The sequence below is a fragment of the Citrus sinensis genome, chromosome 6 (genome assembly GCF_022201045.2).
Source record: "Citrus sinensis cultivar Valencia sweet orange chromosome 6, DVS_A1.0, whole genome shotgun sequence".
NCBI classification, from domain to species: domain Eukaryota; kingdom Viridiplantae; phylum Streptophyta; class Magnoliopsida; order Sapindales; family Rutaceae; genus Citrus; species Citrus sinensis.
In genome coordinates, this window is record NC_068561.1 from 4478713 (window position 1) to 4550801 (window position 72089).

The 72089-nt window shown below is 33.5% G+C and overlaps 5 protein-coding genes across 6 annotated transcripts; 2 read left to right on the plus strand and 3 right to left on the minus strand.

Moving 5' to 3' along the window:
• Positions 1–26110: 26110 nt before the first annotated feature.
• LOC102616690 (CBS domain-containing protein CBSX6) lies at positions 26111–31766 on the minus strand. The gene is made up of 2 exons (XM_006480340.4): positions 31079–31766; positions 26111–27288 (listed from the first exon to the last, which is right to left on the minus strand). The coding sequence occupies exons 1-2, from the start codon at positions 31420–31422 to the stop codon at positions 26331–26333; spliced, it is 1302 nt and encodes a 433-aa protein (XP_006480403.1). The 5' UTR covers positions 31423–31766; the 3' UTR covers positions 26111–26330.
• Positions 31767–34082: 2316 nt separating this feature from the next.
• On the minus strand, positions 34083–37863 carry LOC102623943 (protein FAR1-RELATED SEQUENCE 5-like). Its single transcript, XM_006480450.4, has 6 exons — positions 37583–37863; positions 35016–37096; positions 34836–34925; positions 34686–34751; positions 34547–34615; positions 34083–34444 (listed from the first exon to the last, which is right to left on the minus strand). The coding sequence occupies exons 2-6, from the start codon at positions 37092–37094 to the stop codon at positions 34385–34387; spliced, it is 2364 nt and encodes a 787-aa protein (XP_006480513.3). The 5' UTR covers positions 37095–37096; positions 37583–37863; the 3' UTR covers positions 34083–34384.
• Positions 37864–39170: 1307 nt separating this feature from the next.
• Positions 39171–40907, plus strand: LOC127903073 (uncharacterized). The gene has a single exon (XM_052443732.1). It carries the CDS (start codon positions 39171–39173, stop codon positions 40905–40907), a length of 1737 nt encoding a protein of 578 aa, XP_052299692.1.
• An 11958-nt stretch (positions 40908–52865) lies between these two features.
• On the plus strand, positions 52866–55490 carry LOC102616114 (receptor-like protein CLAVATA2). Its single transcript, XM_006480338.4, has one exon. The coding sequence runs from the start codon at positions 53135–53137 to the stop codon at positions 55331–55333; it is 2199 nt and encodes a 732-aa protein (XP_006480401.1). The 5' UTR covers positions 52866–53134; the 3' UTR covers positions 55334–55490.
• A 252-nt stretch (positions 55491–55742) lies between these two features.
• On the minus strand, positions 55743–61698 carry LOC102616401 (protein TRIGALACTOSYLDIACYLGLYCEROL 3, chloroplastic). Of its 2 annotated transcripts, none has more exons than XR_003065901.2 (10): positions 61252–61698; positions 60975–61103; positions 58509–58604; positions 58275–58352; positions 58121–58182; positions 57903–57978; positions 57643–57750; positions 56695–56782; positions 56433–56517; positions 55743–56113 (listed from the first exon to the last, which is right to left on the minus strand). XR_003065901.2 is itself a non-coding variant. In XM_006480339.4 (10 exons), exons 1-10 carry the CDS (start codon positions 61459–61461, stop codon positions 56075–56077), a joined length of 1059 nt encoding a protein of 352 aa, XP_006480402.1. In that variant the 5' UTR covers positions 61462–61696; the 3' UTR covers positions 55743–56074. The 2 variants fall into 2 exon arrangements, 1 of the variants encoding a protein (XP_006480402.1); XM_006480339.4 differs by having other exon boundaries at positions 56607–56782; positions 61252–61696.
• Between the last annotated feature and the right edge of the window lie 10391 nt (positions 61699–72089).

A 72089-nucleotide genomic window follows, 5' to 3' on the forward strand; every position in this document is an offset into this window, starting at 1 on the left:
TATACTTGGGAGTTAAAATTTACTTTTAAGTTGTGTCAGCATTGTCCAATGGAAACATGTGAGAAAAATGTGGAGTTTAGTCAAACTAGTTATTTAGAACATTGAGCGGCAGTGCCAATTCTTACAACCTAAATATAGTAAAATGGTGACAAAAAATATTTCCAACCAATTTTGATAAAACACATTATTTTATTAAAAAATTTTGATTTTAACAAAAAAATTATCACTTTAAAGCCCACCATTTTTTTAAAACAAAATAAATTAATTTATACAAATAAAATTATTATTTTAAAGCCAATCAAGTTTGATATTTTTGACTTGGGTTGCCTTATAAATAGGTGAGTTAAGGGGATGGAGAAGGCATAAGAAGGTTGTGTGAAAAGAACATCAATTGAGAGAGTTTTTTTTTTTTTTTTTAGAATGTCAAGTTCTTAATTTAGTAATTTGAGAGTTTAGGTGTATTGGGGTTTTGGGCTGTGAGATAAAATAGTATAATACTTGTAATTCTGTTCAGCTAATAAAATATCTTCTTGCATCTTCTCCCGTAGACGTAGGTTAAAAGCCGAACCATATAAATTCATGTGTCTCCTATGTGATATTTATTTCTCAATTTCATTCTAGTTGTGTACCTACTTCACATGTCAATTCAGTAACAATAATATCATAACCATTGGTTGTGATTATTTAAAGTAGAGATATTATGATACTATTTATGTATACGGTATTATTCACGTGTACAATACTATTCGCAGCAGGATCGGTCGGAGGCCAGAGTGGAGTAACCGTATGGTTTTGTACATGTCTAGGAAATTTATGTCGCCAAGACGATGAGAGCCTAAGGAGTCTAGGTTTTAAGTGGGACCGTTGTGACCCCTCCAATCTTTCTTGGAAACTTTCCTGATATACAATTTCATAGCATCTATGACTACTTAAGCCAAAATCAAAATTATGACAAGAGCTTATTTGGGCCATATCAATGCCTGAATACGCTTTCAGACTTTACTTTTCAAACCACACAATAGGATCAGGGGATTACAAACCATTTAGTCCAAATTTATATTCAAGCCCTATTCTAAAAGAAGCTCGTTCTTATGACACATGGCTTGGTGAAATTTCCACCTCAAACAACTAGCTAGACATTGCAAGAACAAAACCAAACCCCTTCCTAACTTGATGAATGAGGTTTGAACCCTAGACTTTCGGTATCAAAATAAAAGCTTTTAACAATTGAGTTAACAATTAACATCCACAATTTTAACTTTTGAGGATAATTAACTATTTTAATTAATTTGCATATATATTAATCAATAGAAAAGGAAAAAATTTCGTTTAGTTCCTATATTACAAGGTTAGTGTCCTTTTAATTCTTGTATTTTTAAAAGTACCTCAAAACCACCCTGGAGTTAAATTATTAATATCACTGCCATTATTTTCTGTTCATTTTGGCTTTTTTTTACAATATTATCCTCTTACAATAATATTTCTTTTTTTAATTAATAAAAAAATTAAAGTAATAATTTAATCCCAAAAATAAAATAGAAACAAAAAGAACATATATCAATTTTTGTGGAGCTCATGTTCGTCTAAAAAAATTAGTATTGTAAAAAATTAAGTTATTGATTTTTTTGGACATTAAAAAAAATTAATATATCAACTCCTCAATAGAGTGTTCCACAAAAATTAATACATATTCTTTTTGTTTCTATTTTATTTTTGGGGTTAAATTGGTAATTTAATTTAATTTTAATTATTGTCCAAAAATAAGTATTGTAAGAGTGTAATATTTTTAAAACAAGTCAAAAATAACAAAAGTAATGACATGGCTGGCAATAATTTAATAGTAGGAATGTTTTGAGGTATTTTTAAAAATACAAAAACTAAACAAGCATTAACTTCAAAATATATGGACTAAATAAAATTTTACCCCAACAGAAAGGTTTGTTGAAATTTTTAATTCCTCCTAAGATCTCATTGGTAAAAATATAAAGCAAGTAATAACAGAAAATACGTATGGAGAATAAAATCAACCAAACAGATATATGGAAAAAAAAATCACATAACACAAGAATTTACGTGGAAACTCTTATATTGGAGAAAAACTATGGTTGCAAAAGATGACGAGGAGAAAAAAATTCACCATGAGAAAATGATTACAATCACACTCTAATATATATACTTTTTTTTTTTTGCATAGCCAAAAAACTAATAACAATCAAAAGACATGCTTATTTAGTTCCTATATTTTAGGATTAGTGGCCGTTTAATTATCATATTTTAAAAAATGCCTCAGGACATTCTTGTTGTTAAATATCTTGTAGCCATGCCCCTACTTTTTCTTTACTTTTATAATAATACACTTGGAACAATATTTTTGGAGACATTAATTAATTTATCTATAAAAAGGTTAATTAAAAAATTAACCCTACAAATATTATAAAAATAAATGTAAATGTTTTGTTATTATTTTAGTTTTATGGTTAATTTGGAAAATTACTTTTTTTTATTTAAGTAATTATTAACAAGATTGTTGCAAGGGTATGAGAAATACCAATTCTTTCATACTAACTATGATTGGTTAATTTGCTAATAAGTAATTATTGGATTAATTCGTTAATAAACATTTTTATAGATAAACTAATGTATGTCTATAAAATTTTAGTAAGTGTATTATTGTAAAAGAAAAGAAATATGGGCATGAGTATCACATATTTAGCAATAAAGGTGTCTTGAGATTTTTATAAAATATAGAGATTAAACGGATACTAAGCCAAAAATATAAGGTCTAATGAGTATTTCGCCACACTCAAATCACTAAATAAACCTATTGTTTCTCACTAGTTGGAAACTGCTTACCTGCACAGAAAACTAATGTCAATAAATAGTGAAACTAACATATAGTAATTAGTAAAATATTTCTAGTAAGAGTAGTAATCCTTTAAATCCTATAAAAAGGAACTACTTATTCTCTAAAGAAAAATTATTAGTTATCCACCTTGATTTTTCCCTTTTATTAAAAATACTATAAAAGTTTGAATTTTTTTTTTAATTTTCTACCCTAAGTTTGCAATTTGTATTAACTATTCATCAAAACATTAATATTGTTAGAATATTTAACATACTCTAATTAAACTGATCATTTTACCCTTGAATTCAAGGGCATTTTTAAATTTGCACCATAAGTAATAAAATAAAAAAATAAAAAATAAAAACCCAGCTCCTTGTTTCAAAATAAGATTCACCAAAGATTTTGATCACTAACCACAATTTGTATCAAATCCTTCATTGACTACATAAATCCAAAAATAAAATAAAATATATCTCATTATCTTATTCCTTATCTTCGCTCTCCTTAAATTTTTAGGGTTCACAAAATCAATCCAAAGTTTGTATCTGTTGGATCATAAACTTGATCCAAGATGAATAAATCAAGCCCAACTCATGGAAGGTTCCATGAGTAGGTATGGTTGGTGAGGTTTAAATTATTTGTGTTAGGTGTGTTAGGTGTGGTTGGTGAAGTAGGTGAGTGGTAGGTTTTAATGGATGGTGAGGATTTGTTTATTAGTTGAATAAATGAATGATTGTGATTAGTTTGTTTCATGTATAAATACCCCCTCTCCCCTTTGGTTTAAAAACATCAAGTGAAGTAGCAAAATCTCTAAGGTGTAGAGAGTGAAAAATAAGAGTTGTAATTGGTGAGGAGTGTTGTTGAAGAAATAAAATAGTGTGTTTTTGTGTGTTTTATTTGTTAATTCTCCAACAAAGTGGTATCAGAGCTAGTGTTTAATGCTATATATAGTCATATAGCATATCAAATCGAAGATCTCGACGAGAGGAACGTGACGCCAAAAAAATCATCTCGATCCGAGAGTGGACGCGCCGACACTTGCCGCCGGAAGTTTTCTGTCCTGAAGCCGAGTCGACTCACTGAGTTGAACCAAGCTGAGCCGAACTGAACCAAGCCTAGCCGAGCTGAACCGAATCAAGTCGAATCGAGCCAACTCGAGCTGAACCAATCTGGACCGAACCAAGACTACCAAGCCGGTGTTGACCGTTGACCGACGTTGACCGTTGACTAGTGTTGACCCTTGACCGTTGACCAAAAGTTGACTCGAGTCCTTCCCAAGATTTTTCGACGTGCCAGATCCATCTGTACTTTCAGAATCTCCAAATTCTCACTCAATTTGTGAGTTATGGCAAACGGTGGTATGATGTCATTTCAAGTTCCACAATTAAAGGGAAGTAAGTTTGACAATTGGAGTATTAAAATGAAGGCTCTATTGGGTGCACATGACGTATGGGATGTTGTGGAGAAAGGCTTTATTGTGCCAGAAAATGAAGCTACTTTAACTGCGGCGCATAAGGAGAATTTAAAAGATTTGAAGAAGAAAGAGAATAAAGCAAAGTATCTTATCTTTCAATCATTAGATGAAGATGCTTTTGAAAAGATTGCTGGTACAACCTCCTCAAAAGAAGTATGGGAGAAACTAGAGACCTCTTACAAAGGAGCGGAGCAAGTTAAGAAGGTTCGTCTCCAAACATTACGAGGAGAATTTGAGTCCTTACACATGAAGGCATCGGAGTCAATTTCTGACTACTTTACTCGGGTTGTGACCATTTCCAATGGATTAAAAAGAAATGGCGAGGAGTTAAAAGAGGTAAGGATCATTGAAAAGATACGTCGATCAGTAGACTCGAAGTTTGACCATATTGTTGTGACAATTGAAGAAACAAGAGATCTGAAGGATATGACGATCGAGCAACTTCAAGGAAGGTTGCAAGCCTATGAAGAAAAACAAAAAAAGAAGCAAGGAATCGAAGAACAACTTCTCAAGATGGAAGTCAATCTAAAGAAAAGAGAAGAAAGCTCCGACAACGAGAGAAGGCACTATGTCCGAGGTAGAGGTCGTGGTCATGGACCAGGTTCGAATTTCAACAACAACAACTCCAATTATGCTAAAAGAGAAAGCTCAACCAGAGGATGAGGCAGAGGCAATCTAAGATTGAGGTATGACAAATCCCAAGTACAATGCTATAATTGTCAAAAGTTTGGGCATTATGCTTCAGAATGCAGAGCTCCAAGCACCAGAATTGATGAGAGAGTGAACTATGCTGAAGAGAAAAATTTTGAAGATGGCATAGTTTTACTAGCACGCAATGACACAAGTGGAGGTCAAGAAAATACATGGTATCTTGACACAGGTGCTAGCAATCATATGAGTGGAAACAGAAGCATGTTCATACAACTAAGTGAATCTGTGAATGGCAGTGTTGCTTTTGGAGATGATTCAAAAGTACCAGTGAAGGGTAGAGGTAACATTCTTTTTCATGTAAAAGATGGTAGCCACCAAATAATTTCGAATGTTTACTATGTGCCCAATATGAAAAGCAATATTCTTAGTTTAGGTCAACTTTTAGAAAAAGGCTATGATATTCACTTAAAAGATTATAGTCTTTTCCTAAGAGATGACAAAGGAAATCTAATTACAAAGGTGAAAATGTCGAAGAATAGAATGTTTCCATTAAATATTCAAAATGATGTTGCAAAATGTCTCAAAGCCTGTCACAAAGATCAATCCTGGACTTGGCATCTTCGATATGGGCATCTCAACTTTGGAGGATTGGAGCTACTATCTAAGAAGAACATGGTGAAAGGCTTACCATACATCAATCACCCTGATCAACTTTGTGAAGGATATTTACTTGGCAAGCAGTTCAGAAAGAGCTTTCCAAAGAAGTCAAACTCAAGAGCTCAGAAGCCACTCGAGCTCATTCATACTGATGTGTGCGGTCCATTCAAGCCAAACTCTCTTGGTAAAAGTAACTATTTCATTCTCTTCATAGATGATTTTTCAAGAAAAACTTGGGTGTATTTTTTGAAGCAAAAATCAGAAGTCTTTGAAGCTTTCAAAAAGTTTAAAGCTGCAGTTGAAAAAGAAAGTGAATACCAGATTAAAGCCATGAGATCTGATCGAGGTGGAGAGTTCACTTCCAAAGAATTTTTAGAGTTTTGTGAAGCAAATGGAATTCAACGTCCTTTGACAGTTCCAAGATCCCCCCAACAAAATGGTGTTGCAGAAAGGAAGAACAGAACCATCCTCGATATGGCAAGAAGCATGCTTAAGAGTAAGAGGCTACCTAAAGAATTTTGGGCTGAAGCTGTTGCATGTGCAGTCTACTTATCCAATCGATCTCCAATAAGAAGCGTGTGGGGCAAGACGCCACAAGAAGCTTAGAGTGGAAGAAAACCCGACATCACCCATCTAAGAGTTTTCGGAAGCATTGCCCATGTACATGTACCAGACGAAAATAGAGCCAAGCTGGATGACAAAAGTGAGAAGTTCATCTTCATCGGCTACGACAACAACTCTAAAGGATACAAGCTTTACAATCCAAACAATGGGAAGATCATGATCAGTCGAGATGTAGTTTTTGATAAAGAAGGAGAATGGGATTTTGGCTCTGGTGTGGATGACTTTAACTTCTTTCCCATTGAAGAAGATGATCATACACAGATAAAACAAGCAGATGAACAACAAGAGTCTGCCACTCCACCTATCTCACCAGCATCAACCACATGCGGAGATTCACCGCCATCTTTCTTAAATGAAAGAACCAAAGAACGTACAATGAGTCTTCAAGATCTCTATGAGGTAACTGAGAGACATGATAATCTCACTCTCTTTTGCCTCTTTGCTGATTGTAAGCCAGTCAACTTCCAAGAAGCTGCACTAGATGAGAAGTGGAGAATTGCAATGGATGAAGAAATCAAAGCCATTGTGAAGAATGATACTTGGGAGCTTACTACTCTTCCAAAAGGTGACAAGGCGATCAGTGTCAAATAGGTGTATAAAACAAAAAGAAATGCGAAGGGAGAAATTGAAAGGCATAAGGCGAGGCTAGTTACAAAAGGCTATAGTCAAAAGGCTGGCATAGACTATGACGAGGTATTTGCTCCTGTAGCTCGACTTGAAACTATTAGACTTATTATTTCTTTGGCTGCTCAGAACAAATGGAAGATTTTTCAAATGGATGTAAAGTCTGCTTTCTTGAATGGATTCCTTGAAGAAGAAGTTTATATCGAACAACCATTAGGCTATGTGGTGAAAGGACATGAAGATAAAGTTTTGAGATTGAAGAAAGCTCTTTACGAGTTAAAGCAAGCACCAAGGGCATGGAATAGCAGAATTGACAAGTATTTTCAAGAGAAAGGCTTCACCAAATGCCCATATGAACATGCTCTCTATGTCAAAGAAAAAGATGGAGATATTTTGATTGTGTGCCTGTATGTGGATGATCTCATCTTCACTGGAAGTAATCCAAGCTTGTTTGAAGAGTTCAAGAGAGTGATGATCAAAGAGTTCGAGATGACTGACATCGGACTGATGGCATATTACCTCGACATTGAAGTCAACCAAAAGGAAGAAGGCATATTTATCTCCCAAGAAAGCTATGCAAAGGAGATTCTCAAAAGGTTCAAGATGAATTATTGCAAGCCTATAAGCACGCCAGTGGAATGCGGAGTCAAGTTATCCAAATATGATGAAGGCGAAGATATAGATCCAACATTCTTTAAAAGTTTGGTTGGAAGCTTACGTTATTTGACATGCACAAGACCAGATATCCTTTATGTTGTTGGACTTGTGAGCCGATACATGGAGAATCCAAAGACCACCCATTTTAAAGCTGCAAAAAGAATCCTTCGCTACATCAAAGGTACAATTAATTTCGGCTTGTTATACTCATTTTCTAATGACTACAAGCTTATTGGATATAGCGATAGTGATTGGGGTGGAGATGTAGATGATTGAAAGAGCACAACAAGATTTGTGTTCTTCATGGGAGATACTGCTTTCACATGGATGTCAAAGAAGCAACAAATTGTCACGCTATCCACCTGTGAAGCTGAATATGTAGCTGCCACATTAAGTGTTTGTCATGCAATTTGGCTTAGAAATTTACTGAAGGAGCTCAGTTTGGCACAAAAAGAGCCAACCGAGACTTGTGTTGATAACAAATCAGCAATTGCCCTATCCAAGAATCCAGTCTTTCATGATCGAAGTAAACACATAGACACTCGCTATCATTTCATAAGAGAGTGTATTGCAAGAAAAGAAGTGCAAATCAAGTATGTAAAATCACAAGATCAAGCAGCTGATATCTTCACTAAGCCACTCAAGCAAGAAGACTTTATAAGATTCAAAAGTTTACTTGGTGTCACAGGATCAAGTTTAAGGGGAGGTGTTGGATCATAAACTTGATCCAAGATGAATAAATCAAGCCCAACTCATGGAAGGTTCCATGAGTAGGTATGGTTGGTGAGGTTTGAATTATTTGTGTTAGGTGTAGTTGGTGAAGTAGGTGAGTGGTAGGTTTTAATGGATGGTGAGGATTTGTTTATTAGTTGAATAAATGAATGGTTGTGATTAGTTTGTTTCATGTATAAATACCCCCTCTCCCCTTTGGTTTAAAAACATCAAGTGAAGTAGCAAAATCTCTAAGGTGTAGAGAGTGAAAAATAAGAGTTGTAATTGGTGAGGAGTGTTGTTGAAGAAATAAAATAGTGTGTTTTTGTGTGTTTTATTTGTTAATTCTCCAACAGTATCAAATCCTTCTTCACTAAATCCTTCAACCATCTGCGATAATAGTTGACAAAAGCATGCATTGGACTATGAATACTAGCCATTGAGGGATCTTATGGTAGTTGCAGATATCCATGAGGTTGGCAGAAGTGTTAACCGTGGCTACAACCAACAACAAAGGTGGCTGAAACATTGCAAGTTGGGATTCATTAAGTATCTATGAAATAAAAAATAAGGATTGGATTTTTTGGATGTTTATGAATTAGGATATAGGGTAATTTGTGAATTAATTAAGTTTGATATTTAAATTTGTGAAGATAAAGTAGATTTTTTGTAATTAAGGAAGAAATTTGAGTGTTAAGTGTGTTTAACTAAATACTGGTTTTAGAAATACTTTTTAATACTTTAAACTGTGATTTCATTTTTTGAGCAAGTCATCAAATGTCTAAATTAATCTTGTGACATCATCAATTATAAACAGCAGTTAATATTTTGATGGACGGTTGATACAAATTGTAAACTTAGGTTGAAAAAATTGAACAAATTCAAATTTTTATAATATATTATTTTTGTAAGGGGATAAACTTAAGGTGGATAACAAATAATTTCTCATTTTTAAATAAGAATCCTCCTAAAACAAGAAAACTACCAAGCAAAAGAAGCCTACCTAGTAAGTACTATCAAATTTGAGGTACAAACCTTTTTTAAAAATTGAGAAATATATCCTAACAATCATTACCTTGGTGAGATTTTCAACTAGAAGTACAAATTTATTGACCCTATATCCACACAATCATGCTATCTCCATCTTCTTTACTCCAATAAACCACACTCACAAAGGACTTATAAGCCACCTCGGCTAAAATGTTGTCCTTATTCTAGCCAACAGCCATAATGCTTTACATCGAGAATCATCATACTCTACTTAATTAGAGTACATATATTCGATTTATGTCGGTCGCCTTATTCGAAAATACCCACTCTCATATTTGGTTTCCTTTAGAGTTCTCAACCATTGACGCAAAAGTTCCATCATACACCTTATATAAATACATGAGCGGCTCAACCTCTAAACAACTTAGGCGGTTGCCTAAGGCGCTGCTACATATTAAGAGCCCATATTTATATTATTTTATATATATAAGGGGAACGTGAATTCTAAAGTTATTATTATTCATTTAATTTATTATTATTTTTTCGTAAACAAACTTTCAAATTCCTATAAAGCGTACTTAATAGTTTTAATTCCTACGAAGTTGTTAAATTAATAGTTTCAATCCTACAAAATCTCTATTTATTGTTAGAATTAATATGTTATAATTAAGAAGTTATATATTCCTTTTAAACCTCTATGAAGGCCTCACATTTTGTTACTCATCCATTAATTTTTTTTCCTCCAACAACCATTACACGATATGCTCTTAGTGCTTAAAAAAAAATGCTTCCTCTATTTTCCACTCAAGAAAACAAATATATATATATATATATATATATATATATATATATATATATATATATATATATATATATATATATATATATATATCCATGGTTATTGGTCACTGTTCAAATACTCAAATAATTAAAGAAAAAGTTAATTTGTAAATTTGTGATTTTATCTCAAATTTTAGGTTTTATCTTTTTGTTCTTCTCTTAATTATGTGTTATTAACTTGTTCTTTTTTTAAAAAAATATTTTTTTGTTCATCTATGATTATTATTTTTTCATGTGGTTGGTTTATCTATTTTGAAATAAAACTATGTCAAAAAACTTTAAAAAATATTGGTTATTATTTTTTTATGTGGTTGGTTTATCTATTTTGAAATAAAACTATGTCAAAAAACTTTAAAAAATAAAGGAATAGAACAATTAGTTTAATCTAAAAAAGGAGTAGTAAAAAATATGTAATTTGAGTGAAGAATTAGTAAGTGAAAATGATATAATTGAATTAAAATATCATATATTAGCAATAATAGAATAGAAAATTTTATTTAATAATTTTACATATTAAAAAGTTAGAAGAATTGATTTTATATAAATATATTTTATTATATAACTAATATTTTTTTTTTTTAGCTTAAAATTTAAGATGATTTGAATAAAACCATTTATCTAAAGCCCCAAATATGCTTAAGCCGGCCCTGTATAAATATCAACTCTTTTCATGCGTACATACAATGTGGACCTCCTAGCAATAATATATTCTCTTCCAAGACATTAAGAGCATGCTATGAAGATGTCTTCATCATTTAATATAGATGATTCCGTTGTCTCTCATTAGTAAAGAGACATATACCATCAACAACATTATAAATACCTCTATCTATTGACTTGAAGCTCGAAGCTGCTTGTTGAACCTGATTCATTCCCTTGTTGACAATCCTCTTTAAGGTGCCTAATACCTATTGATATTTCTCGCACACCTGCATGATTATTCACAGCTAAGTACAAGGCTCGGGTTACGCTTGAACTAGTGCAATCAAACTTGAAATAATATAAATCCTTGATTTATATTTTGCACATTCCAAAACTAATTATCCCATCAAATTTCCAACAATAAACTTTACCAAATTTGAATACCTGCTGGCTGAAATATTTACTCTTTCAGTAGGACATTTGCTCTAGCTAATATCACTAGTTAGGAATTTTTACTCCCTCCCAAGATCTCACAAATAAAAATTTCAAACAAATAATAAGTAAAAAATAAATGGACAACTCTTATTTCCACCGGGAAAGAAGGAGGGGAGGGGAGACATGGCCGCTAAGTACAATAAGAAAAAATAATCTATGAGAAAATTAACTCTATTACTTTTCCTATGCACCTAAAACTCTAATAAAACCCATCTTTTCAAAGACCTACAGTTTCTCACTAATTAAAACTGTCTACTTGTAAAGAAAATTACTAATATTTTAACAAGTGAACCCAAGCTCCCTTTGCATTGTGATTACTGACCTAATTCTTGTGAGAGTAGTGTTCCTTTCCATATACAAATTGAATTTCATCTTGAGTAATCTAAGCTTTAAAAAGGAACTATTTATTCCGCAAATATGAGCCTACCAAAATACGAAAAACTATTAAAGAAAATAGCGTAGGAAATATCCAAAAATTAGATTACAAATCCTTGTTGAAGGAGATAAGTTTCCGAACAAAGACGGTGCCTTGACTTTTTGGAATATAAATTATTAACCTTTTTAATGCATATTATTCGACTTATTTGCAATTGCGTGCCTTTATTCCAGCATATACAATACATGGTGTACAATTTTCTTTTTCTCAAAAAAGGATATGGATGTGAACAAAAGAACCCCATATCAAGAACACGCAAAATTCAAAGAACAGATGCCAGAGTGATTGGTTATTAAACAGTCGATCATGTCAATGTCTTTTGTAATATGTCATTTCATTAGCGGAAGAGAATATTGTGGGTACTCCTAGTCTAATAGACACACGTTTTAGGTTGTAAAGATTAATAACAATACTATATGTCAAAAACAGATACAATTTATTTGGTTATTGGACCCAAGCTATGGGTAAATTTTTGGACAGGAGGTCTTGTAATTGGAAGATTAGGGCATAAATCTTATTATGATGATTATAATGGCATGTGTGCTCAAATCAGATATTTCTACGGGTTGTTACTGTTGGGGAAAAATCAGGTTTTTAAAATTTTTATAAAACCTTTTAAGGACCGCTCTCATATAATATATAGGAATACGTAATTCAGAAATCGTACCTTGAAAATCTGAGTTGGCTTTTTCCGCCGAAGTGATTTAGGCTCCTAGATCACGATCCGCCACCACCACTCCTGTTAGATCACGATCCGTCACCACCACGCTTGTTAGATCACGAACTGTCTCCAATGATCTTCCAGGTTATGACTTAGGTTCGATCTGCACTTGACGTGTGGGCGCCTTTATCACTACCAAAGCAACTAGCACGAGAAAATTTTTCTCTTAACAATGGAGAGAAAAATCTTTTTCTCTGATCTGTATAAAAAGTGGCTTCTCTACTTTTCTTTAGGGAAAAATAAGCCTTATATATCTCCCTTTAGTGAAAACCCTAAGCTCCAAAAAATGCCCTAAATAAAACTCACGTTTATTTACTTTTTCAATAGGGGACCCACCTTGTAAAATAACATAAGCCCCTTATACAAAAGCTAATTAAATGGAGCCTCCCACTAAATGATATATTTAGGCTTTTGACCCAAATCGCTATTTATCTTACTTATTAGTCCAGTAGTGGTGCAGTCAATTAAATGAGCTAACCCAGGGATCATTTGGGAACATACAAAAGTGGCTACAATAATTAGGCCTGTAATTAAACTAGCCTAATTATTTAATTCCAAATCTACTCCACTAAAAGATTGGAACTGACTTCCATAATTATATGCTCGAATAATAATTCGTCCCAAGCCACATTGATTTCTTTACTGCACAATCCTTTGTACCACATCGTTAATTAAATTGATATCTCAACTGTCCAATCAATTTAATAACATCTTATTCCTTGATCCTTACTGGTTTTCTCTAATGATCATTTTCAACATACTAAATATGTTGACACACTCTGGCCAGAGAATTCTATGATCAAGTGCCGAAAACCCATCAAGAGATGTGTTGTACAAATTCTATATTGTTAATCCATAACTCCAATACTCATAATTGCTCCCACCAAGATACCGGGTAATCTTGACCACAAGAATGTGTCGTGCCCATTGGTAACTCAAATGGAATAACAATTACAATCATGAAATCATAATTAACTCAAGATTAAGATTACAGTAAAATCAACGCCTATGAGATTTAATAAGTCTGACAATTATTACAAAGTTAATTAAATCTCATATGTGATCCTGTTCAATGTAGTCGTACTACATTAATAAATTCATACATGATTAAGACAAATCATTCAATGAATTTATTACAGTCTATACCTAAATAAAGTGCCCAACTTTATTTATCAACTGCGAACTAAATTTATTTAATCATAAGATAACTTGTATTTATGTCTTCTGTGAATCCACATGGTGATCACATAAATACATATAATATGATTAAATGGACTTTAATACAAATATTAATGCAATTAAGATATTTGAATAAAATACCTCATTTATTTTATTAATCAGAAAAATTGTTTATTACAATTAAATAAACACATATGCTTTTAAAGAGCATATTTTCCCAACAATCTCCCACTAGCTCTCAAAGCATATTTGGCATCTCACGCATGCCCATGGAATCTAAGTGCAAGTTAAAAGGTTTCCCAGGTATGGCCTTAGTAAAAGGATCTGCCAAGTTTTGCTGTGACGCAATCTGAGTAACCTCCACATCACCTCTCTGCACTATATCCCTTATAAGATGATACTTCCTCTCAATATGTTTTTGTTTCTTGTGGTTCCTTGGTTCCTTAGGTTGAGCTACCGCACCACTATTATCGCAAAATAGTTTCAGGGGTGCAGTTACAGCAGGTACCACCTCAAGATCTTGTAGGAACTTGCGGAGCCATACAGCTTCTTTTGCAGCTTCGGATGCAGCCACATATTCAGCTTCAGTTGTGGAGTATGCGATACAAGATTGTTTCACACTCCTCCAACTAATAGCTCCACTTCCCAATGTAAACACATAGCCGGAAGTTGATTTTCTGGAATCCTTATCTGACATAAAGTCAGAATCAGTATAACCCACTGGAATGAGTTCATCACCAGAATACACAAGCATATAATTTTTAGTTCTTTTCAGATACTTCATTATATGCTTGACCGCAGTCCAGTGTTCAGGTCCAGGATTAGATTGATATCTACTAACCATCCCTACCGCAAAACAGATGTCTGGCCTAGTGCAAAGCATGGCATACATAAGACTTCCCACAGCTTCTGCATAGGGAACTTGTCTCATTCTCTCTATCTCTTCAGATGTTTTAGGTGATTGATCTTTAGAGAATGTAATTCCATGTCTGAATGGTAATAAACCAGTCTTGGAATTTTCCATGCTAAATCTAGCCAATATCTTATCGATATAGACCGCTTAAGACAAGGCTAAAGTTTTATTCTTCCGGTCTCGTAATAATTTGATACCAAGAATATAACTTGCCTCTCCCAGGTCTTTCATATCAAATTGTTTTGCTAACCAACTCTTTATTGTAGTCAATATTCCTATATCGTTTCCAATTAGGAGAATATCGTCTACATAAAGAATTAGGAAGGCTACAGATTTTTCTTGAATTTTCTTGTACACACATGGTTCATCAATGTTCTGAATGAATCCAAGCGATTTTATCGCTTGATCAAATCTGATGTTCCATGACCGGGATGCTTGCTTCAATCCATAAATGGATCTCTGCAACTTACATACCATGTGTTCTTGGCCTCTTTGTATAAATCCATCTGGTTGCTGCATGTAGATGTTTTCTTCAAGATGCCCGTTGAGAAAGGCAGTCTTGACATCCATTTGCCAAATTTCATAATCTAGCACTGCAGCAATAGAGAGCAGAATCCTGATGGATTTAAGCATAGCAACCGGAGAAAAAGTTTCCTCATAATCGATTCCTTCTTTCTGAGTAAACCCTTTGGCTACTAATCTTGCTTTAAATGTTTCCACCCTTCCGTCTACTCCTCTTTTTCTCTTGTAGATCCACTTGCATCCTATAGGTTTTACCCCATTTGGTGCCTCTACAAGTTCCCAGACTTTATTGGAATACATAGATTCCATTTCTTGATTCATGGCCTTTTTCCAAAATTCAACATCTCTATCTATTAGAGCTTCGTTGTAACTAGTGGGATCTTGTACATGTTCATCTGAGATAGCCGTATAGGTTTCTCCCAAAAGCATGTATCTCGCAGGTAACCTAGTTACCCTCCCACTACGACGAGGTTCTAAAAGTGATGGTTGTTCAGGGTTAATCCTGTGTTGATCATCTGGTTGTTGCTGTTCTTCCTGTTCTGTAACAGGCATTGAAAGCTGAGCATCAACCTGATCACCTGACAGTTCTTCAAGTATTACCTTACTCTTAGGTTTGAAGTTATTCATATAGTCTTCCTCAAGGGAAGTGAAATGTGTGCTCACGATCACTTTCCTATCTTGAGGACTATAAAATAAACCTCCCCTTGTTCCTTTGGGATACCCCACAAACATACAAACCTCAGAACGTGAATCCATTTTGTCTGCCTTTGGTTTCAGCACATGTGCTGGTGATCCCCAAATACGGACATGTCGTAAACTTGGTTTGCGACCTGACCATAATTCTATTGGGGTTTTAGGCACTGACTTAGATGGAACTAAGTTCAAAAGGTAAACTGCAGTTTCCAGTGCTAGTCCCCAAAAAGAGATTGGTAATGACGAATAACTAAGCATAGATCTCATCATATCCAAAAGAGTTCTATTTCTTCTTTCAGCTACCCCATTTTGTTGTGGTGTTCCCGGGGCAGTCAATTGAGATATAATCTCATTTTCAATCAGATACTCTTTGAAATCTCCTGAGAGAAATTCACCACCTCGATCAGATCGAAGTTTCTTTATGTTCTTATCTAATTGCTTTTCTGTCTCAGCCCTATACTCTTTGAATTTCTCAAGAGCTTCAGACTTATGACGCATCAGATAAACATAACCGTATCTTGAGTAATCATCAGTAAAAGTGATGAAATACTCATAACCTCCTCGAGCTTGTACATTGATTGGTCCACATACATCTGTATGTACCAATTCAAGTGGTACTGTTGCACGTACTCCTTTGGCCGAGAATGGCCTTTTGGTCATTTTCCCTTCTAAACAGGATTCACAGAGTGGCAATGATTCATTTTCTAATGGACCCAAGAGCCCATCTTTGATCATTCTCTGTATCCTATTTTGGTTTATATGACCCAAGCGTAAATGCCAGAGGTAACATTGGTTGGAAGAAATATTTCTTTTCTTAGATAAATGTGTATGCTCATGATTATTTATCACTGTGTCATGCATAGAATGGATCATTGGACTTAAATGATATAAATTATCTTCCAATGTACCAGAACAAATAAGTCTCTTATTATGAAAAATAGAAACAGAGGATCCAAAATTTACAGTGTACCCTTGCTTTGACAAACAAGCTACTGAAATTAAATTCCTCTTAATGTCTGGAACATAAGGACAATTATTCAAAACTAAAGTCTCATTATTAAAAGATAATAAAACAGATCCAGTCTTTACTGCTGACACGAACTGTCCTGTCCCTAACTGCAGCTTGACGCTTCCTTCACTTATTTTCCTGGTTTCCTGAAACCAATAAAGTGAATTACAAATATGATTAGTTGCTCCTGAATCCAACACCCAAGTGTCAATAGGATTCTGAACTAAACAGGCCTCAATTACAAAAAGATTTCCCATACCTGATTTCACAATCTTAGGGCAATCCTTTTTCCAGTGACCTTTCTGTCCACACTTGAAGCATTTGCCTTTCGGCTTGCCATCTTGCTTGGTAGACGGTCTCTTTTTCCCAGCTTTCTTCTTACCTTTGCCTTTCGGTTTAGGCCCAGAAGATGAACCTTTTTCAGTAATATTTATGCTTCCTAGAGATTTCTCAGCACGATAGATCTCTTCAGCAGAATGGAGTTCGTTCATCAATTCAGTTAAGGTCATGTTTCTTTTGTTCATGTTATAATTGACCTTAAACTCCTTGAATGTTTCTGGCAGAGATTCTAGCACCATGTCAATCTTTGAGTTATCATCGATTTGTGCTCCCTGAATCTCAGCCTCATTCAAATAGTCCATCATTTTGAGGACATGATCACGAACTCTTGTGCCCTTCCCCATTTTACTGTTCATAATTCCTTTCAGCGCTGCTTGTCTCACAGAGCGAGTACTCTGCCCGAACATCTGTTGGAGACTATCCATTATTTCAGTGGCAGTCTCCAAGTTCTGATGTTTGGTCTGCAGAATATTAGAAATCGAGGCTAGAATGTAGCACTTTGCCATTTCATTGGCCTTTTGCCATTTCTCATAAAGCCTCCTCTGATTTCTATGAGCATCATCCGCTGGAACTGGGGGGCATGGCTGGGTTAAGACATATTTATAATTTTCAGCAGTCAGGACAATGAATAGATTTCTTTTCCAATCTATGTAGTTTTCTCCAGTGAGTTTGTTTTGACTCAGAATAATAGTAAGTGGGCTTAGGGAAGACATTTTCTGAAAAATAAAACATCCATGCATAAATAATTTGAAATAATATTCACAATAAATGACAAAAATGCATAAAACCATAAATGCATTTTAATTTATTGTAACGATAATCTAGTTCCGCTTTGACAAGCTATCCGGTGGGGAAGTCATGTCTATACTTACTAGACCCAATTACCCATTGGATTATTTACTTTCATGTAGAGACATGATAAATAATTATCGTTATCTTTTTTGGCCTAAATTTGTTAACAGAGCTTCGTTGGGAAGGTTAATAACAAATTTCAGTTGAGTGTATAACCACTGTTTCAATCTACATATTTTTCATATCAATAGTCACCGTTGGGGTGAACAATCGATTGAAAAATATTTCAATTTTATCTTTGAAGAAGTTCATCAAATAAAATATCTAATATATATACCCTCCGAAGGGAGCATCACCGTATCATGAAGTCGAGGTATATATATAATTTTATTATTGAACTAACAATGGAACCCGTGGGAAAATTATCTTGAATTTTCCCTCTCCCACTCAATATTTTAAAATTGGTTTTTCCTTTTTAAAACATACATATTGTTAATTGCATGCTTCCTATAATATTATCTAGATGATATCAAATATTATTAAGCATGTACAAATTTCAAACAATATAATGAGATTCATTATTAATGAATGACATGTAACATTATGCATAGAGTGGCACTACCTATTCTATATGACATGTTATCATGGCATGTTATCATCCAAAACATAACATATAGAAAAACAATTAAATAATCTTAATTCATGGCTTTCCTAATAATGAAAAATACATTAACTCTAAGCCTAATCTTCATTGGGCTTCTTGTCAATATCCATCTTCCATAATCTTGTTTTTGTTAATGGACTAGGGGAAATTGGGCTTTTTAATTTATAATTGGTCCAATTTTTAATTTTAAAAAGAAATAAATAAATAGATATTTTTATTTTTTTTATTATTAAAATAAAACTTTTGGACCAAAAATAAATTTAATGTATTTAATTTTGTCTATGCATTTTTAATCCATTAAGCCCAATTGAAATTGGGCCTAAAACTAGGATTAATTAAGCCCAAAACTATGTTTGGACTTAAATGCAAAAAATTAAAATTTTCTGCCCACAAGAAACAAATATGAAACTATAGGGACCTCCATGGTAAAAACCATGGAACCCTAAAATCCCATTTTTCTTTTCCTCTTCTTCCCCAGCCGCCACCAGCAGAAACGGCCACTGTTCAGGCCAATCTCACCGGACAGCCGCTATCAACGTCGAGTTTGCCGTCGCCGATCCGCCAGAAACAAACTAACCCTGCGCGCGCTGCTTGCTGGAACGCACGCTGCTTCTGCGCACGCTGCTGCTGCGTGTGCAGCGCGCGCCGCTTGCTGCGCGCTTGCCGCGCGCATGCGGCAACTGCTGGGCGTGCAGCGCGTGCTGCTGCCCAGGCGAGCCGCGCGCGCTGCTGCCCTCGCGAGCCGCGCGCGCTGCTGCCCACGTGGGCCGCGCGCGCTGCTGTTGCTCGTGGCTGCTGGCAGCATGCTTCTGAAATTTCCGACCTCCGTTTCCTCTGATCTGACATCCATGATTATTTTCCGTTGATTTACAAATTTCCTAGGCCAATTTTTGGCTTACAAAAATTCTATAACAGAAAAAAAAAATCAAGAGGGAAACATGGTGATAATAAACCACCCCTCTTGTTACAGATTCAAACGAAAATGACAGTAGAACATCTAACCATGAATTAAGACAAACCATAAACATGCTTTATTCATATATTAAACAAATAATATATATCTGAATAAAATGTGCCACTCTAATACATAAATTTCAAGAATGATTTCATACAATATTCTTATATATTAATATGAGATTACTCTGATACCAATTGTTGGGGAAAAATCAGGTTTTTAAAATTTTTATAAAACCTTTTAAGGACCGCTCTCATATAATATATAGGAATACGTAATTCAGAAATCGTACCTTGAAAATCTGAGTTGGCTTTTTCCGCTGAAGTGATTTAGGCTCCTAGATCACGATCCGCCACCACCACTCCTGTTAGATCACGATCCGTCGCCACCACGCTTGTTAGATCACGAACTGTCTCCAATGATCTTCCAGGTTATGACTTAGGTTCGATCTGCACTTGATGTGTGGGCGCCTTTATCACTACCAAAGCAACTAGCACGAGAAAATTTTTCTCTTAACAATGGAGAGAAAAATCTTTTTCTCTGATTTGTATAAAAAGTGGCTTCTCTACTTTTCTTTAGGGAAAAATAAGCCTTATATATCTCCCTTTAGTGAAAACCTTAGGCTCCAAAAAATGCCCTAAATAAAACTCACGTTTATTTACTTTTTCAATAGGGGACCCACCTTGTAAAATAACATAAGGCCCCTTATATAAAAGCTAATTAAATGGAGCCTCCCACTAAATGATATATTTAGGCTTTTGACCCAAATCGCTAGTTATCTTACTTATTAGTCCAGTAGTGGTGCAGTCAATTAAATGAGCTAACCCAGGGATCATTTGGGAACATACAAAAGTGGCTACAATAATTAGGCCTGTAATTAAACTAGCCCAATTATTTAATTCCAAATCTACTCCACTAAAAGATTGGAACTGACTTCCATAATTGTATGCTCGAATAATAATTCGTCCCAAGCCACATTGATTTCTTTACTGCACAATCATTTGTACCACATCATTAATTAAATTGATATCTCAACTGTCCAATCAATTTAATAACATCTTATTCCTTGATCCTTACTGGTTTTCTCTAATGATCATTTTCAACATACTAAATATGTTGACACACTCTGGCCAGAGAATTCTATGATCAAGTGCCGAAAACCCATCAAGAGATGTGTTGTACAAATTCTATATTGTTAATCCATAACTCCAATACTCATAATTGCTCCCACCAAGATACCGGGTAATCTTGACCACAAGAATGTGTCGTGCCCATTGGTAACTCAAATGGAATAACAATTACAATCATGAAATCATAATTAACTCAAGATTAAGATTACAGTAAAATCAACGCCTATGAGATTTAATAAGTCTGACAGTTATTACAAAGTTAATTAAATCTCATATGTGATCCTGTTCAATGTAGTCGTACTACATTAATAAATTCATACATGATTAAGACAAATCATTCAATGAATTTATTACAGTTTATACCTAAATAAAGTGCCCAACTTTATTTATCAACTGCGAACTAAATTTATTTAATCATAAGATAACTTGTATTTATGTCTTCTGTGAATCCACATGGTGATCACATAAATACATATAATATGATTAAATGGACTTTAATACAAATATTAATGCAATTAAGATATTTGAATAAAATACCTCATTTATTTTATTAATCAGAAAAATTGTTTATTACAATTAAATAAACACATATGCTTTTAAAGAGCATATTTTCCCAACAGTTACTTCCTATGTGTCGCTCATCCAAATTACATTCACCGAAGTAACAAAGTAAGAATTCACACACTTTGGGGTCCAATTAAGTACATCATTTATTTACATTATTTATATGTGGAACGTAATTGTTGTAATCAAATCAAGAATAATTTAGCCTAAATCTTATCACTCCCAAGGTCATGATTTACGCACAAATGATTACAACAATATAAACAAATACGATTTGATCTTAATCACCCAACAAGAAAGAATCAGAAATAATCAAAGAACAAGAAAAGACTGTAACATGGCTCAATTAGATAGTATATTTACGTCCGTGAAAGAACAGAGCTAAAAGTTTTCATTAGTTGCAGGATCAAAGTACAACATTAAAATACAAGTTGTAGAGAACGCGATCTTATATATCTAAGATAATAAATTAATTAAACTGACGATTAAAAAAAAAGAAAAAGAAAAAATGAGGAAACAAAGAGAACAAAGATGAGTGGGAAAAGTTGTAACAGAGAATCACTCCTGAAGATGAATTTGATTCTACTTTTGAATTTGATTGGCATCTGATGATCATCTTATCACTTCAACTGGACTATTTGAATATTCCTATGCCCTCTAATTTGTGCCTTTGCTTTCATAAATTAATTATTTATTTTAACTCTTAAAATTTTTTCCATATATGTACCTGAAAAATAAATATATTTGTAAGTAAGACCTATATGTAGTGATAATCTATGTAGGAATAATCTGCACATAGACGTGACAAAATGGCAGGACACGATTGTATGACACAGATGTTGCACGACTTTTCTATATTCGTGTTTGTAAATATTAATATAATTAATAAATTGGTTGATATGACACGATAAAAAACCGTGTCGATCTATGTTGGACCACCTTAATATAATTACACATTTATGACACAAATATTAATTGATATGTGGTAATATTATTGAAAAATTGACTAATCGATATTTTTAATTACACATTTATGACATGTATATCAATTAATATTTGGTAATATTATTGAAAATTCTACTAATCTATATATTGAATACTAAATTAATTATTCGTGTCTATCCATATTGTGTTATAGAGTTATTCATATTATATTTATGTCATTTTAACTTATTTATTACATATTTTTAACAATAACATTGACATATTTGTTACATATTTGTTATTTTTTAAATTAATTTTTATTTTTTGTAATATGTTAAATAGGTCATTACAAATAACACGATTAATAAACGGGTTGTATCCATGTTTTAGTGTTTTGACATGATTAATAAATTTGACATGACACGATTATACAAATTGACATTCCAACGTCTATTAAGTCATAAAAACATTCTAGTTCTAATTTGGGTCAATTATGAATATGAATAACCTTTGCATTGTAATAAAGGGTAAAAAATTGTTTAATCCCTATATTATGAGTTTAGTGCCCATTTAGGTCCTGTATTTTTAAAAAATTACCTCAAAACATCCATATTGTCCTTCCTGTTACTTTTTCCTCTTATGGCTTGTTTTTATAATATGACCTTCTTATAATAATTTTTTTAGACATTAATAAAAAAAATTACTAATTTAACCCTAACAAATAAAATAAAAAAAGAATATATGTTCATTTTATGGAAGCTCAAGTATGTCAAAAAAAAATCAATATTGTAGAAAAATTAAATTACCAAATATTTTGGACATCAATAAAAGCATAATGTTATACAAAAATTAATAGATGTTCTTTTTTTTATATTTTATTTTTTGTAGTTAAATTGGTAATTTAATTTCTTTCTTTTTATTATTGTCCAAAAAAAACATTATTTTAAGAGGGTAATATTGTAAAAGTAAGCTAAAAAGAACAAAAAGTAGCAGCAGGGATGCTAATAGTTTAACGGTATGAATGTTTTGAGGTATTTTTAAAAATATAGGAACTAATCAGACACTAATATTATAATATAAAGACTAAATAAGCTTTTATCAGTATAATAAGTTATAGTTTTTACAAATCCTATCTTAGGAAACTTGCTTTGACATAGTCACAATTGTCTGTATATTCCAAAATATACATGTTTTGTTACATTAAAGATATAGGATGAAAAAAATCTTTCTAAAGTTAGGAGAGACAATGATTTATTCTTTAGAGTTGTTAATAAATTATTGTATAATATTTATAGATTTAAAAATGAGAGAAAAATGTTAAAGAAAATCCAAAAATTTAAACATTTATGTTGTATTTACTTACCGGATTAGGGAATCGGAATCCACAATTAGAATCATTGACAACGTTTACTTTACAAAATAGAGTCAGAGAGTCGTGGGGCCCACCATAATTTGGGAATGAAGAATGGGAGACTCATTCTAGAATTGACCATTTTGCCCTCCCCCAAAATTGAAAATCCCACTTTGTCATCATTTATAATTAATTAATATATTATTAATAATTATAGTTTTCGAATAAATAATCACAATAATTAATATATTACTATTATAATTAATTCATATAATATTATTAACTAATTAATACAATTATTACTATTAATTAATATATTAATATATTATTAACAATAATTATAACTTTTGAATAAATAATCACAATGATTGGTATATTATTATTATAATTAATTAATTAATATACTATTATGATAATTATTAACATAATTCTTATAATTAATTTATATATTATTATCAATTAATTAATATAATTATTACTATTAAATAATATATTAATATATTATTAACAATAATGTATTAATAACTATAGTTCTTGAATATAATATTGATAAAAAACTGAAAATTTATGATTATTATGGAATTCAGTTATTGTTGTTGTTGTTGTTGCTGTTATTAATGTATTAATTATAACTATTATTTATTTATTTATTATTTTAATTATTATTATTATTATTTATATTGTTAAATTTATTATTATTGTTGTTGTTATTATTGTTACTAATTTATTAATTATTACTATTATTTATTTTTTTTTATTATTATCATTATCATTATTATTATTAATCATTTCTATAATAATAAAAATCACAAATAATAATTATTATTTTAATTATTACCATTCCTGCTCATTCTAATTCCTGCTCATTCTAATTCCAACTCATTCTAATTACTGACAAGTAAACACAGCATTAAGGTGACTTGCATATTATGGATGCTACATTAATTATTATATATACTAATTTTTCATAATTATATCTATCTCTTTTATCAACGTCCATACATTGGATTTGATATTAATTATTAATGTAGTGCATACTTATATTATTTACACTAAAAATAATTTTAAAATAATAATTTTGTAACTACACCTCTATTGCATTTTAACTTCCCTATAATAATAAAATTAATTGGCCTCAACTATATACATATTACTTGGAGAAAGCAGGCTTCCGTTCAATGAAATTGATTTTGGCTGGGAAAGCCAACATTAGTCGGTTTTGTGGATATGTTATATCCAAATATTGCAGCTTTGGTAGGTAAAAAGATGGAGGGGATGGAGATTTGAATGAACTGAAGGTTTGCTTCATTTTAATTTGCTTCTTTTGGTTCCCAATACTTTCAGTTGACCCAAAATATATATAAGCACCTGCGGTTATGGCAGGGAAATAAATAGACACAGATTCTCTCATTATATGGACATAAGTGAGTTTCGAATAATCTTTTCACATGTATGTATTTTTATTTATGTATGATTAAAATTTATTTATTTATTATATTCTCATTTATCAACTATTCATCACTTTATTATATTTATCACAAGAGAATTTTAATCTTTAATCAATAATCTATTTCTTTTTAATATATTTAGATTTTAGGTTTTGATCTTATTTAGATCAAGTCGAGGAACGCATTTTCATACATCTCATTTGGTACTTGAAGATCTTCGTAAGAGAAGAAGTCGACAAGTGTCCTATCAATAGCATCAAATGTTGAATTTCAAAGATCGGTCATGTACTATGGAAATTGAAAACTGGAGGCAAGTATGGCTCTATTTTAGCATCTTTTAGCATTAATCCTATGTTCATTGGCTCGAGGTCAGAGTCTCTGTTCAAATCAAGTTCAGAAGCTCAGTTCTGTTAATTCAATTTTGTTAAGCAAGTAAAGTATCTATTAGCACCAAACCATTTTTGTATATTAATAGAGGCCTAAATCAACCAACAAAGGGAGACACAACATCGAGCATGACAAATGAGGCAGTGAAGAACTTTTAGGCTTGGCTGTAAGAAAAGAACTTCAAGGCTTGGCTGTAAGAAACACAACAGTTAATGTGCAGGCAATTATATCACCAGGGCTTTACAATTAATATCAATGACTCCTGCATCTCCACTAAGATTCTCTGACACTATGGTATTGTGTCTACAGTTATAAAATAAAAATTCATAACGTGTGATAAATATGATTTTTCAATAATAATTCAGAAAAAACTGTAAAATTTTAAGCTTTTTATTATAGAAGTGTAGAATAAAATTAACTTAACTTTTAAATTATGATAATAAATGTTTATCGAACACTTTATGTTGTAGCTTAAAGCTACCCTTGCTCAACTACAATATCAATAATGCCCAAGAAAGGCAATTCAACTGACCAACACAACTTGAACTCTTTATCATTTCAGGGTCACACTGCTGTTCAAAGACTTCCAGGAGAGCTACTTCTACTTGAAAAGGGAGGACCATGAGGACCGCATGACCATGAAGCCACCAAGAGAGTATTTCAAGATTCCATAGAAACAACAAGACTATCAATCAACATAGCCTAAATAATCTGCAATAAAAGCAGACATCAGAACTTGCGCCACAACACTAGTTACATATCTAACTATGTTTATTTATCCTGAAAGTGAAAATTCGGTGAAAGCATAGTTTCAATAATATTAAATAAAATAAATAACCAATCATAGTGTAGAATTTAAGAACACATCAACCAGATCGAGATCATAGTTTACTTGATAAATAATACCAAAGCTCACAAAATGCTGTATCATCATTTGTTTTTTACAGTATCAATACATTATACAACCACCAAGAAACTTGTGTAAACCCCATAAATCAAATCTCCTATTTACTTTAAGAATAGAAACTTAGCGAACAGGCTAAACTGCAAAAGTAAAAAAGAAGAGTTCCATTAAAAATTGAGGAGAAAGAATTCAAGATTGAATTTCTGTTGCAAACCCCTCATAAGTCCGATTTGCCGGAGTGAGGGCGGCAGGTTGTTTGGTCACGGCAACCAAGATGTCAGCATACCCAACAACCCCAACTAAAACATCATCACTTTCATCCTCTGTCACCCATACATGGGTTGCCCTATGAGAAAGCATCTGAGCCATGACTGCAGCTAATGAACTTGTAATTTTACATGTCAAAGGAGTGCTTCTGCCCCTGTACATGCTCCGGCCGGTACCAAAACTTGGACTCCGGCTGGCAGCCAAACAAGGGCTAGATGGATTGAACCCAATACTTCGACTGCAGAATTTTCTCGGCCTTGTTGAACCAACCCCATTGACTGTATTATTTTCTCTTAGTGTTGAATTAGCAGAATAATCAGGAAAGGATCTTGGAGTTACATTATCCTCTACACCCATTACAAACTGTCCCGCTGAGAGGTTGGCTAAAGCCCATGCTGCAGCTAAATAATCACATTTCCACAGTTTTGAAGCTGAGATCTCTCCTATAATTTTATACTGATCTTCAGAGGTGGGCTCCAAGACAGCAATTGCACTGGGGTCTCCAGGTGGCTTGAGGGTAGCTTCAATGGCTGGGACAGAGGCTTCGATGGAACTGTAGTTTGGGTTAATGACTCCAAGGGAGCTGATAGATGAGAGAGGAAGGGGTGCAAGTGCACCGAGACAGCCAATTAGGAAACGGATAACATCTTCTCTGGAGAGACAACAAAACTTATCACGCACAGAGGTGGTAGATGATGAGGAAGGGCGGTTGGCGTTGGCAATCAGGTTGTTGCTACTACTGTTAGAGGCATCCATGTTCTTGAGCCATTTCCCATTGTATAAAATTGAAAATCTCTTACTCATTCCTTTCCATACCACGCTCTTTGGAACTAGAAGACGCCTCACACCTTGCTTCATCATCTCCAAAGCATCTATCAATCTTGAACCAGAACAACAGAATGACATAAATAAAACTGAACATTCATAGTGCATCTCTGAAGAGCAACCAAGCCTTGTTACATTTTGCATTTAGCGTTCTCGTTTGAGTTAAGAGATGTCATGTACTTCCAAGCATCTTATGTAACATATAACTAAAAATGTTTTTGGAAACAAAAAGTCATTGCACAACAATTCATATCTCCAAGGGCACAGATTAACAATCATTCTGTAAGGCACTACATTAGTGTCTGCAATCATATTATGTCAAATAAACTTGAACAGTCTCAAAATAAAACCAAGGGGGCTCCTCTACACGATATTATGAATAGCTTGTACCAAAATTACATTTGAACGAACCAAAGATTCTTACACACGCAACAGTACACCGATATATAAACTTCAATTTCTATCCTCCAAATCAATTATTCAGTCCCTGATATAGCTCAACATTTGTAAACAGTGATTATCAATAATTTTCTGAAAAAATGATGAGAATTTGATGGAACTAAAGCCTAATGCCAGATATATTTTGGTTCAGTCAACAATAATTTAAACTATTATTGTAAATAAATGGCATAACTTTCTAAGCCAGCGCTAGTAACAATCAAAACTGAATGAAAAATAGCAATAAGTTAAGGTACAAAATCATATCATATTCAACAGAGTATTCAGTTACTTTGCGCTTCTGACTTCAGGAGATTACAGGAATCAATTGTTTGTATTGCTAGGGGTGGCAATTCATGTTACCATGTCCTACTCAGGTAGCATTAATGTATGATCTGAAGAAAATTTTGGTCAAAATAAATAGGATCTATTTACTAATCGAATCAAAAGATCAGAACACAGACACGGCCATATATTAAACTTTTTTTATCGTGTCCCATTTAACATGACACAGTAATAAAAGAAATGCATAACATACACATTTTCGTTCCACAGCACATCTTTGGAATTTTATTTAAGCTCTTTCTTCCTCTGTTTTCTCAGCATATGCTGCTTAGGTTTTGAGAATTCCAAAATTGCTTGCATGTTCTCACAAGATTTTAGAGAAACATGTTACCCAAAAAGCATGACAGAGAAGGAAGATTACGACACAAAGGCTGATGTTTTAGAGAACACGTGTTGTGAAAACAAATGACAGAAGAGGGAGATTAGGGAACAAAAAAAAAGGGCAGATGTTTTTAGAGAAATACATGTAGTGAAAAAGAATGACAGTGAAAAGAGATTAGGAAACAAAGCCTGATGTTTGAATGTTATGAGAATTGTTGTCTTCAAAGATAAGAATAATGAGTTGAGAAAGTCGAATGATATTATTTTTTTACTTCTTTTGGAATGAAACTACAAACACAATTTTGTTTTTGTGTTTGTTAAAACAGCTAAGTAAAATAGCTAAGAATTTTGCCAACTCAATAAACCCACCCTGATAATTATTAGGTTGTCAGGTTGTAAATTACCCATTTGACCATGATCAAGTAAGGTGGAGTGCTAATTGGGAAGCCTCTGTATCCTGAGAGGGGATGCATTCTTAGTGAGCTGTGTTGTTTTTGGTTTTGGGCTATTTTGGTCTTTGTAGTTTTCTGAGTGTTTTGTTTAGAATGGGACTTCTCGTCCTTATTTTTTGTGGATTTGTAGTCCCACCAATCATTGTACATATCTCATATAGTTCTTTATATAATCTTTTGTTTTTTAGACAAAAAATAAATAAATAAATAATATAAACAAAAAAATAAAAATGTAAGGTTGAATGCTAAAACCATTCATGGCCACCCTCATCAAACTAAAGCTAAGAATTTGGGGCCCACCAAAAACTACTTTCTTTTAGAAATGTGACACTAATGGCATTTTCACGTAAAGATGGCCCTAAGAAATCAAACCAATTGTGAAAGCAAACAACACCAACATCAACCACCATGGAAAACCAAACTACCAACTCCTCCTTGGCTGCTAAAAATTGAATTCAAACTCCTAATCTTAGGTATGCAAATGTCTGTGTCATAAACCCTACATTTTGTCTTCAATAATTCTTGTTTCACTTTAGGGTATTTTTAACAGACTAAATGATGAGAATAAACATAACACAAATGAATCATTATCGAACTTAGCTATTGAAAGAAAATGGAAGAAAATTAAAGTCTCAAGTATAACTTAGAACGGTAGAACTCTTTAAAATGAAATGAAAAACTATAATGAATAATCAATGCCCACAAGGGTTACAAGGAGGATAGTAGAGATATGCTACATTTTACTAAAACAGACCCAACAGAAAAGTATAGGTGCGGTTGGCTATACTACGATATGGCACTAAAAGCTTTTCTTTTTTGCTTGCTTAATGGACAATTGGTCCTCTCTCTATTTTGATTTTTCTCCATTAATACACTTTTGAGTTTCTTATAAAAAATAAAAAATAAAAACTGAAAAAATGACACCCTCATCAAAGACAATAAATAATGGAAAGAGTGACTAGAAAAAGATGAGTCAAACCATTGCAAGTTCACAATTTCCATGCAAAGACACGTTTATCATAAGGAACACATAATTAGATTGTTTTAGTTTTTTTTCCTAATGCGATGTAGCTCCATTGTTTCTTTATCAATAAGGCACTAGCTGGAAAAACTAGTCAACACTAGAAGAAAACAGCAAAACATGCATCTCAATCCCTTTGAAGGACAAGGACAAAAGCAGCATAATGGGACTAAGCGCACAGCTAGTATGCCAACAAAACAAATTTACTCCCCTCGTATCAATTTACCTTTCATGCTGTTTCAAGGCCTCAAGACGCAAAGATAACATAGGAGATGTTATTGACCAAGATAGAAGCATAAAAGGCCACCAACCAGATCAGGTGAGGAAGAAAACAGATCATGTTATAATCATAACTCACAAATAATTATTTATGATACCTTAGAAAAAGTGAAAACAAAGTTGAAGTTTTCATTTCAAGTCCCTTGGGTTCAATGACATAAATTTGCTTAGGTCTTTGATAAGAGCGAGAAAGAGAGATTAAATGTCAATAAGATAAAGTACCCAGTCAAATTCCAGTACTAGTAATATGAACCAACCTAAGAAATAAATCAGCCAATACCCACACATTATCAGAATAAATGTAAATTTAAACATTTATCAACATTGGTGAGAAAGTACAAATAATAGTAATAGTCCTTATAATTTATGTCAACAGGAAGTGAATTGCTCAATTATGCTTTCCACTTGTTTGGAAAAAATGAATTGAATAGAGAAACCGCATCACACTTGGCTATCGCAGATTTGACGACATCGTAAGTGACTCATAGTTTGATTCATCATCACAATTGAAGCCATTTAACAAAGGAAAATTTTCATGAACTGCCCTTGAAGTTTGCTCATATATAACAGAGCTCTCTATTTTTAAAACTCATCAGAAATCTCGTTGGAGATTTGAGAATCATCAAAAATTTATCAGGAACCTCCAAAAGAAGTTTTTGCATTTTCACTATTTTCTAAACCCAAAAGTTCTCCCTATAGCTACGCCATAACTCAAGAAGGTGAATGAAACACACATCATAAAAAACTATTGTCAATAACTATGCCTCGACACTATCCTTAAAATTGATACCATAACACTAGTCATAGCAATACATCATCATCTTCAAAAACAATCCATAACAACAATCTATTTTCAGCTTCGATGCATAGATAAGCCATAAGCAAGCATGAAACCAACTCAACATAGCATCTTCAACCGGAAAAAAAAAATTAAATCGAGATCCCAAATATTAAAGAAAGAAAAATTAAGAGATGAAAGAAGAGCTAACCGTGTGCCAGGATCAACCTGCTTCAGAAGAGAATTATTAGGCACAATCACTTGAGAAACGGGGGTCTTCATAGCCTTGTCTTGATCCTCCAAGCAATCAGATTTGGCCAAAAACGCAACAATATCAAAAGAATTGAGAATACCGACAAACCTCTGCTGCCTCATTTCACCATTTTCGATGATACCCACGTGCGTTTTCTTCTTCCAAACGGGAATCCCACATTCAGTCGACTCTCCAATGGCCTTAATGGCTGCCTCCACCGTCTCCGTCTCATAAAACTCGGCCAGCTCCGGCTTCCCCACCGTAAGATCGCCCACCACATGATAGATAAACACAGATGCCATCCCCAATAGCAAAACAAACAAAACTAACAAAAAAAATACTATTATTAATAACAAAAGTTGCCAAAACTCTATTGCTGAAAAGGAAAGTGAGAGTTATAAAAGAGAGTGAAGAAAGATGAGGAGCAGATGAAAGCCAGTAATGGGTCGTCGGTAAAGGCTTAGAAGAAGAAGGAAAGTAAAATGATTTGCCATTTTGTTTCAGCAAGGTTAAGGTCAAGGTTAAATCCCATCAAAAAAAAAAAAAAAAGACTCTTGTTGGACAATTTATTTTGTGTTTCACTGAAAAACTTTTGGCTGCAAATTATGTTACAAAGAGAAATGAAAGATTTGTCTATTATTAAAATGGGGTTTTGCGGGTGGATGAGACTGGTTGATAATGAAATTCATAATAAATAGAAATGGGTGATTTCAATTTCAATAATTGAGAAAATTTTGGATTTGCTGTCAGTGTCTTGGTCAGCTTAACAACTTCTTTCCATGAAGGATTGTTTTGGTTCCGTCAACTAGTTGACTGTACAATCCACGCTGTCATTTTTATTTTTTTTGGCATCAATAATATAATTGTTGGTGAAAAAAAAAAAGAGTGCTGCTAAGTAGCGGGAGGGACGAGAGAAGGACGAGAGAAACGACATTCTCTCCTGCCGTTTCCTCCTCTCGTTTCCTCTCACTTATTACACATAAAAAAAAATGATTAAATGAATAAACAAATGAAAAAGTCAAGGAGAGAGGAAAGCTCTCTTTCACTTTTTCACTTCCCCCACGTTTCACTTTCTTCTCTCCTTAAATTTTTCACTTTCCCCCACGTGAAACTTTCCTCTCTCTTTCACTTTCATTTTCCTCCATTTTCGTCAGTTCTCACGCAGCTACACTTTCAGGCTTCTTCTCACGCAGCTTCACTTTCAGGCTTCTTCTCACGACCTCCTCCCTCTTCCCCTCTCCCACAGCTTCTCTCTCCCTCACGCTTCCAGAAGCTCCGTCACGGATTTCGGCGTGCCTCACGCTTCCAGATCCCTCACAGCTAAAGTTCTCGGCTAAAGTTCTTGATTACCTTTGCTTCGTACAAAAAGGGAAGGCTTTGCATTAGTAATTATTTTTTTCTCGGCTAAAGTTCTTTAACGAAGGGGCTGCTGGCTAGATGTTCGTCCTCCCCCGAGGTATCTCATTTGTTGTTTGATATTAATCGCAGAAATAAAAATTAAAAAACGTCTTTGGTTAGCCTGTTTTTGAGAAGTCGTGTTTGTAATATTATTCATCTGTTTTTTTTTAATATTGTTCATTTTGAAAGTTTAAGCGTTACTGCGTTACACTTAAAATCCAGCCAATTGGCTCATGTCTCACTGGCGCCATGCACTTAAGTTTCCTTGAGTGTGCTGGGACTCAATTCTCCTTTCAATAAAATTGGGTAGGAGTACATTGATTAAACAATTCATTCTTTATTATGGGAAATAACTTGACATCCACGCAGAGAACTTAATATTGTTTTTGTGTGGAAAAATTAGGCTATATGTCCTGAGTATGGTGCTTAGCAGGTGAAGGAAATTGTGTGGCTATAAATTGTGCTCCGAGCTTATAAATAGGCTAATTGATAGCAATGGAAATTAATCCCCAAAAATTAGCAATCTAAGAGAGTGAATAAAGAAAAGAATTTGAGGGCATGATGGTTTATTGAACATTTGTTTGAAATTTCTGGTTCCTGTCAATTGGGATATAATGGTTTGTTTGTTCTTGTCATATGAAGTGGAAAAATGTAATTGTTTGGTAAAATAATATGTGGAATCAGATATCTTTGGATATGATTTTTGCTTTACTCTGTTTTTAACTTCCAGGATTGTATGCCTGGTGTTTTTTATTTTTTGGCAGTTTAAGTAGTTTATGAATTGCATGGTTGCTGTAATTTTTGCTTTGCTCTGTTTTTAACTTTCAGGATTGTATGTCTGGTGGTTTTTATTTTTTGGCAGTTTAAGTAGTTTATGAATTGCATGGTTGCTGTAATTTTTGCTTTGCTCTGTTTTTAACTTCCAGGATTGTATGCCTGGTGTTTTTTATTTTTTGGCAGTTTAAGTAGTTTATGAATGACGATGTCATCTAGTACAAATGAAACTCGGAATTCATTGCAAATATGTAACGAATGCGGTGAACAAATGGAGTTGTTCACGTCACGTACTACAAAGAATCCAAATCGCAAATTTTGGAAATGTAGAGGATGTAAAAAATTTGAATGGGCAGAAGACCGTAAATGCAGTGAAGAGAAAATTGATTTGTTAGTGGAGGAAGTTAAAAAGCTGGCATTGGAGATTGAATGCTTGTCTGTAAAGTTTCAATTATGTGAAGCGCAGAGGGAATTGTTTAATGATGAACTTCGAAGAAGACAAACACCGTGTTATGATTTGATTAGAATACTTGTAATTATTTTACTATGTTTTATATTCAAGAATTATTTTTAAGTTCTTTTAATTTATACTATGAACTGAATTTTGTATTGTAATTATAATTCATATATATTGGAAAATGAAAATAAATGCATATGCCAACAAACAAAAACAACACAATAACCAATAGCAGTTGAAATGATTTTTTAATTTGCCACTTTTTCTAACTTAAATCCCAATTCTGACAGTTCAAAGAGAAATTTACAAATAAGAACTTGATGCATCTCGGTTCAGACAGTTCAAAGACAGTTAAAAAATAAACAAAGACAAACAGAAGAAATCGCCAACCAACACAATAACACAAGAAATCGTCCACCAACACAATAACACAAGAAATAGTCAACCAAACAGAAACTAAAAAATACAGCAAAAACCCACAAGGTCAAACATTAATTTGTCGTCTCAAGCCAAATCTAACTGAAGTAATAATGAAAATAATCGAAACAAATTTAAATCAAACATCAATTGCGGCGATTGTTATCTTCATTACATTGTTGATGTAACAATTGTTGAAAATTCCCACTTGCAGATCCTTAATACGTCATCGAAGGAGAAGAATAATGCGACTGCAAAGCATACGGTGGGACTAATTGCTGTAATATACAATAAATTAAAATATCATTATAATTTGTAAAAATTTGGCAACGTAAAATTTAAGTATTCATTAAGAAATTTATAAATATAAGTATACTTACCGTGTGCCAGCTATAAGGAATTGGCTGGTAAATATTATTTCCACCAACTTGATATGGGTATACAGGTACCTAAAAAAAAAATTGTTAAATTCATATTAAAATTGTAAAATTAAAATTTACTTATGAATTTGTTTCTTACATTATAATAGCCTAAACTCCCGTGCTGATTCACATTTGCATTTATATTGCTTCCTTCGTGAAACGTCTACATATACTCAACAACATACTTAGTTACATATGTTAAAAATAGTTGAACTTACATTAATAATAAATACTCAAAATAATATACCATTGCCATGTTGCTCTGCTGTATGTTGCTCTGCTGTGTGGAGACTTCATTAGCCATTTCAAAAGATGCTGAAGCATTTTCTTGCAAATCCTGTAAAATTATAATATACAATATAATTAAAAAAAATTAAGATAAAAGATAAAATGAAAATATAAAACATATATATGCATTCCAACAAACCTTATTTTTTTCGGCTGTCTTGTTCTTTTGGGCAGGTTTTTTTCGGAGTGAAGCTTGTTTCCTCAAACAAGGAGGACGCCCTTTACGACGTGCCGCAACTGGATCATTAATTACATGCTCAATGGTGTTGCTGCTACAACTTACTTCACCAATAGCAGTTGTTTCCACACTTGCACACCGAATTTGCTTGGGCAGATCCTTCATTGTTTTATTAATCCAATCCAACAAAAATTTATAACTACTCTCATCATCAGCAGCTATGTTTGCAACCTCAGAGAAATCAGTACACATTTTGTCATATCTCTCTTGCTGAATGGATAAATTCTGCATACCATAACTAACTTTCACCTTACTATAACATCTCTTCACATCTTTCCTCCACCTTGATAAAATGTACATCTCTGGAAGTATTTCAATACCATGCCATATCAGCACTGAAAGGGCATGTCTACAAAGAATTCCCCTAAACTGAAACTTTGAGTAGATACAACTAACTTCACATTCAGTTTCATCAAACACAACCTCAAAATTTTTTTTCTTTCCTTGTCCAAGTGATTCACTGATTTCAGTTATTGACCCAACAGAATCCACTGTATCACAATACATCAGTGCAGTTAATTCTTGCTGGAATTCTTTGAACTTAGCAATTGTGTACATCTGCTCAACTTGTTTCTCCATCTCATATCTTGATACACACGGAGTGTTTTTACTGAAACACTTGGCATCTGCTTGCCATTCCAATTCAGCTTTCCTTCGCAATGCATTTTCATATTGCTTCACAAACTGTTTTAAATTTGTTTTTGAGTTAACAAACCCATCAAAAAAAGCATTCATACTTTCACTTCGCTGCGTTGTTGACATTCCCGCCCAAAAACTGTCTTTTAAATAGCATGGAACCCAACAATATCTCTCATCATATAAACCATTTAACCAAGCATTATCCCATAAATCATATGTTGTAATCATGTCATTCCAATCTTCCTCAAATGCAGCAGGTCTCAACGAATCATAAACAACAGAAAGTAACGAAGAAATAATACCTTCACGTTCTTTAAAAGCCCCTAACTTCTCAGGCACCTTCTTCATTATATGCCACAAACACCATCGATGCCTAGTCGTAGGAAAAACATGCTTAATTGCCTTTTGCATTGCTTTATCTTGGTCAGTAATAATACCAATGGGAGGAGAATCGGACATGCATGATAGCCATGCCTCAAATAGCCACGTAAAAGTCTTCGTATCCTCGTGAGAAATCAATCCGCATCCTAACAAAATAGACTGCCCATGATGATTAACTCCAACAAAAAGGGCAAACGGCATATCATACTTGTTCGTAAGATACGTTGTGTCAAATGTTACAACGTCTCCAAAATATTTATAAGCTGCCCTACTCCTCCGATCTGCCCAAAATACATTCTTCAATCGATCCTGCTCATCCAAATCAATGCTAAAAAAAAAACCATCGCATTCAGCTTGTTTTGTCTCGAAGTACTTTAAAATTGTCATAGCATCTCCTTCTCCAAGTTGTAATCGTCTTGCTTTATCAACAAAATTTCTACAATCTTTTTCTAAAAATGACACATTTTCATGCCCACCAGCTTCGACAACAATAGAATTAAAATTTTGGGCAATATTAATTCCCGCAGAATCATTCATTTCAATTCGTTTTTTTACACTTGCACTAATTCTACGGTTACAAGGGAAATATCTTACTTTGTCCGGACTCAATCCATGATTATGCTGAAGGTTTAAAGTTCGAAGAATCCATTTTCCCTCTTCATTTACACAACCTCCGATTTTAGCTTCACAACCAGTTTTCACAACAGGCTTCAACTTCAGCATATTACTTGATCTACTATCTGCTTTGCCGCTACGGCCACATGCAAATGTCCCATATTTTACAGTCCCGTCACTCCCTTTCTTAATTGTTAGCTTCTTCACGGGAAACCCTTCTTGTCTACCGTATGCTTTGTAAAACTCAAACATTTCTTCATAACCATCGAATAACATGCCAAGAGTTAGCTCAAATTTTTCCAGTGGCACATCTTCAACTACACGCTCAATTTCAAAATTTTCCATTCCTACAAAATAATTAACATTTATATTCAGTTTCATAAAAATTAAATTTACAAAATTTCTAAATCAAATAGTATTGAAATAAAATAAAATTCATAATATAACCCACAACATATGACGGCAATTCACAACATAAACACCAAATAAAATAAAATTCGTAACATAACCCGCAACAAAATCGGAGGTTCCAACGAGACCCACCAAAATTTCTAAAACAAATAATATTGAAATAAATTCTGCATACCATAACAAACCCGCAAAAAAATTCACAACATAAACACCAAAGTTGAAATAAAACAAAATTCATAACATAACCCGCAACAAAATTTACATTGTTTAAATTTCAGAAGCTTAAATTACAACGAGATCCCGCAACAGCACAAAAAAAAAAACAAACTTAACTTTCATAACACACTTAAATTCCACGCCAGATCTTTCACGTAACAAAAAATTAAAACAAAAAGAATAAGCTGAAAAAAGTCACTGCTCACTTAATCTTTGCCGAGAGAGATGTGGGAGAGGGGAAAAGAGAGGAGGTCGTGAGAAGAAGCCTGAAAGTGAAGCTGCGTGAGAAGAAGCCTGAAAGTGTAGTTGCGTGAGAACTGACGAAAATGGAGGAAATGAAAGTGAAAGAGAGAGGAAAGTTTCACGTGGGGGAAAGTGAAAAATTCAAGGAGAGAGGAAAGTGAAACGTGGGGGGAAGTGAAAAAGTGAAAGAGAGCTTTCCTCTCTCCTTGACTTTTTCATTTGTTTATTCATTTGATCATTTCTTTTTTTTTTATGTGTAATAAGTGAGAGGAAACGAGAGGAGGAAACGGCAGGAGAGAATGCCGTTTCTCTCGTCCTTCTCTCGTCCCTCCCGCTACTTAGCATTTCTAAAAAAAAAATGTGTCATATAATTAGGGTGCAATATGTGTACAATAACTCTACGAAGAATATGCTCTTACAAAATAGGGAAATGAAAATTAAACGATAAAGGTAAAATAGAAACTTAAAAAGATTTTACGAAAAGAGTATCAACCAACTTATTAACTTAAAAAGTGTAGAGAATGTCTCCCAAAATATTTTAAGATGCCTCATACTCATAAATGATTACTTCAACAATAATAAAAACTTCACTAAAATTATTACAAGTAAACATGATACGGACATATAGGGATCTTAACAAATATCTCACCAATAATCACATACACCAAGGGTGTGAAAGAAAATCATGTTTGTGAAAATATGAGCCACCAACAACTGTTTTGGAAGCTTAATTGATAAGAGATTAATATATGTTATCATCAAAGATAGTCTCATAACTAACCATATCTTATCCTAAATATGTTTAAAAACCTATGTTATATAGTTAAATTACCCAAAAGACCCTACCTTATGAGAAGAATTTATGAAGAGTAGGAATCCATATTATACTAGGATTAGTTTCCTTATTAACTAAAGTTTAAGACTTTTAAATTCCTTTCTAATTTAGAATTTTGTTTCCCTTTCAATTTAGGATTTTGTTTTTCCTTCATGAATTAGGATAATTACTGCTACTATAAATAGCTCCCTCTTATAACCTTTGAAGGAGAATTTTGAGTTTAATAATATTTCAATTTTCAAATCTCTTTGTGTGTATTTGAACAGTTAATTCTTGGTATTCTACAGAATCAACGAGTCTTAACCCCTAAATTCACGGTATTCTTTTGAATCAACGTGAATTTAGTTGTTCTTTTGTTCCGGTATTCTCTAGAATCAACGGAATATTTTGAACATTAAACTTCCGCTGCATCAGTTAGGTATCAGAGCAAAACCTGGTATCACCAATCTAACTTCATCTACCACAAAACCTTTCCTTTTCCCCTTTTTGATTTTTTTTCGTTTAGCTTAAAAAAAAAAACATAACTTTTTCAGACAAACCACCACCACCATCATACTTACCAACCCAAAATCTTTCAGATCCACCCATCCTTACTCGATTTCTGACCACTGTCATCGGAAATCTAAAACTTTTGCTTAATTACAGTTTCGGCCTAAAATTTTTTATTTACTTTCAGTTTAGCCCCACTACCTTTTTAAACCCGAATTTAAAAAAAAATGCCTCCAAGAAAAGCTCGTGATGCTCAAGAAGATGTTTCGAAAGATGAATCCCTGGCTAGTATGACAGCCAGAATTGATATGTTAGCTGCACAAATGGCACGAATGGCAGAGTTACTTGACGAATGCCATTGTACTGCAGAACGTGAAGACAAATCAAGTGGAAGCTTTGCTAACCCATTCTCTGGGCGTCGCCCTAGAACTGAGTCTACTGATGACAGAAGATGGGAATCTGGGTTGAGAATTGACATTCCCGAATTTCAAGGAAGTGGTCGACCTGAAGAATTATTGGATTGGATTAACGCCATTGAGGAAGTTTTCAAATACAAAGAAGTTCCTGAAAATAAACTAGTTTCGCTTGCTACAACTCGATTTCGTGGAAGAGCAGCAGCTTGGTGGCAACAAACTAAGCTCACAAGGATTAGGCAAGGCAAAAAGAAGATTGATTCTTGGGAAAAGTTCAAGAAGCACTTGCGTGGAGCATTCTTGCCTCATAATTACGCCAAACTGTTATACCAACAGCTACAGAATTTAAGGCAAGGTAATCGATCAGTGGATGATTACACTACAGAATTCCATTGGTTGGTGGCACGCAATGACTTGACAGAGACAGAAGAGCAACAGGTTTCCCGCTATATTGGAGGCCTACGATCTCAATTTCAAGACCAATTAAATTTACTTGACCCATACTCTGTTTCAGAGGCACACCAACAAGCCTTGCAGTTGGAGAAGCAATTTAGTCGACGTACTAATGACTCAAGCTTTCGGGGTGCTCGAAGTGTTGTTCGTGATAATTCAAACCCGACTTCTCAATTTCGTACTTTCACTCCTCCAAATCCTCCAAATAAAACTAGTAAGCCTAGTGAAATCGGTCAAAGCAGCAAAACCCAATCCTCGGGTTCGGGATTACTCTGTTTTAATTGCGGAGAAAATGGGCACCGAATGACAGAATGTAAAAAGGGAGGAAAATATGGTAAAGGCTTATTCGTAGGCACAGAGGAAAGCGAAGACTATCAGGAGGAAGAAACTGAAGAGTTTGCTGTAGAACCAACTTTTGATAGTAGTGGTAGCGCTCAATCTGTTGAAGAACATGGTGATAGCGGACCAATGTTGATCGTGAACCATGCATTCTTCACTCCTAAAGGTCAAGACAAAGACAAGTGGCTACGACAAAATATCTTTCAGACTACTTGCACAATTGGGGGTAAAGTATGTCGTATAGTCATAGACTCCGGCAGTTGCGAGAATGTCATTTCAGAAGAAGCCATAACAAAGCTAAATTTAAAGACAGAACCTCATCAAACTCCATACAAGCTCACATGGCTGAAGAAGGGGAATCAAGTGACAGTATCGAAATGTTGTTTAGTTTCCTTATCCATTGGTTCAATTTATAAAGACAAAATTTGGTGTGATGTTGTGGCTATGGATGCTTGTCATCTATTACTGGGTAGACCTTGGCAATATGATCGAAACGAAGTGCATGATGGGAAGAGAAACACCTACAGCTTTATGTTTAACAACACCAAGATCGTTCTCCTACCTAACAAGGAGTTTACTCTCCAGCAAGACTTGGGTAATTATTTGTTAAGCAAGAAGCAATTTATAGATGTTGTAGCAGAGACAAAGAGAATCTACATTTTATTGGGAAAAGAGAGTAACGGTAATTCAAAGATTCCTGAAGCTGTGACACCTATTCTGGCGGAATTTCAAGATTTGTTCCCCAAGGAGCTACCATAGGCTTTACCACCTCTTCGGGATATACAACACCAAATTGATTTGGTACCAGGTTCTACACTACCAAATCGACCTCATTATCGTATGAGTCCTACAGAACATGAGGAATTAAGGCGCCAAGTAGAAGAGTTACTAGAAAAGGGATTTATCCGTGAAAGTCTTAGTCCCTGTGCAGTCCCTGCTTTATTGACTCCAAAGAAAGATGGTTCTTGGAGGATGTGCGTGGACAGTCGAGCTATCAATAAAATTACAGTTCGATATCATTTTCCAATCCCTCGATTAGATGACTTGTTAGATCAACTCAGTGGAGCAACAATTTTTACCAAACTTGATTTGAAAAGTGGCTACCATCAAATTCGAATACGACCTGGAGATGAATGGAAAACAGCTTTTAAAATTCGCGAAGGGTTATACGAGTGGTTGGTAATGCCGTTTGGCTTATCCAATGCTCCGAGTACTTTTATGCGAGTCATGAATCAAGTTCTTCGCCCTTTCATTGGAAAGTTTGTGGTTGTTTACTTCGATGATATACTTATATATAGCACCAGCCACGAGTTACATCTACAATATTTGAGAGAAGTGCTTTCAGCCTTAAGAGCAGCAAGTTTATACACAGCAGTAAACAAGTGTATTTTCTTAACAGAGAAAGTATTATTTTTGGGATATGTGGTGTCGAAAGATGGTATATCTGTTGACCAATCAAAAGTGGATGCTATTCGAGATTGGCCTCCGCCAACTACTTTATCCGCCACCAGAAGTTTCCATGGATTGGCCTCTTTTTACAGGCGATTCATTCCTCATTTCAGTACTATTATGGCACCAATCACGGATTGCATGAAAGGAGGAAAATTCTCTTGGACAGAGGCAGCTACTAAGGCATTCGAGATTATCAAAGAAAAGTTGATTACTGCCCCAGTACTTGCTCTACCAGATTTTTCGCTCACTTTTGAGGTACATTGTGATGCTTCTAAGGTCGGCATTGGAGCTGTTCTTAGCCAACAAGGTAAGCCTATAGCTTATTTTAGTGAGAAGTTGAATGGAGCAAAGGCACACTATAGCACTTACGACGTGGAATTTTACGCAGTAGTCCAAGCGTTAAAACATTGGCGACATTATCTAATTCATAAAGACTTTGTTTTATACACTGACCATGCCGCGTTAAAATACCTCAATAGTCAAGACAAACTCTCTCACAGACATGCCACGTGGACAGCATTCCTTCAACAATTTACTTTTGTGGTGAAGCATACCTCTGGTGAATCCAACCGGGTAGCAGATGCACTTAGTCGACGAACTTCTTTATTGACACAGATGCATAATCAAGTTCTCGGATTTGACACATTTCGAGAGTTATATGCTTCTGATCCTTACTTTGCTCCTATACTAGAAGACGTTGTTGCAGGGTTTCACTCAGATTATCATTTACATGACAAATTCCTTTTCAAGAGTAATCAGTTGTGTGTTCCTGACTCAAGTTTGAGATTGAAAATCATTGCAGAGTTACATAATGAAGGGCACATGGGTCGTGACAAAACTCTGGCTCTAATAGCCAACACTTATTTTTGGCCTACTATGAGGCGTGAAATCTATCACTATGTCGAGACTTGTTGCATTTGTCAAGTTTCCAAGGGCGCAGCAACTAATGCTGGGTTATATATGCCGCTACCGATTCCAACACAACCTTGGGCTGACAGTAGCATGGATTTTGTTTTAGGATTACCCCGCACTCAGAGGGTTATGGATTCAATATTTGTTGTTGTTGATCGATTCTCGAAAATGGCTCACTTCATTGCTTGCAAGAAGACTACAGACGCTTTGACTGTTGCTTGCCTATTCTTCAAGGAAGTCTATAGATTGCATGGTTTACCAAGTTCTATAGTATCTGACCGGGATACACGATTTCTTAGCCATTTTTGGAAGACATTATGGAAATTGACTAACACTCGCCTGAATTTTAGTAGTGCTTACCACCCACAAACAGATGGTCAAACTGAAGTTGTCAACCGCTCTTTAGGAAACCATCTACGTAGTCTAGTTGGCGATAACTTGAAGATGTGGGATCAAAAGTTATATTAAGTCGAGTTTACTTATAACCGTGCAGTTAAGCGTAGTACTGGTTTAAGCCCTTTTCAGGTAAATTACGGATATAATCCACGAGCTCCCATTGACTTGGCTCCAGTTCCAAATTTAGTTCGCAAAAGCCGTAAAGCAGAAGACTTTATTGAGCAGCTTCAGAAGATTCATGAAACTACGCAAGAGTCTTTGAAGCAGACGACCAAAGGTTATAAAATTATGGCAGACAAAAAACGTCGAGCTTTGGAATTTCAAGTGGGAGATTTTGTTTGGGTTATCCTAACTAAAGATAGATTCTCAGTTGGTGAGTACAACAAACTTTCTGCCAGGAAAATCGGCCCTTTGGAGATTATAGAGAAGATAAATCCTAATGCCTACAGATTAAAACTTCCTAGTCATATCCGCATTGCAGATGTATTTAATGTTAAGCATCTTATTCCTTACAGAGGTGATCATGATGAAGATGTTGCTGACAATCCGAATTCGCGGGCGAATTCTCTCCACCCTGGGGGGAATGATGAAGAGTAGGAATCCATATTATACTAGGATTAGTTTCCTTATTAACTAAAGTTTAAGACTTTTAAATTCCTTTCTAATTTAGAATTTTGTTTCCCTTTCAATTTAGGATTTTGTTTTTCCTTCATGAATTAGGATAATTACTACTACTATAAATAGCTCCCTCTTATAACCTTTGAAGGAGAATTTTGAGTTTAATAATATTTCAATTTTCAAATCTCTTTGTGAGTATTTGAACAGTTAATTCTTGGTATTCTACGGAATCAACGAGTCTTAACCCCTAAATTCACGGTATTCTTTTGAATCAACGTGAATTTAGTTGTTCTTTTGTTCCGGTATTCTCTAGAATCAATGGAATATTTTGAACATTAAACTTCCGCTGCATCAAGAATGACTTATTATAGTCGGCCAAGTTTTCCAAATGGACACCAAGATATGCTCATGTGTACTCTCTATATAATGCTAAGTCGGTCTCGGAAAAATAAGTTCAATTTCTTCCTTACAACTCTGAACTTTTTACTAATATTAGGGTTTTTCAAAAACCCATCATCCTTTCCACCCTCTCCAACACTTACCAGATTTGACCGTGCCATTACTAGCCACCACAAGTGTCGAATGACCATTTACTCTTGTTTTCGGACATGTCCCAATTCTGTTCACCCCAAAAATATTGTTGTAAAATGAATCAGCCCACATTACTAACAAAACCACCACCTAAAACCAAGTTTTCATAATATTTGGGTTGAAATAAAATTAGACCAAAATAATATATATATATATATATCTTTAGATTTTGATTAATAGTGCAAAATACTTGTATAAATAAAAAAGATATAAATTCTTTAAAAATATTGTAATTAATTAACAAGCTCGTTCAAAATTTGTTTATAAATTAAGGAAGTAAAAGTAGTTATAATGAATTACAACCTCTATCTTTTCCATTGGATTCATCAATTAAATTTTCAAGATTACGATAAAGAGATTTTGCAGAAAAATAGTTAATTGTACTAAAGGAAACAAGGCTATAGAATAGTTAATAAAAATAGGTTTTATTATAATGTTTTAATCTGTAAATAAAACCTATAAATAGCTAGTCTTATTTTCTTATATATACTATATAGGGTCCAATTTAATGGTAATTCCACACAACATACTTCTGAAAATAATTATTTAAATAACATGATAACATAAGAATTAAGGGAAAGAGTATTGATTTGATTTAGAATTTTAAACTTTGTTAAAATTAGAAAAAATTTATTAAGTCATATGATTTAATAAGAAGTATAAATTTTTATCTCTAACTTTGAGAGGAATATTTTCTCTTTCTAGTTGTTTTTAGTAGTGATAAAGTAATGATTAATGAAAAATAAAATTACAATCCTAAAATAACAATTACACCTAATTTTATTTGGACTACTAATATTATAATTGCATTTGAACTCCATTGAATGAAACTGTAATTTTTAATTTATCATAAAAATATTTTATTTATAATTTTATTTTCTTGTGCATAAATATGAAAAATATTTCATTCACAAATGAAACATATCTCCATTAACTATTAACTAAGTTATGATTTCAGAAATGAAATATTAATATCGTAAAATTTTTTATTTATCATTTATAAAATCATGATATTTATTGATCCATTTAATAAATTATAAACATAAAAAAATTAGAATATTTATTTAAACTAGGACTTAAATTAATTTTTAAAAGTCTATGACAACAAAATATATTAAAAATTTTAATTTCCAGATATTTGTAAAATCATGATATTTTATATTTATTTTTCATTAAAAAATTTTACTTTGATATACTTTGGCCCACGGGCCACGTGCTTAACCCACCAATGAAGCGTGCTTATCACGTGCCTTTTCGCGTGCCGTACTTTGGCCCATCTCTAATCGTGCCGTGCTTTTAAGGCCCACGTGCCTAAAATTTTAGGCCTGACATAGCCCACGTACGTGCCGTGCCATGCCGCGTGCCCTACCGAAACGTGCTTATGTCGTATTGTGCCCGTGTCGTGCCTCATGTTGCCTGCCCCATTGGCCATCTCTAAGTATGTTTGAAAAAAATTGAAAAATTTACCACTTTCACCCCTTTCTAACTTTCACTTTTAATACAGCCCACACCTCCATCCATTTTTCTTATTATGTCAACCATTTACAATCCATTTGAATCATAATACCCCTAAAACGTAAAGCAAACAAAACTCAGCCCAAAACCTTAAGTGCAATAGCCATACTCCATCTTCACACTCCAATGCAACTCTCTCCATTTCTCACATTCATCAACAAAAAAAAAAAAAAAAAAAAAAAAATTAATCCAAATATCACTCAACCCACATTTATCAAACTATAATATTTATCTAAGCATTGACGAAAAAAATCAATCAACAATGTTAAGAGTAACAAGAAGTTAAGATTAGTAACTCTTCAATATTTTTTTTTTTTGGCGGGTTTGGTACAAAAGGATATTCTTGTTTATTTTGTTACAATATCGGTAGATTAAATGGTTAATATGAGTTCATACATTCATAATTAATAGAATTCTGAAAAAATTGGGTGTTCAATGATATTGAAGATGAAATCTAAAACTTGGGCAACAAGTGCTCATCACCTAGGTGTTGTACAAATTTACGATGGCCTCTTGCCTGGCACTCGGATTATAACATTTTATGTTAGACTATTGGTGCTCGCGACATGCAACATACAATCGCATGCGATCTGGGTGACAGGTGTTGTTGCAACTCAAGTTTGTAAACAATTACATATTTAATTAATGTAACAATATTGTTTTTTAAAGTATTTTTTCTTAAGTATTATTGTTGTTTTGTATTAGGTTTAATTGAGTCAGTTGTGCTGAAAACGTATTCTGATAGAGCATGGGAGACATTGAAGGATGTTGTATGAAATGCGAAAATGAAAATCACTTTTATTCATTCTCAAGTATATATAAATAAGGAGCAAATGCCTCCTTTTATAGTAATACAACTATAAAGTAGTGAATAAATATCACAAATATAAAAAATAATAATCTTAAATTAAGAAGATAATGGGAGCTATAGGAAAATTAAAGGTTGTTTGTGGGCACATAAAAAGTATACTTGATAAACATCCACATAAAATTTAATCTTTTCATAATAACAACAAAATTTTAGTTTATTAATTATCTTTTTTTTTAAAAAAGTCTAATCAATTGCGATAATGAGAAAAAATATATAAGAAATAACGATATTATATTTACAGAATAAAATTCCTAGATAATAAAAATTTCTTCTGAAGGAAAACCAATAATTTCATCATCTTCGTCATCATCTTCGTTTTTTTTTTCTCCAAAGTTATACTAGTTTGAATCTCTACTTGCATAAAATCCCTTTCCAAGAAGTTATCCCAAGCGAACCCTTAATATTTTCAATTAATAATTTAATTTTTTTAAAAGAAATTATTTAAGTTAGATACATCTATGATATTTTCTATAAAAACTAGACAATAGTAGTTGGGCTTATAACTTTGACCAACAATGCCAATTTTTGTTATCAATTTGATTTCTGTATTATCAACCACACATTTTATTGATGCTTCCAGTGTAAGCTATTAATTTTCTGTTTGACTTCTTAATTTTGCCTTCTTTCTAATCAATTTATTTATTTTTTCAATTAAATTTCTGTTGCTGTAAATTTGGTGAACTTTCACCATTTGAAAGAATCCCCCATTTAAAGTTTAAGTCATTTAATTGCCCATTAAACAAGTATAAATAGAGGTGATAAGTTTGTAAATAAATTCAATCAACAACAAAAAATTTATCAATAATAAGCTACATGGCTATCAACATGGCATTAGAGATATTTTGTCTTAGTCTAAAATTTATTTATTTACTCATAACATCTATTAATTTTTGTTTTTAACAAAACAGTGCTCATAAATAAGAAGATATAATTTAATTTGGGTCCGCATCCACTCCATAAGAAGACTTCTTTTATTTTTCTTTTTCTAACTTTATTCCAACTTTTGTTAACTTTGCGGCGGCATGTATTGTCATCATTTGCCACTCCCACACAGAGAAAGGGACGTTACGGATGAGATTGAAACGTTGATGGGGTTCTCAATTATTGTAAGAGCTTTCTCGACACTTCTAATTTCTTTCATAGAAAAATTGAAACTATTGAAATATAGCAAATGTTTTGGGCTTTTGGCTGCATTCACTTGAGATTTTATATACAAACGTGATAGCTTGTTTTCATTCTTACAAAAGAATTTTAGGTTATTTTATAATGCTGTAATTAAAATCACGAGTAATATCGTAATTTATTTAATATAAATTATGTAAATAAAATATAAAAAATTTAAAGTTAACATAAAATTTATAAATCAATATAAATGTAAAAAATTATATAAATAAAATATAAAACGCGTAAATAGAAAGTAAAATAAATAAATTAACATAGAAGTGGTAAATTAGTATAATATTGATAAAGAAAACAAAAACTTATAGATGTAACATAAGACTTGTAAATCAATATTACGTGTAAAATACAACATAAACTGAGTAAATAAAATATAAGACTTGTAAATGGAAGGTAAAACAAGTAAATTAACATAAGAGTGGTAAATGATATATTATTGGTAAATAAAACAAATTTTTTTGGATATAACATAAAACTTGTAAATTAAAATTAAGTTTAAAATAAAACATAAATAATGAATGGAACATAAAACTTGTAAATGAAAGGTAAAATAAGTAAATTAATATAGCAGTGATAAATTGCATATATAATTGGTAAATAAAACAAAAACTTATTAATATAACATAAAACTTGTAAATCAACATTAAGTGTAAAATAAAATATAAATTACGTAAATACAACATAAAACCTATAAATAGAATGTAAAATAAGTAAATTAATATAGGAGTGTTAGAATGATGTATTATTGGTAAACAAAACATAAATTTACAGACATAAGATAAAACTTGTAAATTAACATTAAGTGTATATTAAGTAAATAAAATATAAGATCTATAAATAGAAGGTAAAATAAAAAAATTAACATAGGATTTTGGGTTTACATAATACATGTGATGATATATGTGAATAAAACTTATTCTCAAAATCAAATTTTGGAAAGCTTTTTTTTTTATATATTTTTCAAAATTGTTTGTAAGATAACTGATTTTGCATCCTTATAAACCTTCTCGACAACAATCCTCTATGATCTTTTTAGCATAAGTAAGAAGTAAAGTTTGAAACTATATGAAATATGTGTAAAACTGAAAATTAGATCCAATTTTATTGATATTTCATATATGTCTAATAATATAAGAATGTTTTTTTATTTTATTTTAGCTTGATCCACATCAAGAAAAATAATTTTGCTTATATTATCTTGGATAGTAAACAAATACTATGATAGAAAATGAAAAAAAAAAGTTTATAAATGACCTAACATGAATATAGAACTTATGGTTAAACCAATTTCGTAAAACTTATTTCAATTGTTTTCAATACAAATTTTTGTTTTCAATTGATGATAAATTTTCATGTAATAAAAAAAACAAATATATTTGATTTGAGTAATGATATGCTTATAAAATCTTCTTGGAAAATAAAATCTTCAATTGATGATAAAGGTTTTTCTTTGCTAAAATATATTAAATAAGTTAACTAAATTAAATAAGTAAACTATCTGTTAAATTAAAGTTTAATGTTAATTTCAATTTTTATATTACTTTTATAAGTGTTTGTTTTATTTGTAATTTTAAAACACCAATTTACCACTCTTATATTAATTTACTTGTTTTTTTTTTATTTACTAGTTTTATATGTAATTTATAAAATTTATGTTTATCATGGCACTGATGCCATAATTTTAATCACGACATCATAAAATTTTCCAAGAAGATTTTATAAGCATATCATTGCTCAAATCAAATATATTTGTTTTTTTTATTACATGAGATTATTACTCAAGAGTACAACTCATGTTACATGAGATTTCAACAGATGTTTACAAATTCGACTATTATTAGAACTAATTTACATCAATTCTTATTAAGTATTGCCCAGAGTTTTACCTTCTCTAATATTCGAGGGATGTCTACTCAACCTACTTTTAAAAAAGGAGAAACTGTCTTCACTCAAATTGAGGAAGGAAATTAAACCTCCACAATGCTTTGTAAGGGCTCAAACACATGACCTCACAATTGTGAAGTTTGGGTTCTAACCACTGAGTTGAAACCTAGTGGCTAAATCAAATATATTTGTTAAATATTAGTAATGATTGAATAGTTTTATTGGTCTGTTTTTCTAATTTTAATTTAAAAAATAAAATTTAAAATTTAAATTTTATTCACTCTCTTGTTTTTTAAAATATTAAAAAATGGACTATGACTCATGAATAGCATAGGCCAAATGGCTTAGTTAGGAAACATGGATTCAAACGGGTCATAGACTCATATTTAGGGTTGGGCAAAATCGAGTTCGGATCGGGTTCGACTCGACTCGATCAGATTCCAGGTTGGTCGGGTTGGGCAGAAATCCATTCGAATTCAATCCGAACTTGTAACCAAATCCGACCCGATCCGATATATATTCAGATTAGATTGGATCGGATTGAAAAATCGAGTTGAGTTTGGTTCGGATCAGATTGGAAAAATGAAAAATTTATGCCCATCATTGGAAAAAAAAATTAATATATTACAGCTTTCTTTACCACTGGTTTTCTTTATCATTAGCTGGTGAACATTAAAATTTACAATTTATATATGATAATAATCACAACATCAAGAAATACCATCAAAATTTCAAAACACAAGGCTTGGGTTGCTGGGTTGAAGTGGAGCTTGGAGGCGAGAAACTTGGCGATAGACAAAGCCACAGATCCGGTGGCTCTGTCTGCAAATGATTGCCGGTTGTTGCGCTACGTCTTTGCGTCAATATCAGTTTGCTTTTGTGACAAAAACCCAATACGTGAAACCCGATTGTGTGAGAAATTCGATTTGTGAAAATTGGAGAGTGAAGACTGAAAAAGAAAAAAGCGAGGCTGTGGAGATTGAAAAGTGAAAACTGGAGAAGAACCAATGAAGAGAGTGAAGCGTGAGGGTGTGAAGTGTGAGCAAAGGCTGCATTGTGTGTGATTTTGTGTGTGTGTGTGGGTGTGTCAGTGTGTGTGTGGAAGGGGGGGGGGGGGGGGGGGGGGGGGGGTGTGTTAGTGTGTTTGAGTGTGTGTCAGTGTGTGCATGTGTTTCACCCCTTGTGTGTGTGTGTTTTGATTTTATTTATTTATTTTTCAATAGCCAAATCCGATCGAATTTTCAAATTGGATCCGATAACAATCTGATCAGGTTAGGTTAATAACTTGATCCGATCCGAACTCGATTATTTTCGGGTCGGGTTGTGTTATTTGCCCAGCCCTACTCATATCATTGGCAGATTCGGGTCAAGTTCTTTTCTTTGGTTCTTGCCAACAAAAAGCATCATGAAGCCTAAATGTTAAAGTTGAAAGTTCAATTGCAAGTTTAAAAGAAGAATATGAAGGACCACCGTCATATAATAAAAGAAAAAGTAAAAAGAATAAACCTAAAAAAAGAAGCTTTTCCATTTTTCATAATAATTTATACGGATAAGATGATCAAAACTCCTCAGATCCATCATGTTATACTATCTATCAAGTAAGAAAATATTAATCTATTTGTATCAATTAAGTCTTATTTTTATTGAATGAAAGAGGAAATTGTCCATAACAGTAGTGTTATGGTTCTTGCGAACAAAAAGCATCATGAAGCCTAAATGTTAAAGTAGAAAGTTCAATTGCAAGTTTAAAAGAAGAATATGAAGGACCACCGTCATATAATAAAAGAAAAAGTAAAAAGAATAAACTTAAAAAAAGAAGCTTTTCCATTTTTCATAATAATTTATACGGATAAGATGATCAAGACTCCTCAGATCCATCATGTTATACTATCTATCAAGTAAGGAAATATTAATCTATTTGTATCAATTAAGTCTTATTTTTATTGAATGAAAGAGGAAATTGTCCATAACAGTAGTGTTATGGTTCTTGCGAACAAAAAGCATCATGAAGCCTAAATGTTAAAGTAGAAAGTTCAATTGCAAATTTAAAAGAAGAATATGAAGGACCACCGTCATATAATAAAAGAAAAAGTAAAAAGAATAAACTTTAAAAAAGAAGCTTTTCCATTTTTCATAATAATTTATACGGATAAGATGATCAAGACTCCTCAGATCCATCATGTTATACTATCTATCAAGTAAGGAAATATTAATCTATTTGTATTAATTAAGTCTTATTTTTATTGAATGAAAGAGGAAATTGTCCATAACAGTAGTGTTGGGAGTACCGTTCTATGTATCGAGCAATTGCACATTTAGGCTGTATCCATCATTCCTACTTGTGGAAGCTAAGCTAGGTGTAAATGTGCACTTATACCATGCTTAATTCAAGCGGACTTTCGCGCGGATTGCTCATAGCTCCTCTTGGATGAAGCTATGGAGTTCAAGTAACTACTCGTGGAACGTCTTGAGTTTCCCTCGGAGAGTGTGGCTTAGTCTTGGATGAGAGCCTTAGATGCTATAGATAAGTCAATGTACTCCCTTTCGAGACTATCAGCTTGTTCTCCCAAACTGTCGAAAGTATCCTCTATTGCGGACATTGAGGCTTCGAGAATAGCAATGCGAGGCTCCAAGGCATTGAGGGAAGTAACCTTGGACTTGTTGTGAGTCTTTACTTGGACACAACCATGAGCTTGATCTTGGGATGCATCTACATTGATGACAATCTCTTGTGAGGTTCTAAGATTTGGAGTGTTGGCTATTGTAAAGGCACCACAATATCAAACTCGTGGTTGGAAGGAGAATAAGTAGTTATCGGGTATTAGAAAAGAGGAAAGACTGAGTGGTATATATTAATTCCCTTGAGGAGAAACTAGTAATCTGCAATTGGTTGGATTGAAATTACAAATTTTTTTTATTGGATTTCACCCATAAAGTAATAAATTAAAAAAAGAAAAGAAAAAAAGATACTTTCTTACTCTCTAACTCACACTACAATAAGAACAAATTATATCGTTGATTGAATTCATTTTGACTAAAAATCTAAAATCACCCAAAACTATCATCAATGTATATAGCTTGTTTAAATAAAACCATAGTATCACATTCAAACTTAAATCCATTAATTAAAAAAATCACATGAAAGCTAGTAAATTCATTTTAAGTTGAATTAACAATTATAGATATGTCATGTGGACAGAATTTTATCTTTTTCTTTACTAAAATTAAATTTTATTTTAAAAATAAAACTTTTTTATTATTTGCGAAACAAAAGAATTCAGGGATGCCGATGTTATTACCCCATTTATATTTCCATTTGTGGCTTCAGAAAAATTTCAGGTACACACCCATGCTGCAAGATTGCTTCTCTTCTCAGCAAGTCTTTGGACTCGTTAAAATTTTTTGTTCATATTCACTCGCATGTCCATTTTCACCCCTCTAGTACTCTTTATTTGCATCCACTGCAACTGAGCTGTTCGTCAGTTTTCTCTGTCGGCGAATTTTTGTAGTTATATGTGACATATAGTTGCAGTGAAACTTAACGGAGTACTCGAGCTTTCTTTCACTCATGGAACTGAAAAGGGATTTAAATGTTCACTCCTGCCGAGCCCTTAAATTACAGATGCTGCCACTCTTATTGTTCTTGTTACTGCTATGCTCTAACCCATCTGAGTCTTTAGAGCTTAACCTTGAAGACAAAGCTTCATTATTGTTGTTCAAATCACTGGTTCAAGACCCGACCCAGAAGTTATCCAGTTGGGTGGGGTCGAATTGCACCAACTGGACTGGTGTAGCTTGCAATTTCCAGACCGGCCATGTTGTCTCTATCAACTTGACCGACACGAGCTTGTCAGGCCAAGTTCATCCCAGATTGTGTAAACTATCATTTCTTGAATTCTTGGTTTTGTCTAGTAATGCTTTTACGGGCAGAATCCCGACATGTTTTGGTGGGCTAAGTGGTCTGAAGACTCTTGATCTTAGTTATAATAAGTTTGTTGGTGTTGTGCCTGATGCAATTATGAAGCTTAGAAACTTGAGAGAACTTATTTTGAAAGGTAATCCAGAGTTGGGAGGTGTTTTCCCTGGGTGGGTTGGGAATTTTTCGATGAATTTGGAAAAACTCGATTTCAGTTTTAACTCATTTTGCGGGGAAATACCTGAAAGCCTGTATTACTTGAAGTCTTTGAAGCATTTGGATCTTGAAAAAAATAACTTAACTGGTAATGTTCATGATTTTTATCAGTCTTTGCTTGTTCTGAATCTTGGGTCCAATAGGTTTTCTGGTACTTTGCCTTGTTTTGCTGCTTCTGCAATGTCTCTAACTGTTTTGAAATTGGATAACAATTCTGTTGTGGGTGGTATTCCTACTTGTATTGCTTCACTACAAGCACTGACACATTTGAATCTATCTCACAATCACTTGAATTATGAGATTTCACCGAGACTTGTGTTTTTTGAGAAGCTTCTTTTGTTGGACTTGAGTTTCAATGATTTATCGGGTCCTCTCCCAAGCAAAATTGCTCAAACCACAGAGAAAGCAGGGCTTGTTCTTCTTGACCTATCTCACAATCGGTTCTCGGGTGAAATTCCCTTAAAGATTACAGAGCTGAAAAGCTTGCAAGCATTGTTTCTTTCTAACAATCTTCTGATTGGCGAAATCCCTGCAAGGATTGGAAACTTGACATATCTTCAAGTCATTGATCTGTCGCACAACATGTTGTCGGGATCAATTCCTTTGAACATTGTTGGGTGTTTCCAGCTGCTGGCATTGATAGTCAATAATAACAACCTTTCTGGTGAAATTCAACCTGAACTTGATGCTCTGGACAGCTTGAAGATATTAGATATAAGCAACAATCAGATATCTGGTGAGATACCGCTAACTTTGGCAGGTTTGAAATCATTGGAGATAGTGGATTTCAGCTCAAACAATCTCTCTGGATCTTTGAATGATGCGATAACCAAGTGGACAAACCTCAAGTATTTCTCTATCGCTCGGAACAAACTCAGTGGAAATCTTCCCAACTGGTTATTCTCATTCCAAGCAATTCAAATGATGGATTTCTCAACCAACAAATTCATGGGCTTCATTCCAGACGGTAATTTTAACTTCAGTTTAAACTTCAATAAAAGTGATATTGGTAGAAGTATGCCTGCAAAGTCATTTGTTTTACCCAGAAGTATGGTGATCAGAATTTCTGTCACTGCCATTGATACAAATGAACTGAGCTTTAACTATCAGCTGTTTTCAGCGGTTGGAATGGATTTGTCTGATAATTTGCTGCATGGTACGATTCCAAAGGGTCTATTCCAACTACAAGGTTTAGAATACCTGAATCTATCATTCAATTTTCTTGATGGTCAGGTTCCAGGTTTGTATAGACTGAGAAGCTTGAGAGCCTTAGATTTGTCACATAATTCATTGACAGGTCAGATACCCGGAAACATTTCAAGTCTTCAAGAGTTGACTCTTTTGAACTTGTCTTACAACAGCTTCTCAGGATTTGTTCCCTGGAAACAAGGGTATCAAAAATTTCCCGGAGCTTTTGCTGGAAACCCAAATTTGTGTCTGGAATCCTCACATGGAGAGTGTAACAGGACAAGCCTTCCACTGGTGCCTGGAAAGACCTTAAGAGAAGAAATGACTGAGGGACCGATTTCCATCTGGGCATTTTGTTTGAGCTTCTTTGTTAGCTTCTATCTGGGTGTTGTAGCCCTGTTTTGTTCAGCACGGACAAGAAGATACATTCTCCAGACAAAAGTTTGATCTAAGCTGCCCGGAACAATGAAAAACTTCTGTTGTACATTCACATTTATCTTTCTTATTAGGATAATTTCCTTCTTTCATTAATGTTACAATTAGTTATCAACTTGGCTATGCCAAAATGGTATTCTGAAGGTTTTGGATGCTCTTATTTCTGCAATTGGGTTTATGTCTGCGGTACATTTGCTTGTTCTCACATGAAACTTATTGCTTACTAGATGAGACTAGCATTATCCAATACAGAGCTTGATTCTAAGGCTTAGAAAATGGCATTGATTACTATGAGCAGTAGAAAATGGCATTGATTACTATGAGCAGACACATTTTTAACTTCCAGTACTCACAATAAGTCATTTATCAGATTACTTGTGAACATTACCCACAGTCAAGAACTTGCAAAATGTACAAGATCTCTTCAGAATGAGCTTTTCTTTCCTATAATGGGGCTATAAAGATGCCCGAATTCGCAATAAAGTAGCTATATTTTGAAGACAACCCCAAAAAAAATTTAATACAAATCAAAGCTGTCTACTTGCAATGGTGCAATGGAGGCCAAAATTGCACCAGAAAATACACTGGATCATGGAAGTTCCTGATTTGCTTGTATGGATTAGATAGGCAGAAGATTTGCCAGCACAATGGTGGAAACCCCCATGATTCATGGCTGAGCACTCCCATCTGGAAAAACTCTCGGTTGCTAAACTAAAACCATGATTTGTCTCAAATACACCATGGTGGTATGACTTAATATCTGATTGGCCCTTCCAAGCTCCCTGATGCAAACTGGCAACAAGGAGAAAGAGAAGTGACTGAACCGTAACAAAAATCAAATTAACATGCAAAGTGCACTTAACTGATTATCTTGTTGTTAATGTTGACGTTTCTTCTGTTTTTTGAGCGAGATGAGAGGAAAACATGAAATGACTATGATGACCGTGCAAGAAAAGCATTTGCAGATCTCAACAAAATTACAACATACTGAAAAAGTACCTAGAATTTTTGCTACAAATAGAATCCCACAAATATGGAAAATGAAGAATCTGAAAACTGGACCTCAATCATAAACTCAATGCTTAGATTTGACATAATACTATAAGTTTACCTGTTGAACAATTGGATTGGATGATGATGTGAATTCATGGGTCATTCCTTGCCAAACAATCTTACCCTCGTAGAGGAATATCAACCTATATAAAAAAAAACTTCTTTGTCAGGAGCTACCGCACCAAGAATTATAACTACATCTATATGTCCAAATATTTGGAACAAGCATAACCTGTCAACAGCTCTTCTAATGGTACTATGTTGGTGAGTAACAACCACGTAGGAAGCAATATTACCAGGGTTCGCAAGTCCATTTTCACCTTTCTTATGAACGGAACGGATCAGATCTTCAACTACAGTGGATGCAATGGGATCAAGGCCAGCCGTAGGTTCATCATACAACAGCACCTGCACAGGAATGCGAAAGATTCAGGAAACAGTTCTTAACCTGATTTTCAGTGTAAGCTTGCTAAACAACAAACAAAATAATGCAACAAATTCAGGATCCATGACTTGCTTAGTCAGCACAAACGGCAAACATGCTAGTTTTCAAAAGCTTGGTCTGTAATTGACCGGGCTCTGAAAGATCTATAAACTATGAAATGATCTTAAGTTCAATACTAAACAAATCCATGACTTGCCTAGTCAGCACAAATGGCAAACATTCTAGTTTTCAAAAGCTTGGTCTGTAATTGACCGGGCTCTGAAAGATCTATAAACTATGAAATGATCTTAGGTACAATACTTAACAAATCACCCATGATTGTTTCTTCTGCCTGGCTGAGATTATTTTTAATGGTCTACGGCAGAACCCTGTAGATCTCATCAAGTATCTAAAATGCTATCTTCAAGTGTGGTAGGGGAGGAAGTCCATGGAGCTATCAGAAAGAATTTTTATACTTGATAAGTCTAAAATGGAGGAGACGCATTTTTTTTTCTTTTTGAAGTTTTCATTAATTATAGGAGAAATTAATGTTATTTTATCCAAGTGGTTGAAGTTAAAATTGTAAACATATTGTTTATGCTCTTATAATGTACTAAGTAACAAGAATATGGATAGGTTCCATTTAAGCCTTACATTCTATGGTTCAAATTTTTAGCCAACCGAACTGATCCGGTAAACACACAGATACATTAATAACCAGCACAAGAGTCGATATATAAGCAAAAGGCACAGCATTAAGTAACTTTGTTATTTATTAAATTATTATTTCAGAAATTACCAAAACCAAGTTTGTACAGAAAGATTTTTCAACTAATCTACAAACCTCTGGCTCCACTGATTCCTTTGTGTTATCGAAAATTATGGATCGAGCTAAAGCAACTCTTTTCTTCATTCCACCAGACAACTCAGATGGTAAGCGATCCTCAACTCCCTGGATCCAAGGCTCAGTCAGATCTTATCATGAATCAATTTTGGGAAAGATGAAAACAATCCAATTACCCAAGGCTCAGTCAGATCTTATCATGAATCAATTTTAAGAAAGATGAGAACAATCCAATTCTACGCAGAAAGATATAAACATACCTTTAATCCAACAGCAGCCAAATTTTCCTTCACAAGCTCTGAAATTTGTTCATCACGCATCTTCGAATTTTCATACCTATAATGAACAAAAATGAAGCAACTCAAGTTCTTACTACAAAAATACCTCAAGACAGCAATATCATATTATCAGTCCCAAATCCTCAGTATTAAGAAATAAAAAAGTTAAGAATTTCAAAGATAACTCGATTGTCTCTTACAGAAGGAAACCAACATTTTCCCGGACAGTCAATGAGTCAAAAAGAGCCGCACTTTGGAAAACCTGTTGTAATAAATAAACACACATGCCCGTATGACTAGGAGTACAATAGCACAAAAGACCAATCAACATGCATGAGTTAAAAAGACATTTACCAATCCAATCCGAAGACCAGATATCTCCTCATCGCTAATCAAACCAGCTCTCTTCCTACCTCGAATGTAAACCTCTCCCTGGGAATCAGACAAATGAGACATGTTACTAAAAAAATAAAAAAATAAAAAAATAAAAAAATAAAAAATAAAAACTCATTTGTAGATAACCTGATTAAGAGAATAGAACTAGGGTACCTAAAAAGTGGAACATAAAAGACTACTCCAATGAATTACCTTGTCTGGAGCAAGAAGCCCAGCAATAATCTTTAAAATCGTTGATTTCCCAGTGCCTGAAGGCCCTATTATACCAACAGCTTCACCATGTCTAATCTGTCCACATAAGAATAGAGAAAATGAAGATCATTTACAAGGATAGAGAGGGAAAAGGACATAGTTAATGCTATTATAGAGAAAATAACTAATGGAGTGATACATTAAAATCATAAATGAAGAAATGGAAACTTGTAAATAGATTCCTTAGCTTATCACTCAGAAAAGGAGTCATAATGCATTTACAAGAAGAAGATTTTAAATACAGGGTAGATTAAATCTTGGCAGTAGTTCTCAGGAATACTTCAATTTAAAAAAATGGGCAATCCCTTCAACAGAAAATAATGAGATCTGGTCCACTTAAGAATGGAGGCTTCTCAAATTTTTTTACATTCAATTACCTTCAAATAAATATGATTCTAAATTGAACCCCCCCCAAAAAAAGCTTTGAAATAAACAAATATACACTAAAATACACAATTCTTAGCAACTTATAATCAAGAACATCGTCTAGCTACCACGATTTATATAAGAATAAATTTTATCATTATCCCTTCAAACTAAAGCTACCGAATAAGGCCTGTCTTCTTTGTTCAATGTGTTTCTGATTTTCTCCACTTATCCCATGGAATTGAGTGTTTATTGCTGAAATCTCCATGTACTTTTTGTAAACTAGCTCTAGCTGAAAAGCCGAAGATATAAAAAATTCCCGTCAAAAAACTTGAGTCCAAACTCGAGTCCTAACAACAAGTATAAATGCAGCAACAACACAGTCCAAAAAACCAAACTCTATTGTCAAACTTAGATGGCTGCAGTCATTTGAAATAGCTAAGACCTTTATTCATTGATAGTATTTGAGATGATAAGGTAGGAAGATAGACAAGATTTGGTATTGATTCTTCCTTGGTTTTCTGGAGCTTTTCCATGCTTCACGGTAAAAAGAGTAGTTAAAAAACTTTGAATCTAAAAAGTATCCCCAAAGATGATATCATGACCCAGCATATATTATCGGCTTTGGAAGAACGATTGACAAGATAATCATATCATTCAAAATAGCTAATACAACCGGATTATTGGTCGTCTTAGTAACGTCTATGGCAGTCTAATTCAGACATAAAAAGTTACATTTACTACTACAAGGATCACGCAGTTTTAGGAGTACAAGGCATGCCAGCCTTTCTACTACCAAAATATTAAAAGCCAGTTTGGTATGGAGCCAAAATTTGTATAGGCTTCCTAACTAGTGCCTCCAAAAAGCAACTGTAAACATCTCATGAGGCAACAGGTATGAACAACTAGTTCAACGGTTAATTGTAGAATAAGAAATTTTGTTATGTCATGATCACCTCAGCAATTCTCTACATATAAATAGGACAGTAGGTCATTTATTTGGTGGACTAATACAGCTGTAAATCAACTCAAGGCATTGAATAAATACTCTTGAAAGTGTTCTAGTACTTGTTCTCAACTCTCTCTACTTTCTTTCCAACGGAACACCTTAAAGTCTCAGGAAAACAATGAAGGAAATTCAGAACTCCTTTACTATGCTTAAGGAGTAGTCAAATGCAAAGAGTAGTTAGGCATTTGATAACTTCTTTATAAAAGTGCCATACATTCTACGGCATTTGATAACTTCTTTATAAAAGTGCCATACATTCTACAAGAAAATTATATACCTATGGTGAATCTCATTACTAAACATTGAGATAGTACATAATGACTAACACAATACATTAAATATAATACGGATATATGATAGAATTACATTAATTTCTTCAAGGATATATTTTAACTTTCATGCTGTACGCCAAGATAGTTTTGGAAGTGTATTTGATGAACTCTCAATTTCTGATTTCAAAAAGCAATCCTTTCCAAAATCAAAATCATATGTAGAAGGGGATTTTTTTGCCATTAGTGATGTTTAAAATACTTTAACAGTTCAATTTTAGCTTCTCAAAAACACCTTTAAAACTGCTGCTACTCCATTTCAAACTGGCCTCAATCACAACAAGATAAAAAAGCAGTACCAGGTTCAAGTAGACCTACATCCAAATGGGAAGACCATTTAAAAAATATAGTCAAGAATGGCTAAATTACACTCAGAATTAAACTTTCTATTCTTTTTATTACTTCATGTATTTTGAGTTCACTTATTCTTTAAGTTCCTTCATGAAAAGTTTTCTTCTTGACGAAATCTCATAACATCTCTCACTACCTAAACATAAAGCAGCTGATTCCTAACCATCCAACAGAATAAAACAATCAAGAAGGGTAGTTCAAAAGCAAGGCATTTGATACAAAATTTACAAGCTCAGAACTAATGTTAATTTCATGGTGTCATTTTTATTAAAATTATGAAATTATTCACATATGATACATACACAATGCATGTTGCGCAGATGCAATCTACCACATTCAAATAAAATTCACCTTGAAGCTCACACCTCTCAATATATGCTTTTCCCCAAATGACTTGTAAACATTCCGACAATCGATGAGAACATCACCATCATCCTCGGGTTCGAATAAGGTATTTACATTCTCTGATTTAGATGAATCCTTCAAAACATCATCCATGTAGCCACAATTGTAAACATATCCAAATAAAATATTTCAAACATATAACGAAACAAATAAAAATACCCAATTGACGATCAAACATATTAATAACCATTGAACTAATAATCCCAAAGAGAAGAATTGTTACATTGAATTTGGTGGCAGGGAATCCATCAGTGCCCAAGTCCCTTGGAGGCGCTACACAAGCACAAACAACTTTTCTCTGTTCTTCTTTCGCCTTATAACAGAACGAATTGACCGGTTTTTTGTCCGAATTAGCAAGTCTAGATAATCGAGAACTAACACTTTTTGTTGCGAGAGGAAATAACAGTGAACCAGATGAAGATAAAGAGACCATTTTCGGTGTTTATAATTGTAAAGCAGACGCAGATTGATATTTGGTCTAAAAACCACAAAATGAAAAAAATAAAATAATCAATGGAAGTTCACATAAAAAGTGGTTTTCGAAGCATTTCGACTACTGGGTTTTGATAATTTTGTGATTTAAAAGCTGCCCTGATAAATCAATTGACAAGAAATAAGAAAACTAAATCAGGTGAAAGGTGGTGCTTCACAAGTCTCAAAACGTGGCTCTAACGTGTGTCAAATGCCCACGTTTATTCAAAATTTATGTGCTCCAACTGCACATGCCTAATTTTGATCCTAATTACAGAAATGCCCTTTTTAAAAACATTTGGGATGCATTTATCCCACTGTATTATATATTATTATTTAATGGGAATGTATCCGATTAAGTTATATTACATTAGCGCTATATTATATTAATGTTGTATAATATTTAATGTTATATTGAATTATATTAATTTTTATCTATATCTCATTTAGTGTTACATTATTTTATACTCCACTATATTAATTTTTTTTGATCAATTTAAATTATTTTTAAAAAAATATTTACTATTATGAAAATCTTAAATAATTGAGAAAAATATTGTATGCGGAAGTTTTAAATTTTAGAGTTTGTTACATTAATTTTCTTTACCCAGATAATAAAAGTAATAGATTTCATAATTTTCAACAGTATGACATTTGTTTTTTTTGGCATTCCCCAAAACTGCATCTTTGGAAAGAAAATCCAACAAATCAAATAAACCAACCTTTATTAAATAGTTAAAACATATTATTCTATTCAAAATTGTAGATCAATTAAACTTTAACTGCTTGTCAATAAAAGCATGCGATTGCATTGGCAAGTGATGTGGAAATCACTATCAATGTAATGTTGTGGAAAAGCACATTAAGAGAAACAAATTCCCAACTAGAAGGATACAAAAAGTGTTGGAAATTATGAGGTATTTCAAAATACAAAAGTTAATAATGCACATATAGCCTTCACACTTGAGCTTACGGGCTTGACCCATTTCTTAGCCACTTGATGAAAGCTTATATATTCATTATTTTAGATTGAAAAATTCAGTTTTAAACTGACTTGAATTGGTCAAACTAAGCATATCTACATGCCAGAGGTTGTGGCTTGTTTTTAGCACTATAGGTCTATAGTTGCTTGATATCCGATTTTAAAATTAGTTTCATGCACTAATTCGGGGCAAAATTCAAGGGGATGACTATTGTAATTCAAGACTATAAAAAACTAGCTGCAGTGACTGATTGTGAGTGAAAAAAAAATTCTTATCATCTGCTCCATCTTTATTAAAGCTATACACTTTACCTAGAAAAACAAATAAAATTAGTTATTTGAATCAACTATAGTTTGGAGCGTACCATTGCAGTTAGAAAGCATTGAATCCTGGAAGATCAGATTGTCTTTCATTCCTTTAGGCACCCAAAAATTATCCGAGAAGGGGCAAAATCTATTCTTTAAGGGCAGTGCTTCATTGGCACACCTTGGCTTTCTAATTTCATCACTTTATGTGTTTGTGTTTATTAATTATTGTTCTGCAGCTTCTACATTTACCAATTAGATTATTCGAAGAGTTGTTCAATCGAGCAAAAGTGAAGCTACTGGATAATTGAATAAACTTGATTTGCTGCAAATTTTTGTTAAAGTTGAAAGAGTTCTTGGTGGCCGGAGGATTTAGCTTCTGAGCTTTTTACTTGCTGAAATTTTACAAATATCAAAATTCATTATTCATGTAACAGCTTAAGGAACATACCCTTAACATCAAAGTGAGTTATGAAAATGTTCTAGCTCCTACAACAACTCCTGCCATGGCTTCCTCATCTTCTTCCATTGTTGTTGCACTTACCACTGCCAAGAATTTGCCAGATGTGTAAAAAATATAACCTTTTAATAGAGACCATTTCAAGCACTAGCAAGATGAAATTCACGACATTTTGGATGTGCACAACTTGGCTGAATATCTGACCTTATCTCCCTCAGAAGAAGACTGTGAAGACTTTGAAGACTTTGACAACAAAATGAAAACTTGAACTGCAAATAATAAGATTTGCAGGCACACGATTTTAAGTGCCCTTTCAAGCAACCTCTATGACATATACTACACTTACAAGAAAACAAGAAAGATACCCTATGAGTTATGGAGGGACAATAAGCCAAGTTTATCATACCACAAAGTGTAGGGGTGCCTAGTGAAGGTTCTTAAACCAGCACCTAAAAGAATTAGGTTGGGACTTAAAACTATTGACTGTTTATATATAGGGTATGCCCAGAACAATTGTAGTGAATTGATCTGCCTTACTTCCTAGCAAGATCAACTACTACCCAGGACCTTGAGCAGGATAAAACCAAGTTGCTGATTTGCAAGACTAAATCTAGAGAACTTAAGTAAGAATTCCCAGAAACAAGAACCAAGATTCAAGATCAAGTTTAAAGAAAACCAACAAGAAAAACAGAGAGATATTTACGTGGTTTGATTTTAGAATGACTCAACCTACATCCACGGGAGAAGCTTTTTGATTGGCTTTTATTGATTAACAATGGAGAATTTGTTACAGAGTAATACCAGAGATTACAGAGAATTATTTAGAACCAATTCTTTTCCCTCTCTTATTCTTATCTCTCAAGAATCACACACTAAAGGGAGCCTGTTACTTAGCTTCATAACTGCATCAATAACAAGAATCATGACTTCAAATTGCACAACTTGCTGACATGTGGATAACGTAAATAATGACTCCAAGCTGTGGCAGATCACATGACTCTCACATATATCACCTAAGTGATGCTCAAAACGACATGTCTAAATCTCTGTTTTGAAGTTAATTGGTTAGAAATGAAACAAGTGCTTCTCCACGTGACTTCAGCATATAATATCCACACATAAAACGCTGTCGTTTCAACCTCCAAAGTTTGATTCACTAATATCCTTCACAATAGTGCAACTTATAGATTCTTAGTCCAAGAGATAAGGGATATTCGTTTGAGGCGGATACCATCATTGAGTTTAAGAATACTGAGTTCTTTGAATCAAATTTTTCCTAAGAAAACTAATATTAATTATTTACTTAAAAAAGAATCAATTGGTGATCCTCTTGAGAGTTCAAATGTTGAACTAAGGAGAAGTAAAAGGATGAAATGGGCACTAGTTTTAGTGAATACTACTATGTTTTTCTTGTTGAAAATAATCCTCAACTTTTAGAGAAGCAATGGCTTCTTGTGATGCACCTCTGTGGAGAGAAGTAATTAATACCGAGTTGGATTCCATTATGAGCAATCATGTATGGGAGTTGGTTGATTTGCATGCAGGTACTAAACTTATAGGGTGCAAATGGATTTTTAATAGAAAATTGAAAGCTGATGGATCAATTGATAAATATAAGGCAAGATTAGTTGTTAAAAGGTTCTCATAAAAGAAAGACATAGATTACTTTGATACATGTGCTCATGTGACGCGGATTACATCCATTAGAGTTTTGATTGAACTTGCTATAATTCATAACTTATGTATTCATCATGAATGTTAAAACTGCCTTTTCAAATGGAGACCTCGATGAAGAAATATACACAAGTCAACTTGAGTGCTGTGTAGTACTAGGCACTGAGCATAAGGTATGTAAGCTAGTTTAGTCATTATATGACTTAAAACAAGCACCAAAATAATGGCATGAGAAATTTGATCAAGTATTAGTATCAAATGGATATATGATCAATGATTCAGATAAATGTATATACTTTAAATCCATTGGCAATACTAGTTATGCGATCATTTGTCTCTATTTTAATGACGTGCTTATCCTAAGTCCTAATTTGGGAATGATAAATGAGACTAAGAGGATGTTTGCAATGATAAATGAGACTAAGAGGATGTTTGCTTCTACTTTGATATGAAGGATATGGGAGAAGCAAATGTCATATTAGGCATCAAAATCACTAAGACTAGTGATGGTTTTAAATTATCACAGGAACTATATATTGAGAAAATGTTGAAAAGGTGTGTGTATTATAATGGAAAATCAGTCTCTACACCCTATTATGTAAATACCCACCTTAAGAAAAATCTAAAATATAGTGTTGATCAATTGAGATATACCCAAATCATTGGTGGCTTAATTTAATTAATGAATAGTACAAGGCCTGACATTGCATATGCTGTAGTCAGACTAAGTATATATACTCAAAATCCGAGTAAAGATCATTGGGCTGCCATATTAATTATGGACTCAATTATAACAACAATCCACCAGTGCTAGAAAGGTATAACGATGGAAATTGGACTTCAGGGTCCGGTGAAATCAAATCCACTAGTAGTTATATATTTACTCTAGATGAACGTGTTGTGCCTTGGAAATCCTCCAAGTAAATATGTATAACTCGTTTTGCCATGGAGTCCAACGTAATTGCCTTAGAAACGGCATGTACTAAGGCTGAGTGATTAAGAAACCTCTTTTCAGATCTTTTCATTTTTTCTCACCCTCCTAACCCAATGTCTATACATTATAATTGTTAGCCCACTATTGCTAAGGCAAAAAGTAAGATTTATAATAGGAAAAAAGCAATTTGTTAGCCCACTATACGTCTAAAACATAATATTATAAAACAATTGTTAGAATCTAGGGTAGTGACCCTAGATTTTATGAGGTCAGAGTCAAATTTGGCCGATCCTCCGACAAAACCACTAAACAAGAGGTTAATAGTAAGTATGTCGAGGGGTATGAGACTTTTGTCTAGAACAAATGACAAGAGTAATGGTAACCCTACTTATGTGATTAGAGAACCCGTGAAGTAGGTCCATAAAGATAATAACAAATCACTTGTTTTCTGGTGGCACTATCGATTTATATATTTGAGTCCTCCCTATGGCGAGATAATTGCTAATTGCAGTGATTTATGTTAAGCTATTATGCTCTTTATGAACTCTATAGCGTACTTTTTGTATAGTGGTGTGTCTAAACTGCAGAATACACTTGATGGAGGTTCACCTATATGAGTGTGGAATTGGGTCGATTCCTATGAGAGATAGATAGGTATCTTTAGAGCACTCATGAAAACCAGGAAGGCATAGGGCTATTAAAGTGCCAAACTACTGAACAACAATGTCTTGATATAATTTAGTGTGAGCTTCTAATCCTCTGACTCACAAAATAGGAATTTTGGTACATAGAGACTATATGTTTCACCAAATTCCTATGAAACATGATTAGTTGTTCAATGATTGGTTTATAGCCTGAAAGGCACCAACTCACGAGCATTAAATTCTAATATTCCAATAAAGTGTATATAAGTGTCAAGTGTGTTTTGAAATTTGAGGGAGATTGTTGGAAATTGTGAGGTATTTCAAAATACAAAAGTTAATAACGCATATTTAACCTTCACACACGAGCTCATGAGCTTGGCCCATTTCTTACCACTTGATGAAGCTTATATATTCATTATTTTGGATTGAAAAATTAGTTTGAAATTGATTTAAATTGGTCAAGCTGAGTATATCTACATGCTAGAGGCTGTCGCTTGTTTTTAACACTGTAATTGCTTTATATCTAGTTTTAAAATCAGTTTCATGCCCTGATTCGTGGCAAAAATCAAGGGGATGACTATTGTAATTCAAGGCTATAAAAAGCTAGCTGCAGTGACTGATTGTGAATGAAAAAAAATTTCTTATCATCTTCTTCATCTTCATCGAAACTATACACTTTACTTGGGAAAACAAATTAAATTAGTTGTTTAAATCAATTGTAGTTTAGTGCGCCATTATAGTTGGAACACCATTGAATCTTGGAAGATTAGGCTGTTTTTCATTCATTTACACACTCGGAAATTATCCGAGAAGGGCAAAATCTATTTTTTAAGGACAATGCTTCATTGGCATGCCTTGGCTTTCTTATTTATGAAATTCTAGTTATGCAACCCAAGAGGGGGGTGAATTGGGATTCTAAAAATTATTCAATTCTAAAACAAAATATCATGTAAATCTAAAACGAATTTAAAGTAATAACAATTAAATCAATCACAATATAAAAAGATAAGGGAAGAGAGATTCAAACACGAAGATTTTACATGGTTCGGCCAACCTCGCCTACGTCCACGCCTCCAAGCTTTCCAGGCTTGACGATTTCACTAAGCAAGCCTCCAAGGCTTCAAATGCTTACACTTGACTTCCAAGGTGTCAATGAAACTTTACAACAAGAGATTATCCCCAATCTCTTAACCCAAGTGTATCCCAACACTTACAATCACTCAAAGTAAAAGATTACAAATTGTTTTTCTCTCACACAATATTTAAGATTACAAATCAATGCCCAATGTGTAAATAGATGAAGTAAGAATGTGTTTAAAGCTCTATGAAGATTGTATTCTCGAATATAAGCTCAGTGGTAGTGTTGTGATCAATCTCTATTTGAATTTGAATGAGCTTATTTATAGTTGGAGGTGAAAAACTAGCTGTTACAGACTATCTGCCCGAAAACGGTTTGCCGTTAACCATTAATAGTTAACTGTTTAGGTTGGTCAAAGTTACCGTTGGGCCAAATTTCAAATAAACGGTTTACCGTTTAGGCTTACCCTTTCGCCGTTAAATTTTGTAGACCTGCAAGATAAACTTCAGCTATCCGTTTACACTAAACGGTTAAAGATTTGCACGAAATGACTTTTCTGGAATTTATCAGTGAGTCGTTTATCATTAACAATTCGCCGTTTGTTTTCAGTAACATGCAAAACAAATTAGCCTTATCCGTTTCTATTAAACAGTGCCAGATGAGTACAATCTTCCATTCTAAATTTTATCGGTTAATTATTTAAAGGGAAATCGGTTTACCATTAAATTCGAGTAGCCTTCCTAGCATTTTGTATTTTCTATTTTTCTGAACCGGTTAGAGCTTAAGCAATTTGTTAGTCTTTGGTTTTAATCGATTAACCATTTAAAGGAAAATCGGTTCACCATTTGTTTCCAGAATCACAGTTTTAGCCAGATATTGCAGAGAATCATTTTCGAATTTGAAATATAACAATTATCCAACTTTTATGAATATAATTGGAATGATTATAAGGCTTTTGTTTATTAATGAATAGCTCCAACATTTTAATTAAAAAAATATTTAAAGTTTATTATCATCAAAATCAATATTATGAACATATACATGTTAACATTCTCCCCATTTTTTATGATGACAAACTTCATTCAATATTTTGCTCCCCCTTAATATATGCTCCCCCTAGATGTATGACCAATTTAAAATTATGTCCAATAAACATATTTTTGCTCAAGGAAACATTTAAAAAACAAAATTCATTTTAAAAGTGAATTATACAAATTATAATTTTTATTCTTATTAATCATTATCTCCTATCTCCCCCTTTTATCATTATACAGGAGCATTAACATAATCTATCCCCCTTCATCATTAAAAAGAAAAGAAAGAAAAGAAAAACGTAAAGTATAGAGTTGAGAAAACAATTACCCAGATTAGGCAAGCAAAAATTTTGGCAGAGTTTCCCCTTAAAATAGAACAAATCCTCTAATACAAAATGAGATTAAAACACTTCCAAATATATTAACAAGTATCCATATACCAACAACTCCATCATCAAACATCAAATCATTTAACATGAAGAACATCACAAAAATAATCCATAATCAAAATCATAGAGAAGTAGCAATGTATACTAAACAAAATATAAATAGCAACACATAAAGAAACAGAATATGAAATGTATGTGCGAATATAAGAGTTAGAAACTAAGAAGGTGGTGAAGATGTGCTCCCCGGATCATAACCAAAATAATAAAGAAGAGTGCGCTGTCCAGCTATGAGCTCAAACTGCTGGAAGGTCTGAAACTGAGAGCGTAGCTGTTGCTGGTCGTGAGAGAGAGTGTCCAATCGGTCTAGAATCAGCTGCTGCCTCTCAGAAATCCTGCGAACATCATCAGCCAACTGCTGCAAAGTATCCGAAATTGGGGGCTGAACAGAAGCTGAAGACTACGCGGGAACAAATGATGGCTTAGGAGCGGAAGGCTGCACGGGAGTTGGAGGTGCTGCAGAAGTGGATGAAATATCAGCATCCATTTCACGCTCCTCTGTATCAGAATCAGATGGAGGTTGGGGAGCAGAACAACGATGTGAAGGTGGAGGATGAGCTCTTAGTCTAAAATATGGAAGTTGATCGGGAGAATAAACATTGTTAAGCATCCGATCATCCTCTGGAGCAATCAAAGTATCCTAATTTTTGGAGGTGTCAGTCTTGATCCATTTTCCATTCCGTCTAGAAAATCCAATACTAAACATGGCCTCCGGATCAATTCGTTTGGTCTCCGTATAACTTGCATCTAGAAGAGGCACCTCAAAGCATTGCAGTATCTTAGTAATGATATCGCCATACGGAAGCAAGCAGTGGTTAACTGAGGGAGTACTCAGCATATGCCTCACAATAATATAATAAGCCAATGTCTAACCTTGTGACCTCATCCGAGTGACCCTTCCTAGGTGTAATGATATACTTTAGAATGGTGTGGAGGATACGCACTTGAAGAGGTAACAATTGAGACCGAAAAGGTAAATTGCAAATGTCATTAGTCAAGTCCCGACGACGACAAATATTTCGGACACCAAGATGATGAGCAAAACTACTAAATGAGAGGGCTTTCTTGGATGTATATATTCAATGGCCATTATTAGAAATTCCTAGAATATTGTTCAAAAGATCAACATCAAATTCAATAGGGACACCCCCAACCTGAGTAACAATCTTATCTAAGCGAGTTGAGAAAATTTCCATGTTTGAATAGAAAACTCGCACTAAATTTGGATAAACGCGGTCATCAAAATCAATGGCACACTCCCAAGGTTGAAGCATATCCCTAACACTTTTACCATACACAATTAAGGTTCTAAAATCTTATATGTCAACATAATAATAATCAAGTACCTTTCTACCATTGAAGCGGTCCTCGAAACGCTTGGCCAATGAGGGTATAGGGAAATGAATTCTTTCGAATTCAGAGACTGCCCGTGGTGGTATGGGATTCCTTTGAGGCTTATCTTTCCTTCTTCGAGTTCTCCGAGATGACTCAGCCATGGTGAGAAATAAGAAAATTTGAAAGATTTGAGGGAGATGTGAGTGGAAGAAGATGAAACGATTATTTGGTTAAGAATGGGTAGAGGATATAATTTTGAGACTCAATGTGGTCGAAAAAGGACAAGAATCAGGTAAAAAATAATGAAACCTGACCAGCTGCACTTAGGGTTTTGATTTGGGATTTTTCAATTTCAGGCTCGATTTGAAGATTTGAATAAGTGAACGTGATCTGATGATGATGGGAAATGATTTTATAGGTGTGATTTGGCAAGAAAAACAAGAGAAATGAAGGTTTGAGGATAGAGAAAGCTTTGGCTGCGCAACAATGGCTGAAACGGTAAGAGGGCAAATGAAGAAGGAGAAGAAACCCTTGGAACAGTATTATATTTCATGAAAATGGCTAACCGTTTATTTAAACGGTTAGGGAGTAACTTCCAAAGAGCAATTAATAGGAAACGGTAAAAGGTTAATCCGTTAACCGTCAGAGAGTAAATTTACAGACATTATATATATATATATATATATATATATATATATATAATCCAAAAAAAATAACACAAACATATCACTTATAAACATTTCATAGATATCAAAACATCAACCAATCAATTTTAATAGACTCTATATCATTAATAGAAATGTTAATGCGAAAATTTTATCATCTCAAGTTCATGCCGAATTTTTGAAAATTTCTTCGCCAAGAGGTTTTGTAAAAATATCGGCAAATTGTTTTTCTGTAGATATAAACTCTAATGCAATATCTCCCTTTTGAACATGATCTCTCAAGAAATGATGTCTAATTTCTATATACTTGGTTCTAGATTGTTGAATGAGATTCTTTGAAAGATTTATAGCACTAGTGTTATCACACTTAATAGGAACTTGTTCAAGGTTAATGCCATAGTCTCTAAGTGTTTGTTTCATTCAAAGAGCTTGTGCACAACAACTTCTTGCAGCTATATATTTAGCCTTGGTAGTTGAAAGTACAACGAAATTTTGTTTCTTGCTAAACCATGAAACAAGTGAGTGACCTAGAATATGACAAGTTCTACTAGTGCTTTTCCTATCAACTTTGTAACAAGAAAAATTTGCATCCGAATAGCATGTCAAATTTATATGAGTTCCTCTAGGATACCAAAGGCCAAGATCTATAGTTCTACTTAAATAACGGAAAATTCATTTTACAGCAAGTACATGGAATTCCTTAGGACATGATTGAAATCTTGCACACAAACATACACTAAACATGATATCGAATCTACTTGTAGTTAAATAAAGTAAAGATCTGATCATACCTCGATACATTTTAATATCCACTTATTTGCATTTTTCATCTTTGTCAAGCTTGGCTGTTGTGCTCATCGGAGTATTTTTGGTCTTTGAGTCATCAATGCTGAATCTCTTGAGTAAATCTTTCATATACTTGGCTTGATTTATGAAAATTCCTTCCTCATTTTGTTTTATTTGCAGCCCAAGGAAGTACTTCAACTCTCCCATCATACTCATTTCAAATTCATTACTTATACAAGATGAAAA

Bases quoted from the DNA above. Each gene is read 5' to 3' on its own strand.
- LOC102616690 (XM_006480340.4), bottom strand. From the start codon at position 31,422: ATGGCATCTGTGTTTATCTATCATGTGGTGGGCGATCTTACGGTGGGG. The intron at 27,289-31,078 runs GTTAGCTCTTCT...TTCTGGTTCAAG, and splicing joins CAGGTTGATCCTGGCACACG to ATTGATAGATGCTTTGGAGA.
- LOC102623943 (XM_006480450.4), bottom strand. From the start codon at position 37,094: ATGGAAAATTTTGAAATTGAGCGTGTAGTTGAAGATGTGCCACTGGAA. The intron at 34,616-34,685 runs GTAAGAAACAAA...TTTTTTTTTTAG, and splicing joins GGAGTTTAGGCTATTATAAT to GTACCTGTATACCCATATCA. The intron at 34,445-34,546 runs GTAAGTATACTT...TGTATATTACAG, and splicing joins TTCCTTATAGCTGGCACACG to CAATTAGTCCCACCGTATGC.
- LOC127903073 (XM_052443732.1), top strand. From the start codon at position 39,171: ATGCCTCCAAGAAAAGCTCGTGATGCTCAAGAAGATGTTTCGAAAGAT.
- LOC102616114 (XM_006480338.4), top strand. From the start codon at position 53,135: ATGGAACTGAAAAGGGATTTAAATGTTCACTCCTGCCGAGCCCTTAAA.
- LOC102616401 (XM_006480339.4), bottom strand. From the start codon at position 61,461: ATGGTCTCTTTATCTTCATCTGGTTCACTGTTATTTCCTCTCGCAACA. The intron at 58,183-58,274 runs GTAAATGTCTTT...TTATTACAACAG, and splicing joins CTGGTCTTCGGATTGGATTG to GTTTTCCAAAGTGCGGCTCT. The intron at 56,114-56,432 runs GTAAACTTATAG...CCTTGTTGCCAG, and splicing joins CCAATCCAATTGTTCAACAG to TTTGCATCAGGGAGCTTGGA.